The sequence below is a fragment of the Phocoena sinus genome, chromosome 2 (assembly GCF_008692025.1).
Source record: "Phocoena sinus isolate mPhoSin1 chromosome 2, mPhoSin1.pri, whole genome shotgun sequence".
NCBI classification, from domain to species: domain Eukaryota; kingdom Metazoa; phylum Chordata; class Mammalia; order Artiodactyla; family Phocoenidae; genus Phocoena; species Phocoena sinus.
This window is the reverse complement of record NC_045764.1, coordinates 158,704,049-158,776,137: the sequence shown is the minus strand read 5'-3', so window position 1 is coordinate 158,776,137 and position 72,089 is coordinate 158,704,049. Positions and strand designations below refer to the sequence as shown.

Genomic DNA, 72,089 nt, shown 5'->3' with positions numbered 1-72,089 from the left:
AGGAAGAAAAAATTTTGAGGTTTTGAGTTTCTTAATTTTATATTACAAGGGGGAAAAATCTAAGTGGAAAACTCTTTGTGAATCACGTGCAAACGCCACATCTAAAAAAGACAAATACATCCAGTTGAGAATATTAATTCCTCCAATTGTTTGTCTGTTTATCAGGAAATAAAGTAGCACAGGTATCATTCAGATCTAAATAATTCAATGTGATGTTAGTGTACATGACATTGACAGGTTAATATGGACAATATGAGAGATACTTCCATAAAACTCAAAAATGAGCAGGGAAAAAAAGTAGGTCTAGCCTTCTCTCTTGCCATCCATTAGTAAATGAACTACAGCTAACTTTGGAAACATAGCAGCAATATTCAGTTTACTTTTAAAAGAGATGGTATAACAAAAAGTAACCATAGAACCCAGGTTCGTATACTTGATTGTAAAAGGCAATTGCAGGAAAACTCTAAGGTCTCTTTCTCATAAGTTCTATAGCTAGTGACAAATAGTAAAAAGGGTTCAGCCAAACAAAACTCCTTAGTCACACAGTCCAAAGGGTAGGACCTTTGTATTGAGACCGAGAGCAGGACCCTGTGGGGTTTCTGGGCACAAAAGCCTTTCTGTGTCCCCTTTCCTGAGTTCCAAAAGGCAGGTTCAAACTCTTGCTAATCAGGGAAGGGGATGCAGAGATAAGGGAGGAGCAGTCAAGAAACAGTGGTGCAGCCTTGGAGGCAGGGTCCTGGTTCCGCCTCAAGGGATGCACATTACAGTATCTTTGAGCTCCTCTGCAGAACTAAAACCCCACCAAATAGAAGATGCTAACTACTTGAAGCACTCTTCATTCCAGAGAAAGTCACAGTTCACCCATCATCACCTGATGCCAGATGATTACTGAATTAAAGGAATATGGACCCTGCATGGCACCCTGATCTTTATCAGCAACCCCACCCCCAATGGGGACACACGGTTTTGAGGGCATTAGCCCACTGTGGCCCCCCTTGCCTGACAAAACAAGAAAGCTATTCTTTACTACTTCACCCTCAACTCTGTCTCCGAGATTGAATCCGGTGTTGGAGCTGTCGATGTCAGCTTCAGTATCATAGTTAGATCTCAATGCAGATCTTCGGGTTGGAAATAAAAACACTGCTATTCCTTGATGATGTATCATGTAGACTCTTACTCACCTGAGATGAGAAGAAAAATATGTCTCTTACTTTTGTACACTTTTCACTCATATAATATATGGAGTTTTAGATCCTAAACTGAGATACCTTCCTAGTAAAAACAACAACAACAAAGAAACATTAAAAATAGAGAATAATTAAAGATGTTTTTCTTGACAGTTTCACATCCTGTGCAAAGATCATCTGCTTATTTTGTAGACTATAGTTTTTCAAAACCTCTTTTAAAATAATTTTTCTACCTAATAGAAGATCAAAAGTAAATTCCTTTGTCTATACTGGGTAGTTGCTAAGGTTAAATATGCCTATTTGGTAGCAAGGTCATTCAAACCAATTGGCAAACTTCTTTGAAAGAGGATTAGCTATAATGCAGGTGTCATTTACTCTAGTTCAAGCCAAACTGCTCTTAGGCAAGTACACATTAGGATGTGCCTATTGAAGATTAGAATTTGATAACTTTGTCTGGTAAGACTAAGTATTGGCTAAATTTATTTTCAACTGGGTGGAATCCTGTCACTTTATATTTACTTTAGTCATAACTAAACTCTTATTACTTTAAGTTGCATTAAAAGGTGAGCTGGACAGGGACGAACTAGACAGAGCCAACTAGAAATAAGTAAGTGAGTAAAAGTACAGTTGTTTTTCCTCCAAAAGTAATTACTCTTTTAATTTTAAGCAAAAAACAAAATTTGTTTTCATAATCTATCCATTTGAAATACTAGTTTCAGTTCTTCCAAATTTGTTTTTTTTAAAAAGCATAATACTATAGAAATAATACTATACTATAATACTATAGAAATACTATAGAAAATTTCAGTACTATAATACTATAGAAAATTACAACAGTTTTATAAAGAGCAATAAATGGAATCTTTATTAGAGTCAATAAATGTAATTTTATTAGAGTAGCCAAATAGTTTCTTATTATTTAAAGTATGCCACCTTAATCTGCCATGCTTATTGTCCAAGGTCATCAGTGATTTGCTGAAAGAGCACTGTGTACAGAGAACAGTAACAGGGAAGGACAGCCTGAACAGCAGCTGTTTCACTTTGTCTTGGCCTTTTAGTACTTAAATCTCTAACTTCCTCCAGAAAAAAAAAAAAAAAAAAAAGCCAAAATCATGGTCATATTTGGTTACCGATCCAATCCTATTTCCCACGAAGTGAATAGTTTATCATAAATGTGAATGGAATACATCTCTTTTAGATAAGCATATTTCCTTATTGTTGATTCATATTAATATTCCTGCCTATGGGTCCACCTGAGAGTTCAAAGTCATTGTGAAAAGCTTATTTGTCTGGGAAGAAACAAGCAAAATTTAACAAACATCTGGACAAGAAATCAGTTAGAAATTAATGGGATGCTAGATGATGTTAGATTAATTACTCTGTATAAATACTAAGGAAATAATATGCATATTTTCCCAAGGGCATGAGTCATTTTTTACCTGGGACTGAAGAGAGGGTGGAAAAAAAAAAAATGAAACACCTATCAGAAGGCTGGACTGAGACTAAAATATAAGATTTACTTCTTTTTTATTTTGTAGAAATAATTATATCTTTCTTAATATCTTCATGTATTTTATCTTTCTAAATAAGAAAGAAGTTAGGAGTAATAAGAATAAATATAATTAACATTGAAACTCATGTGTCACTTTCATATAAGTTCCCTAAAAATATACATTTATGATTGATCAATTTATCCCACTGAAGAAGAATATTAACTGCTATATGTGTTATTTCTTTTTGATTCCACAATCAGTCATTTTCAATGGATTATTTCAACCAAAGAAATTTGGACCACCCTGGAGGTCAGAGGAAATTGCAGTTGCTTCTACTTCCCCAGAGTAATTTTAGCAGCTAAGTTGCCACCCACGGAATGACATTTTTATGTTCCATTAGTGATAAGTGTTATTTTTATACAGCTCATGACCATTTCTCACTCTACTTATATATGTGCATTTATCTACCCTCCCCTCCCCTCATACCAATTGTTTCCAATTGCAAAAACTATGTAGTACATCTCAGAATTTCAAAGGTGGTAGAGAAATTAACAGGACAATGTTAAAGTTATGAATTCACAAAAGTGAACTAATGTATAATTATTGGCATTTACTATCATCCAGTACCTTTTGTGTGCAGAGCTTTAGTAGAGAAGACAGTTTCTATCTTCAACACATCTTAGACTCATTATTGTCCTGAAAATCAGTTGCAAATAAATATAGGATTATCCAAGCATGTAAATAATGGCTTTTTCTGATTCAAGTGTATTTTAAAATATGGATGCATATAGACAGAATAAGATCAATGATGTTAGATTAAATACTCTGTATAAATACTAAAGAAATAATATGCATATTTTCCCAAGGGCATGAGTCATTTTTCACCTGGGACTGAAAAGGGGGTGGGAAAAAAAAATGAAACACATATCAGAAGGCTGGACTGAGACTAAAATATAAGAGTTACTCCTTTTTTATTTTGTAGAAATAATTATATCTTTCTTAATATCTGCCTTAGGTGGAATTTAAGTAAAATTAAAGTAACTGCAATTTTTAAGCACTTACAGTCGTCCAGGCTTTCTGCAGTGGGAATGATCCTTCTTGAGTTTATGCAACAGGATAGCCTTGCATACATGCAACAGTTTATGGGACGTCTACACCTACATATATCAGATGCAACTCAGCTCAGCATGCTCCATATTATCCTCAAATTTATCCTTCTTCTCATGATGCTTAACTTGCTAAATAGTTACCACCAATCATCCGCTTGCCTAAGGCAGAGACTTGCCAAAGGCAGAAGTGTCTGTGAACACATTTTCCCTCATCCCCATTGTCATTCTCTAATCAATTCCTATTGACTCTGCCTTACTTTAAAAAATTGTGGCTTACTGATCAGAAGTTCTGCTAAACACAAGTATTATTCCATTCAATTCTTATAACAATTATATGAGGTAGACATTACTGTTAATTTCATTTTAGATGGAGAAAGTGATATCTAGAAAAGTCAATTACCTGACCAAATGTCATGTAACTAACACTGGTGAAGTCTAGTTTTGAGCTGAGTCAACCTGACTGAAGACTGCATGTATTTTCTTACTAAATACAAAACTTTCAGGACTGGCTGATGGGTTATAAGTGGAGGCTATGGTTCAGACAGGACTCAAAGGTATCCTTTGATTTCTGCTTGAATAACTGGATACACTTACTGAGACGGAGGACAACTGTGAGGTAAGTTGGGGGCATCAAGAGAATTAAGTGTAAATTTGATATCTTTATTGGAAAAACCATATGACAATTGGATATGAGTCTGATGTCAGTGAAAAGTCAGGGCTGGAGGTAGACATCTGGGAGCAATTGATATATAAACTGTATTTCAAACTATGGAACTAGATGAAAACTTTTTAGAGTTAGTGTAGACAGAATATAATTTTTTCCTCTTCGTATTTATTCAGTTTCTAAACCGTAAGAGGTGCTTCATAATATTTGTTGAATAAATGTATATATAAATAAAATCTCATTATGTGCCAGGTACTAGGCCCACAATGAGACATGAGGAGCTCATATCTTTAGCTATTTCCATTTCTGTTTATGACCTAAATGGGTGAAATAAAATGTCATAAAGTAAAATAAAAAGAGCCAAGCCACAGCATTATAAAATTCCAATTTAGGAATCAGATACAATAGTTTGATTTTAGACAAGTCACTTACTTACCAACATCCTGGTTTTGGACCAATAAGCTGATCTGGATGGCTTTTCTAACTTTAAAATTTTAGGAAAGAGGGATTAAAAAATATAAACAACCTAAGGTGAAATAATAAAAATATATTTAAGTAATCAATGACACAATAAAGGAGGTGAACGGGGCTCAGATGAGATTTCAGAGAAATTAATTTAATTAAGAAACATAAATTTTGTTTATATAAAATAAAGAAGTATTTCATATAAACAAACAAACAAAACAGCTAATACTAAACTTTCTTTGGGTTATTTGTATGGAAATATGTTAACATAAATGTTTCAGACATTACATGAAATTTCTAAAAATCTTATATGTTCTGCTATAATGTTATAAGTCAGAATTCTAGTTATTACTTTAAAATGTATATCTCAGAAAATAACTAAATTTCCTTGTCCATTGCATTATTATGGAACTTTCATCAAATCTTTAACCATGGTCATTTTTAAGTCTTTTGTCATTTACAGACAGTTTCTGGGTGTACTCTGATGCTTTTACAAATGTGTTCCTATAAAGGGTTTCCATCTTCAAGGAATTCATGGAAAAGACTCTGACAAGTACTGGTTTCTAGTAACTGACTATACTGCTGAACTGAATGAATAAGCATTTTCAGAACTCTAATGGAAAACTGATGAACTCATAAAAGTGCTAACAAAAGATGAAGGTGAAAAAAAAATTAATTACATGGGACTGAGTGAACCGATGAGGATGATTATGGATGATTATAATTTTTGTAACTTTCTGTTTGAATAAAAAAATAACAAAAGTATTTCATAAGAGTAAAAGAAGTCTTTTGTTACAATCTGATGACCTTTCCAGTTCATCAGTCTTATTTCTGGGATGCATGCCAATAAACAAACTTTTTAACATCAATCATTGGGAAGAAACATTATTATCATAGAGATATGTATGCATCCCCTGGTAAAAGTTTTCTGACTTGACAGCCGCCATTTTTGCCTTCATGGTTCTTATATTTATGCACTAAGACAGTTCTTAGGATGAATTAACATCCATCATGGCTAATGACATTGCTATCAATTTCTTTTCTGTATTATTAGAAGAAGAAAATGTTCTCCTGGGTTTACATTTCAAATTCCTTTTGTTGATAAAACCCAGCAATTAGTAACACGTGAGATATGATCATTGTTTTTATCTGCTAGTGAACAGTATTTGCCTGTTCTTAAAATTAGCTCACATTTACAATTAGCAGAATTACATAGCTATCAGGAAAAGGAATCTCATCCCACTCCTGCAGACATCCCACCCAAACTGGAAATTTCCCACAAAGGATTTAGAAGAATAGAAAGAATGGGAAGTTGCAGGTGTTCTTTTCCAGCTATGTCTTTTATCTATTCAGATATTTTTAAAACAACTCATACTTATTGATAACATAGAAGAGTTACTTAAGAAACAATAAAATGTCAATTCAAAAAATGTTTACCATACACCAACTCTGAGAGGGGATCTGTGATAGATCTCTATTCCTTTTATTTGGACCATAAGCTAATAATGATTTTAAATGAGGAAAATTCCACCCAGATACAAAATTTGAGTTCAAACTATTCCCTTGTCCAGCCCAACTACCAAATTTGTCATAAATCTAAAATATATTACTTCTAATAATGCAATTGTCATTTTAGTGTTTTTCTTTCAGCATTATAAAATGGTTAGGTCTGTACTACAATCTATGATTTTTATTAATTTTGCTTAGGTATAATTAGATGTTTATGCTGTGACCCCCAGTGACTATATCTTAAATGTAGTGTAAGTCTTCAAAAATTGAATGGAAAGGGGAGAATAAACAAAGCTCCAAGGATCAGTTATGTATTGAAGATTCCCTTCTGCTCTTCTCTGAGTTCTCCAATGACTGTGGGAATCAGTGAATCACACAGATATAGCTGGGTTGTACCATTCTGCATTTAATTATCACAGACACCCATTCCTCAAATGGGAGCCTGTCAGGCTAGGGAGTAATTCAAATATAATTTTTTTTTAGACAGAGTTCAAAAACTCCTTGGATTTTGGAAAACTTGATTTCAATTGCTTTAGTATTTCAAACTTCTCTTTCAAAACATTTTGTTTTTCTCTTAACACTACCTTACATCATTAATGAATAAAATATTACTCTGATACAATGTTGCAAGACTGATCTACCAAATAGGAAGTTCCAATGCAAATGAAGCATCGTATAGCCATACCTGTGTCTCAGATTTTGGGGGTGATTATAATATTTAAATAGATGATGTGGAGAAAAGAAAACATACCACACAGGGAAAGAGAAAGTCCACCGCAGGGGATGTATGTTGCTATTCAGTAGAGGAAATCTATTTACCTGGTTATATTTATTTAAAAGTGCATTTATTGTTCTAATTATTTATATCATCTGTATGTTGTTTTTGATTTAAACATAATCATCATAAAATTCCAGTATTGAACATGATGTTTTATGTAGGTTCTTCCAAGTTAAGGAAACCACTTTTATTCCCATTACATTATCAGATTTTACCTTATATAATTATTTAAAATTGTGCTAAATGCCCTATTCTGAATTTTTTGAGATCCTATTTTTCTTCTTTATTCTACTTAAGTAGCAAAATTCATTATTCATTTTTCTAATATTGAAACAACCTAACATTGTTGGAATAAACCACTTTGGTCATGATATTTTATTTTGCTTATACATTGCTGGATTTGGTTTCTCATTATAATCCCTTCTATTAACATTTTACTGATGAAATATATACATCGAGTTTTATTGTCAAGTTATAACTAACCTCATAAGACAAATTGGGGAGCATTCAAACTTCTTTTTTTCTACACTTGTAAATTATTTTTGAAACCAACATTTTAGGTGTGCTGCATTTACTAGGAGTTTTTCTGAAAATCTACTTAACTGTATTGTGTGGAAAAATAATTTTCTCATTTGTCATTTCTATATTTAAAATTTAATTATTTGGCTGCTTAATTTTAGATGATCAACTTTCTGAATAGTTGAGATAGCTGTTGCAGTATAATTCTAGAGAAGAGAAGTGTTATTTTAATAAAACATTTAAGGTATTTTCATATGTTTAGTTGCTTCTCTCAAAAGGTTGACTTACTAATAAAAGCTTATGCTGTTTCCAAGGTAATTTGAAAGATGCCCAATGAATTCTTCCTCAAATGTTACAAATCAACCCAATTTGCTTTTTCTGCCATTAAATTCTCCAGTCTTGTAAAATTATTCATGTGTATTTTCACTGGGATATCTGGTTATACTTCATATCATAGAAAAAACAATAGCTAGGAGAAAGAAATCAGAACTTAGGCTTGAATGGGAAGAACAGGCTAGAGAGTGTTACAGTGAAGGCGAGTGTGTGTCTGTGTCTGGGTGAATGCTACGTGTGTCTACACCAGCTGTAACATTCTAATAATAACTAGATAGATGGCTGATAGATAGATAAAAATAATATTTATGTTAAGCCAAGCACTTAATATAAATATTCTCATTCACGTGGAACAACCTTAAAAGGCAGTGTTATTATCATCACTTTAAAAATGAATAAATTGAGGGCCTCCCTGGTGGCGCAGTGGTTGAGAGTCTGCCTGCCGATGCAGGGGACGCGGGTTCGTGCCCCGGTCTAGGAAGATCCCACATGCCATGGAGCGGCTGGGCCCGTGAGCCATGGCCGCTGAGCCTGCGTGTCCGGAGACCATGCTCCGCAACAGGAGAGGCCACAACAGTGAGAGGTCAGAATAAACTGAGGCCATTAGGTAAAGCCACACTTAATAAGAAAAGGAGGCAACCAATGTCTCAACAGCCCTGTGATGCATCTCGCACTCTTAAACTTAAGCTCTTGACTTCCTCCCTGAAAGGAATAGTAGGAAGAGATGAAATGCCTACTTCACCGAAGAACAGATAAGTCCCTCTATCTATTAAAATATTATTGATTTCTTCAAGTCAGGTTATTGTTTGATCAACAAAACTCAAACAATTATTGTCCAGTTATGATTATTTCATGGAAAAATTGACTTATAAGTCCACTCAGCTTTACATAGTATCATAGAAGTCCAGAGAAAGAGGCCATAGTGTTGAAACTCATTTCTGCATAACATATTTTGTCTGCAAAAGTAGAGAGACACATCAGGCAAGGCATAGCCAGGTAATTTACATGGAGAGATTATACACAGTAGGATTGATTGTATGAGCACTCTTAACCAAGGTTGAAGACATCGTTTGTGAGGCCCGAGCAAAGAGAAAATGTCCTTTGTTCAAAAAGCAGTCAACATTGTGTCATTAAAAGTGCTGGAATATAATATAGCTCTTTTTCTCTCAACTTGGCATGGTGTTTTGTATTTGCTCTTTAATGTCATTCTCAATTTAAAAAAAAAAATTAATAGCATAAATTATTTTAAGATTGCATAATGCCTGGTACAAATACAAATATAAAAACTTCTAAGTTGTAGGCAGTATTACTGAAATTACACAATTCATATTTCATAGCTCATGCACACATATACCAGAACAGTGGAAACACTGCACAAAACTAGCTCAACATTTGTCTTAATTTAGATATAACTGACATATTATATTATATTAATTTCAGGTATACTACATAATAATTTGATAATTATATATATATATATAACATATATATAGCTCAGGTTTTTTTATTTCACTTCATGATATACATACATTCTATCACCACTCTCCACCCTAGGCTTATTAATGAGTAAGTAATGAACCAGTCCTCCCAACCCATAAACCTTTAAAAAGAAAAATGGTTTGATATATACCTCAAGGTGTCACTGCTGAGGGAAAAAAAAAAATCCTATTTTTAATACCATATCTATCTTTCAAATCCAGAAAAACAGGAAATACAGACCAGAGTCTGGATTCCCTTCTTAGCTAGGAAGAATGTTGTGATTTAATGAAACAACAAATAACTGTTTATACTATCATAATGATGTCATTATAATTTTTCAGATTATCAATGAGACAATCCAAAATATCATTGCAAATTAATATAAATCAAAACAAATCTCTCATCAAAAATATTTATAAAGTATGATTATAATAGTAGTTGCTTTTCTTCAAAAGACTTTTCATACTGAATGGAATAAAATAAAATGATTTAATATGAACCTAGACAAGCCTACAACCTGACAGTAGGACAAAAGGAAAAGCAAGAAAATAATAGACAGCGGGCATACCCCTAGGTGATTCAGATATCTGAGTTACATAACCAGGACTTTAAACATGATTAATAAATTCCAAAAGTAAAGAGACTATTTTTTAAAAATTTATGAGTGGAATTGCATAAATAAAAGAGAATAAAATGGTGTTTTAGAACTGAAAAAAATAAGTGTTAAATAGATGGATTTAGAATCATTTTAAACACAGCAAAAGGTAGGGTTAATGAACTAGAAGACATGTTAGTAGAATATTCCTGACTGGGAAAAATAATTTTAAAAGTCTATAAAAACTTAAACATATCAACATAAAATATGTAGAAGACATAAGGAATATATATTTTCTCCTTTTAGCAGATAATATAAAATTAAGGTTTGAAACACTTTACTATTACCTCCTCATGATACCATAAAAGTCAAATAGAAACTTCATAAATAAAGGTATTCCTTTAATTACAATGGTAAAGTTTTTTTTTGCTGTAGTTATAAACACTGTGAGGATTAATTATACTTTGCCCCAAAATTAACTGACTTTACATAGCCTTGTATATAGCATAGAAAGTAATCATGGAGTTTAAAAATTTGTATGAGAAACATCTTCTAACATTAGAATCACTAACAATTAAGTAAGTAATGGAGTGTTGTGGTTTGTGCTCATCTTCTGTGTAGGGAAAAAGAGAGAGTATATGATTAAAGGATGGACATTTTTTACTATTAATTCCTTTTTTGTTTACTACACTAAAATATAATTGTTTTATATTCAGAAATATAGGTAAGGACTATTATATTGTAATTAGTTCCCTTTAGGTTTTTAAAATTATCTTACTATATAATAACAGGAACAAAGGAAAAATAGTCTTTTAATAAAAGGGTAATAAAGCTTTTACTATTAAAAAGAGTAATTAGTCTTTTACTAATAATTTTATTTCATTTCTTACTTTACTCAACAGGCTAGGTCAATATTTAATATAAGTGATGATCACTGCATAACTGCTTTATCCCTTTTTTTTTTTTTTTTTTTTTTTTGCGGTACGCGGGCTTCTCACTGTTGTGGCCTCTCTCATTGTGGAGCACAGGCTCCGGACGCGCAGGCTCAGCAGCCATGGCTCATGGGCCCAGCCGCTCCGTGGCATGTGGGATCCTCCCGGACCGGGGCACAAACCTATGTCTCCTGCATCGGCAGGCGGACTCTCAACCACTGCGCCATCAGGGAAGCCCTGTGCTTTATTCTTGATTTAAAAAGTAGAGATGATGATATTTCATCATCAAGCATAATTCTTACTCTATTTTGTGAAAAACTTTTTTTTGAGAGGTTGCTGAATTTATCAAATGATTCTTCTGCCTCTGGTAAAGTGATCAGATGACTTTTCTTCTCTAATACATTAATGTGTTGATTTACTTCCTAAGTTTCAAACTTGGCCATAAAGTGCTATTTTTTTTTAAATATGACACTAGATTTAGTTTCACTATGTGTTGTTAATCCATTTTCATCTACTTTTATAATGGAATTTGCTCTAAACGTTTCATTTATTTTATTGTTGTCATTAAATTTTGTTATCAAATTTATACAAGTCGTGAAATGAGACGGTGAACAAATTTGTTTTGTCTATTCTCTGGGAAGAGCTGGTATAAGACTGGAAGAGTTGATACAAGATTTACTCCTTGTATGTTTGGTAAAACTCTATGTTGAAGGCATTGGAACATAGAAAGCTCTGTGGAAAATTTTAAGTTACTGATTCAAATTCTTATTCTGTGTTTCTACATTTATCTATTTTTATAAATTCTTTATTTCTAAGATCACATCCATTTCAACAAAGTTCAAAAAATCTGTATTCAGTTGTTGATAATTTAGTCATTTTTATAATCACTTCAGCATTTGTGTTAAGTGATATCCCTTTTTTAATTCCTCATGTGCTTTCTGTGCTGTTTTTTTTTTTTTCTTTCCTCTGTTTTCTTGATTAGTCTTACCAAAGATTCTCTCTTTGAAGAACGAACTTTTTGTTTGTGACCCTCTCTACTTTGCATATTTATAGTCCATCCTGGTAATTTCTGCTCTAGTAGTTATTATTTCTTTTATTTTAACTTAAAGTTATTTTAGTGTTATATTCCTATTAGCTTAAAAAATATTTAGTCTAAGTTGTTGAAATTCATCTCTTTTAATATATACTTTGAATGTTTAAATTTTTCTTTAGGTCCCATTTTAACTGTATGTTATACATATTGTTAGGTGGTAATTTTATCATCTTTCAGTTCAAAAGTTTTGACAAATTATATTTTTCAAGTAATTCACCCATTTATCTAAGTTATCAAATAAAGTTGTTCTTATTATCTTTATATTATCTTTTTGGTATGTATAGGATTGGTAATTATGTCCTTTCCATTATTTCTCATATTGATAATTTGAATAAGGACTTCATAGAAAGGGAAACTTGAAAAGCTAATAAACATCTGTAAAGATGATAAGCATCATTATAATAAACAGACATAACACTGAAATATTATTTAAAAGCAATAGGATGGGAAACTTAAAACGTCTAGCATTGTTAAGACTTAATAAGGATATTGAGCAACTAAATCTTTCAAACAGAGTGGCACAGTCATTTTAGAAAAAAAAAAAAAAGCAGGCCTAATTTTTGTAGATGTGCCTATGTATGATTCAGCCATTCTACTACCAGAAATTTCTCTTAGAAAAAAACTTGAACATGTGATGCAGTAAACAAGTATAAGATATGAATACTTAAGAATATCAATTACAAATATTGTTGGAAATAGAAAACATTTGGCAGAAACAATATCTCAATCAACAATTCAATGGATTTAAAAATATGATGTACTCATATAATGAAATTACATACAACAATGGCCTAAAAGAATTACAGCTAGATACAACCACATGGGTGAATTTTGGTATTACAATATTGAGAAAAAAAGCTCGGGACATAAGAAAATATACTCTATTATTACTTTTATATGTAACAAAAAATCTGTGCAAAACTAAATAATATACTACTTATAGATACAAACATGTGGTAAAACTATAGAGGAAATCCAAGATTTAAATAAAACCACATTCAGGATAGTAGCCACCTAATGAGAGAGGAAGAAGAGATGGGATTTGGGAAGTTCACACATGGGAATTTATAGACAGGAATTGTATATATTTTTTCTTATATCTATACCTGGTAGGTGTTTCTTGAATCATTATCCATGTAACTTACACACAATTTGTAAGCATTTATAATCAATCAGTATGAATTTAAAGTAATTGTTAAAAGAGACTAAAGGTAAATTCTGATCATTTATCTTATTGGCAGAAATGACCAGAGACTGAGGCAGGTTCAAGGTTCTGGTGATATGGAAGAGATGCTTAAGTACATTATAAGGCTCTGAGAATGGCTCTACTTTAAGTGATTAGATGAAGATTAACTTTTCTAAAAGGAGAAAATGAAGTGAACTGTTTTTAAAATCAGTAGCTAGGGCTTCCCTGGTGGCGCAGTGGTTGAGAATCTGCCTGCCAATGCAGGGGACACGGGTTCGAGCCCTGGTCTGGGAAGATCCCACATGCCGCGGAGCAACTAGGCTCGTGAGCCACAACTACTGAGCCTGCGCGTCTGGATCCTGTGCTCCGCAACAAGAAAGGCCGCGACAGTGAGACGCTCATGCACCGCGATGAAGAGTGACCCCGTTCGCCGCAACTAGAGAAAGCCCTCGTACAGAAACGAAGACCCAACACAGCCAAAAAATAAATAAATATAAATAAATAAATAAATATAACTTGTACTACATGCCAGACGCAGGACAAATTCAAAGGAGAAAAAGATTTAAAAAATAATAATAATAAAATAAAATCAGTAGCTAGTGGGAAGCAGCTGCATAGCACAGGGAGATCAGCTCAGTGCTTTTTGTCCACCTAGAGGGGTGGGATAGGGAGAGGGTTGCAAGAGGGAAGAGATATGAGGACATATGTATATGTATAACTGATTCACTTTGTTATAAAGCAGAAACTAACACACAATTGTAAAGCAATTATACTCCAATAAAAATGTTAAAAAAATTTTCAGTAAGATATGGTTCTGTACTCTACATGTAATATTAAGAGAGGGTGTGTTTCTTTTGAATTTGAGAAGAGTAATTTTGGGGCAACTTAAAAAAAAAATGACTCTGTGGTGGCGGCTGAAGAGTATTGACCTAAGACCAAGGGACCTGTGCTGGGTTTAAGTCTTAGCTCTACCGTGCACCAGGAGATGATGAATTGGTGGAGTTTTGAAGCAGGAAGATTGGCCCTTGTTGCTCTCTATGATTCATTCCTCTTAATACTTGATAATATTTACAAGTTACAGGCTGTGATTTTGCAACTGCAAAGCAACTGGTAAAAGATTCACAATATACCAACAAAAACCCTCCCATAATTTCAAATTAAAACCATTTGTTTAGGCTCACTCATTAATTAAATATATGTGCAAACATAATCCTAGATGTATTTAGCAGAATGGGTGGTACTGTCTGCCTATTCTGTCAACTGTCAGCGTCCACGAGTTTTCTTTGAAAATTCAGAAGTGATGTCAAGTAAAAACAAATGCAGATAAAAGCCATGCATTCTTGGACTTCAATAATTTGTTTGATATTACTAAGAAAATATATTTATAAACCTTCAAGGGTGTGCATTTAGGCATGTGTCTGCTCATAAAATGTACAAATAGAAAGCTTTATATTTATTTTCCATGGGCAGAAACAAGAAAACAATTTGAAATTCAACTCTGAACAGAAGGTCAGTTGTGTGCTTCTGGTTGTACCATGTGCTTCCAATGGTTGTTTTGAATTTAAAAAAGCAGACAAAAAAAGGAAATAAATACCAAGTATAAAACAAGATATTCAAGAAAGATTCAGTATCCCTAAATGGATCAGAACCCAGAAAAAAATGCAGCCTTAAAGTGAGCCAAATTTTGTTATCAAATTTTCTAAATTCTATGATACCAACAATTTTGAGATGCACTAATGATTTAATGGCAGGTTTAAAAAAAAATAAAGCAGAACATAATATTAAATAAGCACATTGATGTTAAAATGTCTTTCATTTAAATGCTGAAATATGATGTTGCATGTTATAATAAGGAAAACATACACTTGTCATCCAAAATAAGTTAGAAATTATTATTATGCTGTCACAAGCATGAAAAGAGAAAACACAAAACTCTTAGATATACATTAAAAAAAAGAAAGTATGCAAGTTTAGTGGGAAATCAAATACCTGTCTCACAACAAATCATAAAGATAAAATTAGGGAATCACAAATTCATGTGCATTGAAGAGACATAGAGACAGCAGATGAATGATTGGAAAAAATATTTAAAGTTTGAAGAAAGGAAATTTTGTAACCTGGATGCCATGTGCCCTGTTTGTGGGGCAGCCACTAATGAATGTTAGCACTGTTGCCTTAATAGAGTGCTGACCTATTCTGGGCACCAAACAAAACACGCAAATGCGCAAAAAAGAAATGTCATTGCTCCAATACTCAGGTCACTTTCTGTGATCATTAATTTTATGTGTCAACTTGAGTGGCCACGGAGTGCCCAGATTAAACATTATTTCTGGGTGTGAGGGTGTATGGGTGTTTCTAGATGAGATTAGTATTTGAATTGGTAGACTCAGAAAAGTAGGTGGCCTCTCTTCCCAGTGTGGGTTGGCATCATTCAATCTGTTAAGAATTCTTCTGCACCACAGGCAGAAGAAGGAAGACTTTGCCCTTTTTTCTGCCTGACTGGATGAGCTGAGTCATCTCATATTATCTTCTACCCTCCACCAGAATTTACACCATCAGCTCTCCTGGTTCACAGATATTTGGACTCAGATTTCCCCCAGTCTCTAGCTTACAGACAGCAGTCTGTGGGACTTCTCAGCTTCCATAATAATGAGAGCCAATTCCTCACAATAAATTTCCTTTTACAGTGGTTCTGTTTCTCTGGAGAACCTAATCCAACCTGGAGTGCACATTGGATGCTTTGATAAAGTTTCCTGCCAGGAGACATACTACTTATAGTAATCATCATCGTCCTTGATAGGCATTGGATTGACACCAATTTCCTAGAATTTCATGCTCTTTGGAGAGGTTGTAAATATTTCCCTTATATTTGCCCTACATAACAGAGGTCCTAAGTCTGGGTTCTTTGTCCACCAGTACCGACTAGAGTTTCCAGTGAGACAATCTTTCTCATTTTTGACTATCCCTTGATCTCTATCTGACATGTACATAGAGAACTAGACAAATGAGTCAAGATACAAGGATTTTCCCATATCTAAGTTTCTATTTAGCCTCACTAATGTTCCTAATTTAGCCTTGTATCAGAATGACTATTGTTCTGTTGCTCTTATTAATACCCATATTTATTTGATATTCTGGATCCTTTGAATATTTTTCATATCTTCCTTCAATCATAAAACCAAAGTTGTGCTCCACTTGAGAGATTAGTGGGAGCAAGTGATGTGGGTGTTTTCTCTGTTTCAATTTCATGGAACACATTTTAAATTTCAGTTCCTGAGAAAATTATTACCAACATGCACATCTGAACTTTTTGAGAAACTAGAAGGTGATGAGCAGTTCCTCAAAACTATTGCTGACTGCTTTGATTATAGACTTACATTTGATAGAGGATTGTGCCATATCACTGCTATGTTTAAAGTTTGGCAGTATACCTAGGATTGTTCTCATTTTTCCAAACAGAACATACTGGAACTATTCAATATGATGGCATAAAATATAAATGACGTTATTTATTAGGTACTGTAAGTCAAACTTTACCTCAGGTCACTAATATACATGAGATCTATGCTTTGCAGACCTTCATATATCAGCAAAATGAAAATAACTGGACCATCCTTTATCTGTAAACTATGCTAAATTCCTTTTATCAAACCTTAAAGATTATCATTTGCTCATAGAAAAAATACATTCTAAATATATAATTATCTGTATGCTATGAAAGAAATGGTATACAGGTTAAAAAATAAAGAAAAATAATTTAATGGAAAATATACTACTCAAAGATGCTTATGATAAAATTAGGTTTTGAACTGATCTTTGAAAGCAGTTTTTTGTCTCTACCCCACAGCTTATTCTTTTTTATTTCTGTGAAAAATGAGATTCACGTAAAGAATCCAAATAAGTTTTTTATCAAGGTCATGGAGCAAATGATATGAGTTTAGAAATGAAACATCAAAATGGCTACATACAATGCTCAGTCAAAATCTGTGTTGCCCATCAGAAGACAATTCATCTCAATGTATTTATATTCAAACTGAATTGGAACTACTTTCATATAAGAATTGCCTATTGACTTTGATGAAAACCAGGAAAAAAATAAATAAACTCATACATGCTGACACTTTTTGTTTTGTTCAGTGTTTGCAGATTCATTTGTATATAGTTGTTAAATGGTACGTTAAACCACTTTAATTTTATAAATATTTGCTATATACCACAATATGTATGTTTAAAACAATTTACCTCTATTTACATTTACCAAACTGAGTACATTATATTTGAAAAGTGTTCCACTGAAAATTTGAGTCAAATCAAAGCACAGGAAAGTAGAGTTAGACTTTTTGTTCCATTCGACCATTATGTTGGCAAGTATAAAATGCTTGCCATGAGCTGGGCACAGTGCTAGATGTCAGGGATTCGATGGTGAATGAGACATAGTTTCTAGAGTTCATAGTAGTATATGGTTGCAAAAACATCAGCAAATGGAAAAACTAGAGATTGCACTACATGCTAAATTAAAAATAAGTTTTCATTCAGTAGAGCCAGGCAGTGGAGAATGGGAGAATGTAGTCCCAGGGAACTCTATGATTTATTGGAATGTAAGGTCCTGAAGGTAGGAATTCAGTATGTCTCGTGTATCATCATATCTTTAGTACCTCACAGAGTATCTGGCCCATAGTAACACTTAGTTGATATTTGTGAACTGAATGGTATATTTTTCTAGAATGGTAATGAATATCCTTTCTAAGGACGTCACTTAAGTATAGACTTGAAGGGGGAGGGGAAGTCTACCATGAGAAGAACGGGAGAAATTTTTCAGAAAGAAGAGAGAGTAGGTAAAATGGTCAAAGCTAGGAAAGACTGTCTGCAAATCTGAAAGGCTAGTGTGGCTTGAGTAGAATTATCAGTGGGGGGATATGACAGAAGTTAAGCTGGAGTTGTTTTCAGAGCCTCCTGTAGGTCATGGCAAATTTAGAAGTTTTTTCAAAGTCATCAAATGGGAGTAAGTTGCTATTAAAGGGCTTCTGACAACTAGATGGCCCTAATGGGTTATAAAAGTTCCACTGCCTGCCTTGAGCTACCATACACTTTAAGTATTCCCTACTACCCACATCTATTGACTTTCTTATTTGAGCAGCACAAGTTTAGTGTGTGAGTTTGGATAAAGAAATATGACATTATTTATTTTTTCTAATTTTTTTCTTGAGTTTGAGATAGCAGGTAGTGAGATGTCAGATAGTAAAGATTTCATTTAAAAATATATCGAGGGACTTCCCTAGTGGCACAATGGTTAAGAATCCGCCTGCCAATGTAGGGGACACAGGTTCGAGCCCTGGTCTGGGAAGATCCCGTGTGCCGCGGAGCAACTAAACCCATGCTCCACAACTACTGAGCCTGCGCTCTAGAGCCCACGAGCCACAGCTACTGAAGCCTGCATGCCTACAGCCCGTGCTCTGCAACAAAAGAAGCCACCGCAATGAGAAGTTTGCAAGCTGCAAGGAAGAGTAGCTTCCGCTCACCGCAACTAGAGAGCCCGCGTGCAGCAACAGACCCTACGCAGCCAAAAAAAAAATAATAAATTTATTAAAAAGCAATATCAAAATTTGTTGATTCCTGATTTCTGATAGTGAGAGTTTAAATAACAACATTTGGGATGACAACGATTATCTGAATACACATAAGACATTTCATGCAGGAAGAAGATATACCCTTTGAAAAATGTTGGATTTTCATTGAATCAGATACCATGTGAATGAATATATTTCATAATTCAGGATGACAGTCTAGTGGGGAGAAACAACTGCATCCCAAGGAAATTCAAAAATATCTTTACATTTTAAGAGAGAAGAACAGTACATTTTACACACCAATACTAGTGGAGAGGCAATGAGTAGATGCGAGATTGAAGGGAAGAGAACTTCTTCAAGGAGATCTTCAGAACCATCATATGGGCATAACAAGCAGAGGGAAATTCAAACTGCTATATAGAGCAGAAATTGCAAATTGGGCCCAATCTTACTCCATTCATTTTTTTTTTTTGTAAGAATTAGAGCACATAGCCTCAAGTTAATCACAAGCCTCACCACACTTCATGATATTATACCATTTCAGTTTTATATATTTAAGTTACTTCCTGGCCATTGTAAGCACCTGAGTTTATAACCCTGGAAGAGGAACCGAAAAGAAAAAAAAGAAAGTTTTCAAATGCACACTAAGTAGTAAACTAACTAAAATGTGGAGTTCCTAAACATCTTATTTATTGTACTCTTAGAAATAATCTAAACCAGTGTTCAGCAAACTCTAGCCCAAGAGCCTTTTTGCATCTTCTATGTATTTTTTAAAGAAAGTCTTATTGAGACACAGCCATGCACATTCAATTGCATAATATCAACGGTTGTTTTCACACTACAATGGCAAAGACCACATTGCCTGTAAAGCTGAAAATATTTATTATTTCATCTTTTTGAAGACTAAGTTTGCCAATCACTGGTTTAAATGAGAATGATCTAGAGTAAATTTATTTAATTATGTGTTAATATTGATCCTTTCACATCAGTATACACAATATGCAGGGAACTTCCTATGTAGTTTGTCTTATTTACACCTGTATAGATCCTTTATGCTCTAATTTATCCAAAGATGTCCTGCATAAATCTAGAGACAGAAATGGAACTCATGTGCTGATTTAACAACAACTCTATTAGCATAATTCTCCAATCCACTTACGTGCTGTTTAGTGAAATCTGAAGGGATCATTACACAGATGATCAAGCTCTCCACGTGTCATCTTAAAATAACACCACTTGCACAAAAGATAAATGAGGTAAATACCTTAAGCTCAGTATAAATAAGAATGCTGCATTTTAAATTAATTTAAAAAATAATAGTAAAAAAAGTATGGCTTGAAAATAAAATAGATTTAAAAAATATAACTAAATGTACATCCTGACCTTAGTAATATCTCCTGCAGATACTGGCAAGTAGAAAGAGAGATGAATAAATCATAGCATCATCATTCCAACTTCATTTTTAGTGTCTGTCTGTCTATCCATTTGGCTTTTAAGATAAAGTGCAGGTACATATTTTAAAGCAACTCACAACATGATTAATAAGGGCAGCACAGCAAAGAAACATAAAATTGCCCTGTCTCCTTCATCTATTCTTCTGGTGCAGTGATTAACCTTTGAGTTTATGAGTATTTTTACACTTGCTTCAGATAAAGTATTTTATGAGTTCTTCCCTCTCAGGCAACTTGGATTAAACTTATCAGGCCCAGGAAGATAGTGACCCATAATGGCTGTTCCCTTTGAAATCATAATCGTCCCCTTTGCTGCATTATCTGTACATTTCTTGCACACACCAGATGGAAACATCAAGGCAGAGATAAGACAACTTGTTAAGGTCACATTCTATACCATATACATCATTCATGCTTAATTGATTTGCAGCCCCACCAAAAGACAGATTGTCATACATCATGAAGCCTGAGAATATGAAAAGATCATTTTTGCTCCCCATTAATTCCCATTTGGAATGGCTCCTGACTTTACAAAACTTTTCGGTAGCACACTCACTGATGACTGATCACTCCTTTTCAGTGTAGAAATAGGGTAGAAGCAGGAAGATTTATCTATCAGTAAATTTCTAATGAAATAACAAAGTGTTTAGCGTAACTCCAGTACTGTACCAACCCCCAAAAATAGCAAGTCAAAAATGACTGACTTCACCAATAGTTTGAGATTCTACAGACTCTCATTTAAAAGGGTACTCGCCTCAGCTTTGGAACTAGCACCCTGTCATGATAAAGGAATTAGGTTAACTTCTGTTTCCACATCCTGACAGTTTGCATCTTCATGTGTGTCATGCTGATCCATCATCCTGTCATCTCTGCCACCAAACCTGGGCTTTCACACCAGTATCAGTGTGAATCTGATCTGAGGTAACTCAGGACCTCATTCTCATTAAATGTACCCTGTTAACTGTCCCTGTTTCTCCACAATTTGGATAAAGAACACCAAGAAGAAAAACAAAAATGAGAAAAGAGTGTTTTCTGTCCGTGGACCTCTACTATAATCCGTGCTTTCTAGTGAAGCAGTGTTCCAGAAAAAAAAAAAAAAAAAGGAGAGCGAGACTGGTAAACAAATGGGATGAGTGAAGTAAAGATGGGACTTAAGAAACAGTATTTCAGAAAATGCTATAGCATTAGAAAAAACTAAATAAAACAGAGAGGATTTCCTGGTAACATATATTGGTGTCTTCAGGAAGAGTTTCTGTTGAGAAAACAAAACTCTACACATACCAAAAATAATAATTGTAATTTTTATAAGCAATATATCATAATAATGGGAGTATGTGTAAATGAGCCAAGAGATGGTTCCAAACCAGAAATTCAGAAACTGAGTACATAACAGAGGACAGCATGAGTAGCATCATATGTTAGTTTATAAGATACTGACTTGACCTGTTTCCAGGGTGATTGTGAGTGATACTAATTATCGTGCTTGTATTCCCCATATGGAATCATGCAGTTCATTTTCATTTGATGATATTCTCTGATAATTCAACCTCTTTTTTTTTTTAATTTTATTTATTTATTTTTTTCAGTACACGGGCCTCTCACCGCTGCGGCCTCTCCCACTGCGGAGCACAGGCTCCGGACGCGCAGGCTCAGCGGCCATGGCTCACGGGCCCAGCCGCTCCGCGGCATGTGGGATCCTCCCGGACCAGGGAACGAACCCATGTCCCCTGCATCGGCAGGCGGACTCCCAACCACTGCGCCACCAGGGAAGCCCTCAACCTCTTTTAAAACACTGTTTTAAGAAACTTTACGTATAAGGAAAACAGATATCTAACAAGAAGATGTACAAGCTTAGGTTTTTGGTAGAATTTCTAATTGATTGTTGGTCTGTCCATGGTGAAAAAAAAATCTGGACTCTTCTATCCAAATCATGAATCACACAAGGAAACTTTGAAAAAAGTTTTGGGGCTAATTTTAAATACTTGGAGAATAGATATGTACACATTTCTCAAAATTGCAGTATTTGTTTTCCTGAAAATGGTATCAAGCCAGTGGTTCCAGAAAGAAGTCTATAGTGCCAAAACCTATTCTGCTAGTATAAACACCACATACACCCACCTGTTTCCATGAAGCTTGGTTTATTGTCTGAATGAGAATCATACTGGCAGTTATGATATGGGAAATTAAAAGGATTCTGTTGACCTGTGAGCCTATATGGGCAGAAAATGTTAGGCAGTTAGTCAGACACTGGCAGCAAGGAGGTGACAGTGGAGAAAAGACAAGAGGGGAAAAATCAAGTCACGCTCCAACCACCTGGGGACACTCACCGACTGAACCCAGAACCGGCAAAACTATGGTCAGGTGATGGATAACTTTTCCTGATAAAGAGAGAGCCCAGTAACAGGAGACAATGTCCCCGGACTGCACATGCCCAGACCAGACAAGCGGATAACCTATAGTAAGCACAAACTCATTATACCATCATTATAATAAAATCTGCATGTGGTTTTGCCCCGCCCTGGGTGGGCATGTCTTAGAGAATCAAGGAGCATGCGCAATAATGAACCTGTTACATAACTCGGGACTGTCAATCAAATAATGATCCCCTGTCACTCAACCCCCACCCCCACCCCCGCCTCCTTGCAGAACGCTCCTTATAACCACCCTTAAGCCTGTACAGGAGCGCTGGTTTCACCTTGCAGAAACAGCCCACACTCTCTCTGAGAGTATAGATATGCTTTAATAAACTTTGCTTTGCGCTTAAGCCTGAAGTGGTAGTCTGCAATTCTTTGCTTGCTATCACAAGGAACGAGATTGCTGGTTCAGGTCTTCCATTGACCACCTCAGTTGAAGTCATTTGACACAACACACGCCAACCCAGTAACAGAAACAAGACTGTGTCTGTGCTCTCTGGGGAAAACTCCCCTCTGGAGCTGCTATACTTCTATCAGCTGAGTCATATGGGACCACAAAATTATATACCCTGACAGGGCAACTTCCATAAACCAACGTCAGAGTCACCAGTACTCTCTGCCTTAGAATCAGCAGGACAGTTATTTCTTTCCTTTATCAATATTCACACCACTCACCATAAAAAAAAAAACAGGTCATTCAGATAATGATGTCAGCCACTGGACTCTATAATTCCATCTCTTCCTAACTCTGGAATTCCTCCCTCTGTGCTCTCTGATAGTCATTTTCAGTCATCAGCAAAATCTTTTACATCCTAGAAAATTTATCTGAAAGTTTTCTTTATCATCTGTCTCTAATGGAAAATTGATTCTCCGAGGTTCATCTTCCCTTGGAGTTCTCTATATAAAGTTGACTTTTCTTCTTGCTTTACCCCCACTACTTCACCTGAAGGAAAAAAAGCAACCTTTCTTACCTCCTCCATAAAAATACCAACCTTTGAATTTCATGGCATCAGGCTACAACATACACCACCACTGCTTATAGAATTCATCCACCAATTCCCAGGACACTTCTCTCTTGCTGTTGGAATATTTTAGTTCCAAGATCACTGTCCCTTTTTTCCACACTGTTTCTTCCAGAATACTTGGTGATTTCAGCATCCACATTGATGAAACTTCCAGCAAACTGGACCCTCAAATTAATGATTTTCTTGTCTTGCATCCCACCAAAACTACTCAATCTCATGATGATACCCTGGTAGAAATTGTCCCTACCCATAACTTCAGTCCCTCCTTAAACTGAATTTCAGAAACTCCACTCTGACAAAAAATTTCTGTCTAGCTAATTTACTCGGTCTATTTCCTTGCATCTAACAATCTTTGCAGCAATCAACATATATAACACAAATTCATTTACCCTTCCAATATTTAACTCTCCCTGGTTCCAATAATTATCCTCTCTTTTCTCCTTATTCAGCATAAAGTCAATATTCAATTACACTAAGCATTTTTTCTCTGACATTTTCAAATTCCTTGCTTTGTTCTAATTTTTTACTTTACCAAAACCACAACCCCAATTTTAATCAGTTTTTCTCTTGCACTGTTCCTGTATTAGTGGCAAGCAATTGAGAATGGTGAAAAACACAACTATGTTGACTGCTCTCACTTTAAATTCATAATCACTCATTGCAAATAAGTCATATTGGTGCCTCTAACTACTATACTTATCTATTCAATTTCTAAGTCATCTAAATGATTATTCCATCTTACATCAAACTCCTTAAACTATTTTATTTAAGACCTTTCCCCTATTCATACTCTTAGTTGACTAACTTGTTTCCTATTTCACTGAACAAATGGCAAACAATCTTTATAAACATCCACCACACATCTAGCCAACTATATGTGTCCACATCCTTGTGCTGTGCCTTTTCTCCTGCTCTTATTGAGAAATATCTGTGCTCCTGGTAAAAGTAAAACTTAATACCTGTGTATTAGATTCCATCTCTTTTTCCACACTCAGACATCACACCAGAAATTATTTTTCTCATCTGTTTTATCAATTTGTTCCCTTTAAACTGGATCTTTCTATTATTATAAAATCACTTGTATTTATCTTATTTAAAAATAAAAACTCTTAAATTTACCTTCCTTTTCAGCTTTTGATCAGTTTTCTTCTTCCCTTTGTGAAAACATTTCTAGAGAGGAAATCCTTTACTTAATCCCTCCTCAGTTTCCTATACTTTCACCATTGCTATGCCCCAGGGCTCAGTCCATGTGCTTCTGTGCTTTTCTGTCTTCATACACTCCCCTGGCAAGCTCATCTAACTTTTTTGTTTTAGATACCATCTATATGCTGATAAAAAAATATAGAGCTAAGAAGAGTTTCCCCTTGAAATACAGACTTTTAAATCCAACTTCTACTTGATGGTAGTCTCCACTAAATTGTCTAATGGTCATCTTGACCTTCATAAATTCAAAGTTCAAATCTGTTCTTCTCCTCCAAAACTATTCCTTCCATGCCTTTTATGTCTCAATTTGCAGCCAACTTCTTTCTTCTGGTGGCTCAAGTCAAAAACTGTGAAGTAACTCCTCCTTCTTTTTCCTTTATATACCACATCCAATCAATTAGCATATCATGTGGGAGTTTTTATTCAAAATACACCCAAACTTCTACCACTTTTTACCATCTTTAGGACTATTGTCCTGTTCACGTGAACCATGGTCTTTTGCTCCATTATTTGCTCCAACCTCCAAATTGAATTTGTGCTTCTGCCCTTGAGCACATTTACTCTAGTCTCAATATTGCATAATCCTATTAAGACTAGATCAGATCCTATTGCCTCTCTGCTCAGTGCCTTCCAATGGTTCTTCACCTTACCCAGAGGCAAAGTGAAAGTCCTTACGATGGCACATAAAGCCTTCCAGGGTTTGAGCCCTGTCCCAGTTGGACTCATATTCATTACCGACTGCATTCCACTCTTGTTTGAACATGCAAGGCAAGTTTCAGCCTCAAGGTCATAGCACCTGCTGTCCTCTCCTCATGGAATGATCTTCTCCTAGACATCCACTTCACTCATTTCCTCACCATCTCCAAGTCTACACCAATAGTATTTGCTCATAAAGGCTTCCTTTATTCCCTACATAAAACTGGACCTAGCATAGCACCTGGTTTGTCTCCCTAATAACTCATATTAATATAATGTACTTTACATTTTATTATTTTATTATAGAATTTTTTTCTGTCTCCTCCACTAATGTGAATTTCATGAGGGTAGGGATTTTAGTCTCTTGTATTTGCTTCTGTACCTTGCTCCCCACACACAGCCCACCTAGAACAGTGCCCAGTTCACAGTATATTCTCAATAAACGGGATCTGAATGAATAAATGAATGAATGAATGAATAAAAATACTATTTCAGTCCATGTCCAACTTTGAGTTTCATGGAAAGAAGTAAAAGAAACAGAACTTTCCAACTAAGCAGAGACTTTGTGAAACCTTGACTACAGAAGACTCAAGGTGTTACACAACCCAAGAGCCAATATATGACACACACATGAATAGAAAGCCCTTCTCCCCACTTCCCTCCAGATCCCCCAGTTTATCTGGCAATCCTAAAGACCAGCATTACTTTGAAAATGACATTTTTGATAAAGGCTGATTATAACGAGCTTTTCTATTTTACATTTAAGAGCAGACAATATGACTCTAAGGAAAAGAAAAAAATATGAAGAAACAGTATGTGGAGACTGAGAATGATAAGCTCTACGTTAGCACACACGAAACCAGAATTTTGAAGTTTCAGAAACAACTGGCAACTTTCTGAGGGATAGCCATTTGGGAATAGCAGTAAATGTGCTCTTATAGACGCAGGAAAATAGAGCCAGTGATAATTGTTTTACACATTATAATAACTCACTGAAATTTCAGTAATCTATAAGTAAAGTTAAAGATCTTAGTTGGGATAGGGAGGGTGGGAGGGAGACACAAGAGGGACGGGATATGGGGATATATGTACACATACCACTGATTCACTTTGTTATACAGCAGAAGCTAACACAACATTGTAAAGCAATTTTACTCCAATAAAGATGTTAAAAAAAAAAAAAAGATCTTAATTGAGAACACAAGTGATGTTGTCACCTAGACTACTTACAGAAGCTACTTCCCAGAGGCAGGAACGCTGCAGATGAGCTGACACTGTGCTTTCATGGGTGTTGGTCCCATCAAAGTCTAGTGAATTTTCCAAATGCCTGATTTAGTTGGAAAATCACCCTCTTCCTCAACAACACATATTTAGTTCATGATTTAAATAATATAGAATTTTATAGGAGTTTGTTTTAAAATTATAACCCATAACTACAGGACATTTACTTTACAGCCTTTAAAAAAAAAATCTGTGAATAATTTCTCCCTTAACAAAAGTATTAGAACAAATACTAAATCATGACTCATGAAGTTACCTCCAGGCATGATATTTTTTACTCTTTGAGGTAGATTCTGATCCCTTGTATAGCATTTGTTCTCTTACTGGACTTAACAGGCATCAAAAATATTATTATGTGTACGTGGCTGTGTTTATATATAGCTCTCTCTATAAGGGGGAAAACAAGGACTCTAGGGAAGAGAACCACTCCCATTTTTGAATACCAAATACACTGACACTTAGGAGATTTTCGTTTGAAAGTTATAGACTGTTTGAAAAAAGTATTTTACTTGCCCCTTACTGAAAATGCTTATTTCACAGTATGGTAATATGAGGAAAACATAGTTTCTAGAGTTCTGATTATGAATTTTGTTCATTTGAAAGAGCATCCCCATTGAAAACAGCGTTGTTACTATTTCAGTTTGTAAATTTCATCTTAACAGCAATTTTACATTTACTTGGTGTTGATTAAAATGATAATTCTGTGGCAGGGGTAATTTCTGAAATAGTCAAAGATCGTATTTAGTAAATAAACGACTTAAGAGCATAAAGAAGATCCAGCTACCCTCCTTAGGAGAAAACACTTTTAAATCCAGGCTTACCTCCATTAGTAAACAAAAAAAGACATCTTCATAACTAAGTTTCTTTTCTTTTAAGTATATTTTTAAAAATACACATTTTGTTAGACAACAGGCCTCATGAGACCAGGGACTGTGTTTTATTCATCATGGTTCACCCTGGTGACCAAGAGAGACCTTTACTAAGAGTATGCATCAAGGAAGGAAATTGCTTTCTCAGTGTCATGTATCTGAATGGAATGGCACAGTTCACACAATCAGGCTAGGAGAGAGAGGGGTCCAAGTTAACATGCCTATGTCACCGGGGCAACTTGTTCGATTACATCCATCCCTTTCTGAAAATGTGAACCAGATGGTCTCTGACCTTGTAAGACCAGGACTCCGCGTACAGGAGAAATTCTTCCTTTTGTTTGTATCTGCTGCTAACACCTGCCTCATTACCTTTAACTCCCCCAAAAGCCTTTTGCGTGGCATTCAGGGATAAAAAGCAGAAAAACTGATTAGGAATTGGTAAGAAGGGAACCTGCCATTCTGCAGCATTTCTGACAACTACAGAAATTAGATGCTCAATTCCACTGAGAAGAGGCAAGTGTAGACCTTAGAATGCAAAATAGAGTTTATTTATTGAGCTCCACCGTTTAGAAATAAGCTGTCACTGCTTCATGGCAAGATGTCCTTTCTATCTCTCCATTTTGCTCAAAGGAGCTGTCAGGTCAGGAAAGGGGAAAAATGAAACAAATGCTTTTTCTCTTTCAATTTCCCAGCGGGGGAAGCCCTGTTGAAATGCCAGGCATACCCTGCTGCTTTCTGCATCAACAGATGGCAGACGGCTCCATTCCTTGTGTTTGTTTCCCATTCAGCAAACTGCAGGTCACATCTGGTCTAGCCTCTGCTTGGTTTGAGCAGATGGGAGTTCACATTCTTTATAGGTGGCTGGTTTAAAAAAATAAGGTAAAAAAGGAGTGCAAGAGGATAGAAATAAAAAAGAAAGACAAAGAATCCTTTAAAATGGTGACAAGGAAATCTGAACAGTTGGTATGGTTTCAGTATCAGCAAACCATTTAGCCAGACCCCAGCCAACAATGAATGGAACAGAATCACACTTCGAGACAGCCAAGCAGTCCAGAACAGTAAAGAGCAAGCTTCCAGATGTAACAAAGGAGATACACACAATTCAATTTACCCTCCAGAGATGCTGTGCTTTCTTCTACCCTGATTTTTACAAGTAAGTTTTAGGAAAATCGTTTATGCTTTGGGGTGTTAAAATGCACTTCTACTATATTGTTCTAATTGACTCTAGCTCTCACTGGAAAACTGTTAAAATTGAGCATTCTGCTAAATGATCATCTGGGCAAAACAGTGGACCAGAGAAATCATGGTTATAAGTTTCAGGGACGTAAGATTTTTCCTGAGCTAAGTTTGTGATGTAAAAAAACACTTCTCAAATTTGGATGTTCATGATAATCATCAGTTGTGGTTATTAGACATGCAGACATAGGAACACCAGCCCAGCTATTCTGATTCAGTGGGTCTAAACCAATGTTTCTAAAATTTACTTTGCATAAAAATCACCTTATGTGTTTGTTAAATACATAGGTTGTGGACCTCATATATATCTTCTAAGATTCTACTTCAACAGTTCTGGGAAAAAGATAATGTACATTTTTAATAAATATTCCAAAATAGTTTTATGCCAATGAAGTTTGAAGAACACTGGTTTCGAGAAAGGCTTGGAGGCCTTTCTATTTAAAAAGCCACACAGGTAGTTCAGGTGTTAAGAAAGATACAACCCTTTGTATGGAGCCTGAGCCCTCCTCTCTTTTTAATTTATCTTGCTTTTTAATCAGCTTATATTTTTTCTCTCTTTTCATCTGTATTTTTCTCTCTTTTCTCTCTATTTCTATTTCTCTTTTACTTAGCACACAAGGTGGCAGATATGGGAGTCCAGCATGTAGGCCATGAGAGAATGGGTGCTCCTTTCCCCCAGGGAACTTTAGGTCCTTTTTGAGGTCAAGAGCAATTTATTGTGGTATTTAGGCATTTCTTAGCCATTTGAGATGTGGCAAATTGTACTGCTGTTCCTAGACGTTGCCTAAGTTTTTTTTAATTTTTAATTTTAATGTGTTACTGTAAAAGTTTTTGAATGCTGCACCCATAATTCCATATTTTACTTAAGCCCCATGTATTTTTTTGATAAACTTTCTTTTTTAGAACAGTTTTTAAAATAGTCTGCTTTTATTTACTTTTTAATTGTTTTTGGAGTATAGTTGAGTTTTAGAGTAACAGAAATTGTGAAGAAAGTAGGGAGAGTTCCCAGATATGCCAAACCCAGTTTCCCTTATAATTAATATCTTAACATTAGAATAGTGCGTTTGCCCCATGTATGAATCAGTATTGATACATTATCATCAATAAAGTTGGTACTTTTTCATTTCCTTAGTTCTTCTTTAATATGATTTTTGCTGTTGCTGTGTTTCAAGATCCCTTCCAAAACACCACATTACATTTATTCCCCATGTCTCCTTAAGTCTCTTGGCTTTGACAGTTTCTTAGACTTTCCTTGTGTTTTACAACTTTTATGCTTTTGAAAAGTATTGGTCAAGTGTTTTGTAAAACATCCTTCAAATGCGATACATCTGATGTTCTCCCATGATAAGACTGGAGATATGTGTTTCTGGGAGGAAAACCACAGAGGCCAGGAAGGTGAAGTGCCCTTCATCAACTTACGTCAAGGATATGTATCATCAATGCAATTTATGACTATGTTAACCTTGATCTCCTGGATGAGGTTTGACAGGTTTTTCCATTGTAAGGTCTCTTTTTTTAATCCCCCTTTCTGTGCTGTACTCATTGGAAGGAGGTTACTATGTGCTTCTCACACTTAAGGAGTGAAAATCTCCACCTCCTTAAGGGCAAAGTAACTACACGAATTATTTGGAATTTTTCTGAATAATTACAGTATCACACTTAGTTTCACCACCCTAACAAATCCTCTGTGTGTGTTCACCCATTCAACACTCCTCTGTCCCCCTCAAGCTCCTAGTAACTGCTAATATTTTTATTGTAGCTATAGGCTCTGCCTTTCCCAAATGTTATGTAATTGGAACCATATATTACATAACATTTCAGATGGACTTCTAACATGTAGCAATATGCCTTTAAATGCATCTATGTATTTATGTGGCTTGATATAGCTCACACATTAAAATAGCTGAATGATATTATCCACAGGCATATACCAGTTGATTATCCATTTATTGAAGGGCAACTTGGTTGCTTCCATTTTTTTGGCAATTATGAATTAAGCTGCTTTAAACATTCACATACAGGAACACACATTTCCAAATCAATTTGGTAAATACCTAGGAGCATAATTACTGGATCATAAGGTAAGGCTTTGTAAGAAACTATGATAGTCTTGCAAAGTGAGTGTATAATTCTGAATTAAATTTTTTTAATTAATTTATTTTATTTATTTACTTTTGGCTGTGTTAGGTCTTCGCTGCTGCACGTGGGCTTTCTCTAGTTGCAGTGAGCGGGGGCTACTCTTCGTTGTGGTGCGCAGGTTCTCATTGCCGTGTCTTCTCTTGTTGCAGAGCATGGGCTATAGGTGCATGGGCTTCAGTAGTTGTGGCACATGGGCTCAGTAGTTGTGGCTTACGAACTCTAGAGCACAGGCTCAGTAGTTGTGGCACATGGGCTTAGTTGCTCCGCAGCATGTGGGATCTTCCCAGACCAGTGGTCCAACCTGTGTTCCCTGCATTGGCAGGCAGATTCTTAACCATTGCGCCACCAGGGAAGCCCCAGTTCTGAATTTTCAAAAGTAATAGATGAGAGTTCCAGCTGTTCTTCATTTTTGCCAGGAATTGGTACTCTCAGGTTTTTTCTATTTTAGACATTCTAATAAATGTATAGTCATATCTCATAGCTGTTTTAATTTGTTATTCTATAATGAAAAGGCATGTTAAGCATCTTTTCCTATACTTATTTGCCATCTGAATGTCTTCTTTGGTGAAGTGTCTGTTCAGATAATTTTCTCATTTTTAAAATGAGTTATTTTCTTGTGATGACTTATAGGAGTTATTTATATATTTTGGGTATTGGAACCTTACCAGATATTTGTTTTGAAAATTCTTCCCTAGTCTGTGACTTTTTTTCCAACTTTTAAACAATGTCTTTCACATAGTCAAAATTTTAAATTTTAATAAAACCCAACTTGGCAATACTTACTTCATGGAATGTGCTATTGATATTGTATCTAAAAACTCTTTGCAAGACTTAGTGTTATTAACATTTTACCTTTAACTTCTAGAAGTGTTATAGTTTTGCATTTTACATTTGAGTCAATAATTAATTTTGAGTATATATATATATATTTATTTATTTATTTATTTTTGTGGTATATATATATATATATATATATATATATATATATATATATATATGTATATATATATATATATTTGTGTGTGTGTGTGTGTGTGTGTGTGTGTGGTACGCGGGCCTCTCCCGTTGAGGAGTACAGACTCCAGACGCGCAGGCTCAGCGGCCATGGCTCACGGGCCCAGCCACTCCACCGGCATGTGGGATCTTCCCGGACCGGGACACGAACCCATGTCCTCTGCATTGGCAGGCGGACTCACAACCACTGCGCCACCGGGGAAGCCCACATCACTATACTTTTTAAACCAAATAATTCTTTCCCTAGAACATGCAATATACATTTTTAACTAATCTAAGTCCACTTTGAAATAACACTATACCACTTTATGTGTAGTACAAAGCCTTAGTGTATTCCTAATTTCTCTCTCCTGTTATGAGATGATTGTGATTCATTTTGCTTATCCTTATGCTAAAATTGTAACAGACTTAAGTAGACGGATCTACTACTAAAGTATAAGATTTAAAATTTTTCTTTTCTTTAATCAATTTTATACATTGATATATAAAATCTTCTGAGGAGCAATGTAAATAGGCAGCCAGAAAGGCAACAGATGATAGAAGATAGTGTAAACCCAAGAGGTCTAAAGTACCATTCTGCCCCTCAGGTGCTACATGTCCTCTCTTAAAATCACTAGTCTTCAGTTTTATATTCAATAAAGTGTGAGTAATAAGAGCACCGAATATTTTTGTAAGAATAAAATATTCTTACGATATAGTGCCTGATGGTATAGTACCTCATGGTATAGTGCCTGACAAAAAAATAAATACATGATGATTATAACTATTTTACTACAATTTATCATAACTCTATCAATGGGGACATTTTCCCCCTCATATAGTTCCTTCCTTCAAGGTTATGCCTGAGGGTTAGACTTTCTTTATTGTTCTTCAACATGCTCAAACTCTTTCTGCTTCCTCACCTTTTCTCCTCTTTCTATTTTCGAAGACTCAACATTCTTCAAACTATCTAACTGAGGTATTTATATTCTGGACTACTTGTTTACCATTTGTTATATGGCACTTAACTATTCCATGACTAGCTTCCTCATCAGGAAAATGGGGAAGATTATAGAACTTTTCTCAGAAAATTTTTGTAAGGGTTAAACAAAAAGTTTATATATGATACACTTAGTACAGTGTTTGGCATTTAGTAAGTTCTTAATAAATGTTAACTATTATTATATATAGTGTGATTTGGCATTTTAATTTCCCTGTGTGTTGTTTGTATATATGTGTATTTGTGCATTTGTGTCCCCATTTCCTTTAAGTTTTTACCTTGCGTGAGATTTTTAGCAATATTTTACCCATACTCTTCATTCTAGTCATACTGGGCTGTTACAAGGTGGCATTGTGTTCAGTTGACTCTTCCTGAAAGAAAACCTTTAGATAAAGCTTTAAGAACAAGTGACTCATTTGAAAATGTATCCCAGGAAGCATATGAAGGGAAGTACATAAGTGAAATAAGGAAAGAAAGGAAGGCAGTATAGATTGTATAAAAGAGCAGGTTACCATGGCAGGCTATACACTTGGGGAAGTATGGGAGACATACAAAAAATCACACCTCAGAGTTGTCCCATCAAAACTGCAAGGAAGGTGGGAGATGTGGTCAGGATGGGAGAGTAGGAAGACCCTGAACTCATCTCCTCCCAGAAACACATCAGAATTAAAACTACTTACTGAGAAAGTATATGAGAATGACTTGAAGATTAGCAGAAAAGGTTTTCCACAGCTAAATACATAAAGAAAGAACCCACAATGAGACAGATAGGAGGGACCCACCTCCCCAGGTCAGTGATCCCAAAACAGGAGGAATATCATAATCATAGAGGTCCTCCCCAAGAAGTGAATGGTCTGAGACCCATGTTGGACACCCCAACCTGGCAGCCCTGCACCAGAAAGTTGAGTCCCTACAATTACCTGTAATTAAATTGTATCAGTAAGAAAAAAAAAGAGAAAAACTCCCAACAAAAAAAGTCCAGAACCAGACAGCTTCACAGGTGAATTCTACCAAACATTTAAAGAAGAGTTAACACCTATCCTTGTCAAATTATTCCAAAAAAATAAAAGAGGAAGTAATGCTTCCAAACTCATTCTACAAGGCCAGCATCACTCTGATAGCAAAAATAAAGACACTGCCAAAAAATAGAAAAAAAGAATATAGGCCAATATCACTTATAAATAAATATATATATATATATATATAAATAATCAGCAAAATATTAGCAAATCAAATTTAACAATACATTGAAGAGATCATACATGATAGTCAAGTGGGATTTATTTCAGGGATGGAAATATAGTTCAATATCTGTGAATCAATCAACTTGATATTCCACATTAACAAATTGAAGAAGAAAAATAAGATCATCTCAATAGATGCAGAAAAAGCTTTTGACAAATTCAACATCCATATATGATTAAAATCTCTTAGTGGTATAGAGGGAACACACCTCAAGATAATAAAAACCACATATGAAAAACCTACAGCACCATCATGCTCCATGGTGAAAAGCTAAAAACATTTTCTCTAACATCAAGAGCAAGACAAGGATGCCCACTCTCATCACTTTTATTCAACATGGTATTGGAAGTTCTAGACACAGTAGACAAGAAAAATAAATAAAAGGAATTCAAATTGGAAAGAAAGAAGTAAAACCATCATTGTTTGTAGATGACATGATAATATATAAAGAAAATCCTGAAGATGCCACCAAAATTTATTAGAACTCATCTATGAATTTAGGAAAGTTCAAGATACAAATTAATATACAATATTAATTTTCAATTAATATTAATAGACAGAAGTCTGTAGCATTTACATACACTATCAACAAACTACCTAAAAGAGAAATTAAGAAAATGATCTCATTTACAATTGCATTAAAAAGAATTAAGAATCTAAAGTAAATCTAAACAAGGAGGTAAGAGACCTGGACTAAGAAAACTGTAACATATTGATGAAAGAAATTGAAGACAACTCAAGATATATCCTGCTCATGAATTGGAAGAATTAATATTGTTAAAATGACCATACTACCCAAAGCAATTGACAGATTCAATGCAGTCTCTATCAAAATGCCAATGACATTTTTCACAGAACTAGAGCAAATAATTCTAAAACTTGTATGGAAACACAAAAGACCTCAAGAGCCAAAGCAATTTTGAGAAACAAGAACAAAGCTGGAGGTTCATGCTCCCTGATCTCAAACTATACAACAAAGCTTCAGTAACAAAACATTATGGTACTAGCACAAAAACAATCATATACATCAATGGAACATAGTAGAGAGCCCAGAAATAAATCCACACATACATGATAAATTAACCTACAAAAAGGCAAGTGTATACAATGGGAAAAAGATAGCCTCTTCAATAAAAGGCACTAGGAAAACGACAACAACAAGTAAAAGAATCAAACTGGACTATTTTTTCACACCATATAAAAATAAACTCAAAATGGATTAAATACTTGACTGTATAATTTGAAACCATAAAACTCTGAGAAGAAAACAGGCAGTATTGGTGTGCTCTTTGACAATGTTCCTAGAAATATACTTTTTGGTTCTGTCTCCTTAGTCAAGGGCAAAATAAATAAATAAATAAACAAATGGAACTTCATCAAACTAAAAACATTTGATGCAGTGAAAGAAATCACCAATAAAATGAAAAGGCAACCTACTGAATGGGAGAAGATATGTGCTAATGATATATCTCATAAGAGGTTAATAACCAAAATATATAATAAACTCACACAACTCAGTATCAGGAAAACACTACCTTGATTAAAAAATGTGCAGAGAACATGAATAGACATTTTTCTTAAGGCATACATACAGATGGCCAACAGGCATGTGAAAAGGTGCTTAACATCACTAATCATCAGGGAGATGCAAGTTAAAACCATAATGAAATATCACCTTACACCTGTCAGAATGACGATTATCAAAATGATAAGAAATAAAAAGTGTTAGGGAGGATGTGAAGAAAAGAGAACCCTTGTGAACTGTAGGTGGCAATGTAAATTGGTACAGCAACTAGGGAAAATAATAAGGATGTTCCTCAAAAAGTTAAAAATATAACTACCATATGACTCAGGAATTCCACTTCTGGGTATTTACCAGAAGAAAACAAAAACACTAATTTGAACAGATATATGCAACCCCATGTTTCTAGAAGCATTCTTTAAAGTAGTCAATTTGGAAGCAACCCAAATGTGTCTATCAGTAGATGAATGGATAAAAAATGTGGTATATATATATATATATATATATATATATATATATATATATATATATATAATGGAATATTATTCAGCCATAAAAAATGAAATCTTGCTATTTGTGAAAACATGGATGGATCTAGAGGGTATTATGTTAAGTGAAGTATGTCGGACAGAGAAAGGCAGATATTGTATCATCTCACTTATATGGAGAGTCTAAAAAACAAAACAAAAGAAAAAAGCAAAGCCAGACTCATAGATACAGTGAACAAATGGGCAGTTGTGAAAAAGAGGTGTGGAGTGGGACTGAAACAGGTGAAGGGGATTAGTTTGTACAAAACTCCAGTTATAAAGTAAATGAGTCACAGGGATGTAATATACAGTATAAGGAATTTTATCAATAACATTTTAGTAACTTTGTATGGGGACGAATGGTTACTGGACTTATTGTGGTGATAATTTTGAAACGTATGTGGTGATCATTTCACTATGCAGTACACCTGAAACTAACATAATATTGTACATCAAGTATATTTCAATTAAAAAATGAAAGGATGTTATGCTTTTGGTCACTCAATTCCAATTCATCATTGCCTGGGGGCTGTTCTCTGGTGCACTAATTCCCTGGCACTTCTGCCTACCACATGGTGCACATGTGAAGAAAGAGCCCTCAAAAACAAAACAAAATCACAGACCCTTGCCCTAAGATACAATCTGCACAGACTGGAATTGAGCTTGGACTGGATATGGGTGGGGCACTAACAGCATCTCATATAGTGTTTTATGCTGTGCATGAAAGTCCATACTATTCTTTCCAACCAGAATATTCTGCTTATTTCTTATTTAATTATTAAATCTCAACTTATCCGCCATAACTCATCTCAAGAGCCACCTCTTCTAGAAGTCTTCATGATATAAGATCTGATGGAGTTGTCCTATCCTTCACGACAAGATGTAATGTGGGTGTCATGACACCCCATGTTTTCTTCTATAACACCATTTAAATGACTGGATTTTAATGATTAATTAACTTTCCTCCTAAGAAATTTGACTTTATTTTTTTTGAATGACCATATATATATATATATATATATATATATATGCTTTTTTCTTATTATCTATTTTATACATATTAGTGTATAATGTTAATCCCAATCTCTCAATTAACGCCCCTCCCACCGCTTTCCCCCCTTGGTGTCCATACATTTTTCTCTACATCTATGCCTCTATTTCTGCCTTGCAAACCGGTTCATCTGTACCATTTTTCTAGATTCCACATATATGCGTTAATATATGATGTTTCCAAACTTGAGTTTAAACTCCTTAAAGGCAGAAATTATATACCTGGAGTCTTGCATGGTATTTAGCACATAGCTCCTTCTCAACAACTATTGGTTAGAGAGATGTTAATTTCTAACTGCCAAATCTTTAAAACCTTTGAGCACAATCAAGGCTGATTAAAATGATATTCACTGAATGCCGATTAGAAATACACATCTGAGGTAAGGATGTTTACCTTTGTTCACAAATGAACATATTTATACTGCAATAAAATGTTGTCTCTTTTGTGATCATTTATAACAATCATAAAAATGACTCTTTTAATGGAAAAAAAGGTAACTTTCTAAGAAATATAACAGGGATAATTGTGGTTTTTTCTCCTATGTCATTCTCTATTCCAAGAGTATACTTCCCTTTGTGTCGCTTTATTCTATGTTATGCCATTAATATTGCCGGCAAGGACTGAGATTAACTCATGGTAAGTAATTTAAAGTTATTCAAGCAGTCTTCCTTTCTGTGCACAAGAGTGAAAAGCAGCATGGAAGCTCCAACCTAGCCATCATAGATTCTGAGTATAGGAGCTCGTTACATTCCATCAATGCAAATAATGTATCAAAACATGCAATTCCTAGAATCCTGGCATTTACTATTTTCCACACATATCACTATAAATTAAAATAACATAATATTTTATAAGAAAAAAGGAAGCTATGGGTGATACATAGTCCCTACCTGTTTAACAATAAATGAGTTCAGAGAATCTCCTAACCATCATAAGGAGTGAAAACAATAAACTATAGATGATAGATAGATAGATACATAGATAGATATTAATTTACACTGTTGAAATTCTGTACTATCAATGCCTTCTTCATTAAATGTATTAATGCTAAAGTAACTTTTTTATAGCTCTTGAAGGGCTCTTAAATATACATGTCAGATTAATAAAAAGAACAATCTCAGTAACTGTGACCATCAATAGATACCTTTAAGTCAAGTTTTATTTTCATGGTTTCTTTTCAATACACAATCAAAATTCTCTTTCCTTGGGAAGAGTCATGGGAATGGAATTTTTAAAGTATTGAGAAGGGATTGCAAAATTTTGATGAGAAATGGACTTAGATATTTTCTTCTTGGGGGTCTTACTTTATCCATGATCAGGATTATTTATTCCCCATAATGTTTTTCCTCTATATATATTTAAAAATATCTAACAAAGCTTATATCTAATACTATACATTGACATTTGTTGTTAAATACACTGCTGCAGAGTCCTTTAAAATTAGTGAATAAATGAAGTAGAGCATTAATTAGATATTCAATTTATACATCCTTTTTCAAAATAGGAAAAGATATTCTTCTGTAAATTTTTAGCACCCATTTCTGACCTCCTATACTCTCCAAAACACAGACTTCCAAAATTAACTATGAATTCTACTAAAATTCAAGTGTTACTCAACAGGCATATGTTAAATTCTGTCCAGTAGTTTTTGCCCAGTGAGAGATTAGTAGATTTATTTATAATGATCAATTTTCTAACACATAAAAATGCTTTATGTAAATTCACTCAAGTTTGGGTAGACTCTCTACAAAAATGACCACCAAAATTCTCTCTATCCTTGTGTTTTTATACCTTGTCTTTAATCAGCAGTTGAAAACTATTTCTGTGTCAATTGAACCAGAATTGCCTTAATTTATTTTGACCATCAGAATATGCCAGAAGTGATGAAGTGTGAGTTCTAGAGACTAGATCTTAAGAGAGCTGGTAGCTTCCCTTTTGCTCTCTGGAACCCAAAGAGCATCCTGTAAGTAAACTTGTCTACATCTCTGCAGGAAGAAAAGCCACATGGAAGAAAATTGAGATACCTCAGCCAATAGCCAGTGTCAATGCCAGGCATGTAAATAAAGCTATTTTGAGATTGTTCGGACCAGCTGCTCCCATCTGCAAGTGAGCAAAAGAGAGACCAATAAAAGAATTGCCCTGCTGAGACCAGTAACCATTAGCCTCATGAAAAATCATAAATTGATTTTACTTTAAGCCACTTTAATTTGTGATAACTTGTTTGAGACAACACATAACCAATATAAAGATGAAGGGGAAACACAATGTATAATCTAAAATTCACTCATTTTACTTGATAAGAAGCATCACAGATTTTAGAAGATTTTTTTTTTGTCACTTGTTTTTCTATCTACATCCTTTCCATGATTAAGTTTAAACTTTTTATTTTTTGGCAAATTAAAGCTAGCTCTGAAACTAAACCAAAAGATCAATGTATATCAAAGGATTTTGAAAATGTACAGCAACGTACGATACAAAAATTAAAGTACATTAATAAAGCCTATAGAAAATTTTCTTTCCTGTGTTTCTTGAACAAAACCCTGTTTAGCACGGACCTTAGGGCTAAACATCGGATTGAATGCCTCCTGATCATGAAGGTACTCCTGGAAACATATTTCTATTTGAGAAATTTTTATTAGAGGAGAATTGCCATATTATTAAAACCTCACTGAGAGTTAGTACAACATTGAAGTGTTACCCCTATTAAATATCAAAATTAAGTAAATTTTACAGTAAAATTTTGTCCCTACCCAATTCATCCCACACCCCCTTCCCCCTTGGTATCCATACGTTTGTTCTCTACATCTGTGTCTCTATTTCTGCTTTGTAAATAAGATCATCTATACCAATTTTTTTCAGTTTCCACTTATATGCATTAATATACAATATTTGTTTTTCTCTTTCTGACTTATTTCGTTCTGTTGGGAGATTGGGATTGACATATACACACTATCGATACTACGTATAAAATAGATAACTAATGAGAACCTACTGTATAACACAGGAAACTCTACTCAATGTTCTGTGGTGACCTAAATAAGAAGGAAATCCAAAAAAGAGGAGATATATGTATATGTATAGCGGTTTCACTTTGCTGTAAAGTAGAAACTAACACAACATTGTAAAGCAACTGTACTCCAATAAAAATTTAAAAAAAATAAAATTTTGCCCCTACCGATCTGTCACAGTAATTAGTGACTTGTGCTATTACATTAGTCAACATGAACAGTTTGACTAAAAGTGGTTTCATTCCATAGTATTTTTCAGTATATTCATAATGAATAGAGACTTCCATTGATTTATAATTTAAATTGTAAACAAAAAATTTTAGACTTGTTTTGATTGTTGGACACACGCCACCTGTCCTTCTCAAATCTGGAAGCTCATTAGAGCCTACTACAGCAGAATAATTTCTACAAAGTATTCTGATATGCTGTCAGGGTTGTAATCCATTGCCTTTATAAAGGACATCCCTTCACTGCAAAAATCATTCTTGATGAATCCTGAGTAAAATCATGAAATCTCCCCTTTATGCCTTGGCAGCCACATGCTGCTTCTAGGCTTTCACCCTGATATTTTCATGTGATGCCTCCTTCCTCCTCTGGAGTATCTCAGTGTGCTCCCTGGACCAAATGTGTCAGATTCATCTGGGGTGATTGTAAAATTTAAATTCTCAAGCCACTTCCAAGACCTACTAAATCCAAATGATTAGAAAGAGCCTAGGGATCTGTATTTTAAACCAACACAGCTGCTTGTCATTTTCTTTTTCTTCAGTGAAACCATGGGCAATAGCTACCGTCTGAGCCATGCATTTTATCGGATATAATTTGTGCATCACAGTTAAACTAAAGGATGAACGCCTAATAGGAAAAACTTCCAAAATATTATTCATCTTTTAATGTTACCCTACAGTGACTCGCCCTTCCAATGCTGGATTTTCACACTCAAAATGAGAGAAATTTGAAGTTGGTTGATGATTTTAGGTTTCCCTTCTATTTTCATATTATAGTATGCAAATCGCTCCTAGAGAATCTACCGACCATGTCAGTGAGGAAGGAGTTCTCCACCAATGATTCCTAACAGCAGGGGACAACAATTTGTATTAGAGATAAACACTTCTGGTGTACAAAACTGCACTCAATGTACTCTGAAATATGACATGTTGTAGATCCACCCCTTATGTGGACTAGTGCCTATTGCAGAAACAAGGATGCAGCTGGTTTCATTAAGCTGACAGCACCAAGATATGTGCGAATATATGAAGTGATGATTTTTTTAATATACTTCAGCCAAAGATGAAGATAAATTGTATTGAACCAGCAGCTTTCCAGCTGAAGAGTGTTTAAATTGTTAGTGTGAAGCTGAAACAATAATGCCAGGATAAGAGCCAGGTTTTATTATTGGTGATAGAGCTTGGGTGGATAAATTCTAACCATTTCATTTAAACTTTCCAACTTTATATTATGTATGAGATACAATGAAATGGAAAAAATATAGCAATAGGGGAATGTGAAAATAAAAGCAACTTTACAAAATCAAGGCATTACAAAGGTCAGCTTCTCTAGGAGAAGGTAAATATTTCTGTATTTTAAATTCAATCATGGAGTTTGAAATATATTTCCTATATCATCTTGTCCTATGCTCAATCTATAGTAGGGAGTAGATCAATTGAAAAAACTGATTTGTTTTCTGATTTCATCATTACTTTTCTATGAGATCTTGGGCAAATCATGCATCTCTCTAGACTGCAGTTTCCTTTTATGTAAATTTAGATCATTAAGTAAGATGAGTTGAAAGCCTTAATTTTGGAGAATTTTATTGATAATCCATGGAGATTTAGTGTATATAAACAAGTTATTTTAAAAATAAATAAATTCTATCCTTACAACATTTAAGATAGAAAAACATTTTGTGCCAGCTCAATAAATTATGAATTTTATTGAGAATTTTTAATTTGCAAATCACTATGTTAAGCTATTAATATAAATTTTCTATTTCTAACATTCACGGCAACATTGCCATAGTATTGTTATTTTCCCCTTTTAATATAGTGGAATTGAGGCTTAGAGAGTGTAACCTGCCCAAGATCTCACAGTCGGTAATAGTTGCAGCTTGATACCCCAAGGATTGTGACTATGGATTCTGTGGTCTTAAAGATGGTTCCGTTATAAATAAGTTAGCACCTTACTATATGAGTAGTGTGTTCTTGTGTCAGAATAATAAAGCCTGTTATTTGTGTCAGAATACTAAAGCCTGTTATTTTTTAATTAAATCTGTTAATTCTCTAGCAAATTCTTGTTGGAATAGATTCCAAATCACAACAATTTTTCCTTCTTTTTCACCTGTACTTATTCAAAGGACAGTGTCTGTCAAGCATGTCCTGAAAAATAAAGTAATGTAGGTGGATTAACTCTACCAGATACGTGAACATTCTGTAAAGCCTCTAAAATTAAAATAGTATAGAACCATATGAATAGACAGACCAACTGTATGGAACAAAACACTCAGAAAGGGGTCAAGAACATTTGAAAATTTTAAATATGATAAGATTAGCATTTCAAATACTGCAAAAATAGAGTAACTTTTCAATAAATGTTATTGGAAAAACTGTATAGTCATCTGGGCAAAGAAAAAATTGGATCCATAACACACATTATACAGCAGAATAACCCCCAACAATTTCAGAGATCTAAATGTAAAAATAAAATCATACAAGCAGGAGAAATAAGCATGAGAAAATTTTATTTGTTACCTGGGATTGGAGTCAGCTTTTCTAAATTTGTCTGAAAAATCCAGAAAAAAATAAAAGATTGATAACTGGTTCCATTAAAGAAAAAAGAAAAATTGCATGACAGGAATACCAGAGTCAAAATTAAAAGACCATAACAAACTGGGAGAAAAATGTCTGTAACTTTTTATTTTTATCTCAAACAAGGAACTCATAAAACCAAGAAGAAAAAAACTAAAAGCCACTTAGAAATAATTTTTCACAATAATACAAAGGTTCCGGGCTTCCCTGGTGGCGCAGTGGTTGAGAGTCCGCCTGCCGATGCAGGGGACACGGGTTCGTGCCCCGGTCCAGGAAGATCCCACGTGCCGCGGAGCGGCTGGGCCCGTGAGCCATGGCCGCTGAGCCTGCGCGTCCGGAGCCTGTCCTCCGCAACGGGAGAGGCCACAACAGTGAGAGGCCCGTGTAACGCATAAAAAAAAAAAAAAAAATACAAAGGTTCCAAAGATTTAAAAAATGTTAAAAGCACCTGTGAGCATCTGAGAAGATATTCAGATCCAAATTAAATCTTTACAGAGATATAATTGTTTATATTTCAGACTGGCAAGCTCCAAAATCTTGTCAACACCCTCTCTTTAGAGAGATGATAAAAAATATGACATTTTCAAAATTGCTCAAGGGAATGCAAAATGAAGTGAATCTTATGGAAATTATCTGGAAATATTTAATAAACATCCATAACCTTTTATTATTTTATCCATTTCTAAAATTTTGTCATGAACATTTATGCCAAGAGAAAACTTATATACAAAGTTATTTGTAAAAGAATATATTAAAATCAACACAAACATCCTTCCATAAGAGGTTAATTGAATATACTCCAGTATATTTACAAAATTATACACTAACAAGTCATTTATAAAGAACAAATGCAGAGCGTCTATAATTTTTTTATTAATTTGTGCTTAACCATTTTTTTCTCACTATCCAACAAAATGTATTTTTGAATTGTTATACAAGCAAAAAGAAGTAAATCTTACAATTCTCTAAATCTATACCTTACTTTTATTTCTTGATGTATTCCCTTTATATTTGACAACATCCAGGAGAAAAAAATGGGTGAAATGACAGAAAAAGCTACTCCCTAGATATTTACGGGTGATGTTGAAAAACCAATTATATACAATAAATTCTAAGAGAAAATAAAATTACAATAGCTATTGACACATACATGTAGAAAAATTGCAAGCAAATTTCTAAAATAGTGATTGGTGGCTCTTCCTATTAACTGAATCAGTTCCACCAATGTCCAGAAATTTAGAATATTTCCAAAAACTCTCCACTATCTCTATCAAGGCTTTTTAAATTTTGTATTTATGTAAATCAGTGTGAGATTAAAAACACCATAATTATTTAGTTTATGTCATAGATATAATTAAAATAAAGCCAAAAATAAGGTTATATTGCAAATATTTTAAAACTATTTATGGGAAGAAATAAAAATCAATTCTAGTTGATAAAAAGTAGTTTTTGCTTGTTTTTTTTTTTTTTTTTTTTTTTAAACATCTTTATTGGGGTATAATTGCTTTACAATGGTGTGTTAGTTTCTGCTTTATAACAAAGTGAATCAGCTATACATATACATATGTTCCCATATGTCTTCCCTCTTGCGTCTCCCTCCCTCCCACTCTCCCCATCCCACCCTTCCAGGCTGTCACAAAGCACCGAGCTAATATCCCTGTGCCTTGCGGCTGCTTCCCCCCAGCTATCTACCTTACTACGTTTGTTAGTGTGTATATGTCCATGACTCTCTCTCGCCCTGTCAAAACTCACCCCTCCCCCTCCCCATACCCTCAAGTCCGTTCTCCAGTAGGTCTGCGTCTTTATTCCTATCTTACCCCTAGGTTCTTCATGACATTTTTTTCCCTTAAATTCCATATATATGTGTTAGCATACGGTATTTGTCTTTTTCTTTCTGACTTACTTCACTCTGTATGACAGACTCTAGGTCTATCCATCTCATTACAAATAGCTCAATTTCATTTCTTTTTAAGGCTGAGTAATATTCCATTGTGTATATGTGCCACATCTTCTTTATCCATTCATCCGATGATGGGCGCTTAGGTTGTTTCCATGTCCTGGCTATTGTAAATAGGGCTGCAATGAACATTTTGGTACATGACTCTTTTTGAATTTTGGTTTTCTCAGGGTATATGCCAAGTAGTGGGATTGCTGGGTCATATGGTAATTCTATTTGTAGTTTTTTAAGGAACCTCCATACTGTTCTCCACAGTGGCTGAACCAATTCACATTCCCACCAGCAGTGCAAGAGTGTCCCCTTTTCTCCACACCCTCTCCAGCATTTATTGTTTCTAGATTTTTTGATGATGGCCATTCTGACTGCTGTGAGATGATATCTCATTGTAGTTTTGATTTGCATTTCTCTAATGATTAATGATGTTGAGCATTCTTTCATGTGTTTGTTGGCATTCTGTATATCTTCTTTGGAGAAATGTCTATTTAGGTCTTCTGCCCATTTTTGGATGGGGTTGTTTGTTTTTTTGTTATTGAGCTGCATGAGCTGCTTGTAAATTTTGGAGATTAATCCTTTGTCAGTTGCTTCATTTGCAAATGTTTTCTCCCATTCTGAGGGTTGTCTTTTGGTCTTGGTTATGGTTTCCTTTGCTGTGCAAAAGCTTTGAAGTTTCATTAGGTCCCATTTGTTTATTTTTGTTTTTATTTCCATTACTCTAGGAGGTGGGTCAGAAAGGATCTTGCTGTGATTTATGTCATAGAGTGTTCTTCCTATGTTTTCTTCTAAGAGTTTGATAGTTTCTGGCCTTACATTTAGGTCTTTAATCCATTTTGAGCTTATTTTTGTGTATGGTGTTAGGGAGTGATCTAATCTCATACTTTTACATGTACCTGTCCAGTTTTCCCAGCACCATTTATTGAAGAGGCTGTCCTTTCTCCACTGTACATTCCTGCCTCCTTTATCAAAGATAAGGTGTCCATATGTGCGTGGGTTTATCTCTGGGCTTTCTATCCTGTTCCACTGATCTATCTTTCTGTTTTTGTGCCAGTACCATACTGTCTTGATTACTGTTGCTTTGTAATATAGTCTGAAGTCAGGGAGCCTTATTCCTCCAGCTCCTTTTTTCGTTCTAAAGATTGCTTTGGCTATTCGGGGTCTTTTGTGTTTCCATACAAATTGCGAAATTTTTTGTTCTAGTTCTGTGAAAAATGCCAGTGGTAGTTTGATAGGGATTGCATTGAATCTGTAGATTGCTTTGGGTAGTAGAGTCATTTTCACAATGTTGATTCTTCCCATCCAAGAACATGGTATATCTCTCCATCTATTTGTATCATCTTTAATTTCTTTCATCAGTGTCTTATAATTTTCTGCATACAGGTCTTTCGTATCCTTAGGTAGGTTTATTCCTAGATATTTTATTCTTTTTGTTGCAATGGTAAATGGGAGTGTTTTCTTGATTTCACTTTCAGATTTTTCATCATTAGTATATAGGAATGCCAGAGATTTCTGTGCATTAATTTTGTATCCTGCTACTTTACCAAATTCATTGATTAGCTCTAGTAGTTTTCTGGTAGCATCTTTAGGATTCTCTATGTATAGTATCATGTCATCTGCAAACAGTGACAGCTTTACTTCTTCTTTTCCGATTTGGATTCCTTTTATTTCCTTTTCTTCTCTGATTGCTGTGGGTAAAACTTCCAAAACTATGTTGAATAAGAGTGGTGAGAGTGGGCAACCTTGTCTTGTTCCTGATCTTAGTGGAAATGCTTTCAGTTTTTCACCATTGAGGATGATGTTTGCTGTGGGCTTGTCATATATGGCCTTTATTATGTTGAGGAAAGTTCCCTCTATGCCTACTTTCTGGAGGGTTTTTATCATAAATGGGTGTTGAATTTTGTCGAAAGCTTTCTCTGCATCTATTGAGATGATCATATGGTTTTTCTCCTTCAATTTGTTAATGTGGTTTATCACATTGATAGATTTGCGTATATTGAAGAATCCTTGCATTCCTGGAATAAACCCCACTTGATCATGGTGTATGATCCTTTTAATGTGCTGTTGGATTCTGTTTGCTAGTATTTTGTTGAGGATTTTTGCATCTATGTTCATCAGTGATATTGGCCTGTAGTTTTCTTTCTTTGTGACATCCTTGTCTGGTTTTGGTATCAAGGTGATGGTGGCTTCGTAGAAGGAATTTGGGAGTGTTCCTCCCTCTGCTATATTTTGGAAGAGTTTGAGAAGGATAGGTGTTAGCTCTTCTCTAAACGTTTGATAGAATTCACCTGTGAAGCCATCTGGTCCTGGGCTTTTGTTTGTTGGAAGGTTTTTAATCACAGTTTCAATTTCAGTGCTTGTGATTGGTCTGTTCATATTTTCTATTTCTTCCTGATTCAGTCTTGGCAGGTTGTGCATTTCTAAGAATTTGTCCATTTCTTCCAGATTGTCCATTTTATTGGCATAGAGTTGCTTGTAGTAATCTCTCATGATTTTTTTTATTTCTGCAGTGTCAGTTGTTACTTCTCCTTTTTCATTTCTAAATCTATTGATTTGAGTCTTCTCCCTTTTTTTCTTGATGAGTCTGGCTAGTGGTTTATCTATTTTGTTTATCTTCTCAAAGAACCAGCTTTTAGTTTTATTGATCTTTGCTATTGTTTCCTTCATTTCTTTTTCATTTATTTCTGATCTGATTTTTATGATTTCTTTCCTTCTGCTAGCTTTGGGGGTTTTTTGTTCTTCTTTCTCTAATTGCTTGAGGTGCAAGGTTAGGTTGTTTATTCGAGATGTTTCCTGCTTCTTAAGGTGGGCTTGTATTGCTATAAACTTCCCCCTTAGAACTGCTTTTGCTGCATCCCATAGGTTTTGGGTCGTTGTGTCTCCATTGTCATTTGTTTCTAGGTATTTTTTTATTTCCTCTTTGATTTCTTCAGTGATCACTTCATTATTAAGTAGTGTATTGTTTAGCCTCCATGTGTTTGTATTTTTTAAAGATCTTTTCCTGTAATTGATATCTAGTCTCATGGCGTTGTGGTCGGAAAAGATACTTGATACAATTTCAGTTTTCTTAAATTTACCAAGGCTTGATTTGTGACCCAAGATATGATCTATCCTGGAGAATGTTCCATGAGCACTTGAGAAAAATGTGTATTTTGTTGTTTTTGGATGGAGTGTCCTATAAATATCAATTAAGTCCATCTTGTTTAATGTATCATTTAAAGCTTGTGTTTCCTTATTTATTTTCATTTTGGATGATCTGTCCATGGGTGAAAGTGGGGTGTTAAAGTCCCCTACTATGAATGTGTTACTGTTGATCTCCCCTTTTATGGTTGTTAGTATTTGCCTTATGTATTGAGGTGCTCCTATGTTGGGTGCATAAATATTTACAATTGTTATATCTTCTTCTTGGATCGATCCCTTGATCATTATGTAGTGTCCTTCTTTGTCCCTTTTAATAGTCCTTATTTTAAAGTCTATTTTGTCTGATATGAGAATTGCTACTCCAGCTTTCTTTGGTTTCCATTTGCATGGAATATCTTTTTCCATCCCCTTACTTTCAGTCTGTATGTGTCTCTAGTTCTGAAGTGGGTCTCTTGTAGACAGCATATATAAGGGTCTTGTTTTTGTATCCATTCAGCCAATCTGTGTCTTTTGGTGGGAGCATTTAGTCCATTTACATTTAAGGTAATTATCGATATGTATGTTCCTATTTCCATTTTATATATTGTTTTGGGTTTGCTACTATAGGTCATTTCCTTCTCTTGTGTTTCGTGTCTAGAGAAGTTCCTTTAGCATTTGTTGTAAAGCTGGTTTGGTGGTGCTGAACTCTCTCAGCTTTTGCTTGTCTGTAAAGGTTTTAATTTCTCCATCAAATGTGAATGAGATCCTTGCTGGGTAGAGTAGTCTTGGTTGCAGGCTATTCTCCTTCAGCACTTTCAGTATGTCCTGCCACTCCCTTCTGGCTTGTAGGGTTTCTGCTGAGAGATCAGCTGTTAACCTTATGGGGATTCCCTTGTGTGTTATTTGTTGTTTTTCCCTTGCTGCTTTTAATATGCTTTCTTTGTATTTAATTTTTGACAGTTTGATTAATATGTGTCTTGGCGTGTTTCTCCTTGTACTTATCCTGTATGGGACCCTCTGTGCTTCCTGGACTTGATTAACTATTTCCTTTCCCATATTAGGGAAGTTTTCAACTATAATCTCTTCAAATATTTTCTCAGTCCCTTTCTTTCTTTCTTCTTCTTCTGGAACCCCTATAATTCGAATGTTGGTGCGTTTCATGTTGTCCCAGAGGTCTCTGAGACTGTCCTCAGTTCTTTTCATTCTTTTTTCTTTATTCTGCTCTGCAGTAGTTATTTCCACTACTTTATCTTCCAGGTCACTTATCCGTTCTTCTGCCTCAGTTATTCTGCTATTGATCCTATCTAGAGTGATTTTAATTTCATTTATTGCATTGTTCATCGTTGCTTGTTTCATCTTTAGTTCTTGTAGGTCCTTGTTAACTGTTTCTTGCATTTTGTCCATTCTACTTCCAAGATTTCGGATCATCCTTACTATCATTATTCTGAATTCTTTTTCAGGTAGATTGCCTATTTCCTCTTCATTTGTTAGGTCTGGTGGGTTTTTATCTTGCTCCTTCATCTGCTGTGTGTTTTTCTGTCTTCTCATTTTGCTTATCTTACTGTGTTTGGGGTCTCCTTTTTGCAGGCTGCACTTTCGTAGTTCCCGTTGTTTTTGATGTCTGTCTCCAGTGGCTAAGGTTGTTTCAGTGGGTTGTGTAGGCTTCCTGGTGGAGGGGACTAGTGCCTGTGTTGTGCTGGATGAGGCTGGATCTTGTCTCTCTAGTGGGCAGGTTCACGTCTGGTGGTGTGTTTTGGGGTGTCTGTGGCCTTATTATGATTTTAGGCAGCCTCTCTGCTAATGGATGGGGTTGTGTTCCTGTTTTGCTAGTTGTTTGGCATAGGTTGTCCAGCACTGTGGCTTGCTGGTCGTTGAGTGAAGCTGGGTGCTGGTGTTAAGATGGAGGTCTCTGGGATATTTCCACCGTTTAATATTATGTGGAGCTGGGAGGTCTCTTGTTGACCAGTGTCCTGAAGTTGGCTCTCCTACATCAGAGGCAGAGCCCTGACTCCTGGCTGGAGCACCAAGAGCCTTTCATCCACACAGCTCAGAATAAAAGGGAGAAAAAGTAGGGAGAATTAGAAGTATGAGTAAAGAAAGAAGGAAAGGAGGAAAGGAAGGAAGGAAGAAAGAAGCAAAGAAGGAAAGAAAGGAGGGAGGGAGGGAGGGAGGGAGGAAGGAAGGAAGGAGGGAAAGAAGGAAAAAAAGACAGAAAGAAAGATGATACAGTAAAAATAAAATAAAGTATAATATAGTTATTGAATTAAAAAATATTTAGAAAAAAAAAAAAAAAGGGACGGATAGAACCTTAGGACAAATGTTGGAAGCAAAGCTATACAGAAAAAATCTTACACAGAAGCATACACATACACCTTCACAAAAAGAGGTAAAGGGGGAAAAATCATAAATCCTGCTCCCTGAGACCACCTCCTCAATTTGGGGTGATTCGTTGTCTAAAGGAGGGAAGGAAGGAAGGAAAGAAAGAAAGAACGAAGGTAAAGTATAATAAAGTTATTACAATTAAACTTAATTATTAAGAAAAAGAATTTTTTAAAAAAAGTCATGGACGGATAGAGCCCTAGGACAAATGGTGGAAGCAAGAGTATACAGACAGGATCTCACACAGAAGCATACACGTACACATTCACAAAAAGAGGAAAAGGGAAAAAAATCATAGATCTCGCTCCTAAATTCCACCTCTTCAATTTGGGATCATTCCTTGTCTATTCAGGTATTCCACAGATGCAGGGTATATCAAGTTGATTGTGGAGCTTTAATCCGCTGCTTCTGTGGCTGCTGGGAGAGATTTCCCTTTCTCTTCTTTGTTCTCACAGCTCACAGGAGCTCAGCTTTGGATTTGGCCCTGCCTCTGCGTGTAGGTCGCTGGAGGGCGTGTTTTTTCGCTCAGACAGGACGGGGTTAAAGGAGCCGCTGATTCGGGGCCTCCGGCTCACTCAGGCCGGGGGTTGGGGGATGGGGGTAGGAGGGGCACTACGTGCGGGGCGGGCCTGCGGCTGCAGAGGCAGCGTGACGTTGCGGCAGAGGCCGGCGTGATGTTGCACCAGCCTGAGACCCGCCGTGCGTACTCCCGGGGAAGTTGTCCCTGGATCCCGGGAACCTGGCAGTGGCGGGCTGCACAGGCTCCGCGGAAGAGGGGTGTGGAGAGTGACCTGTGCTCGCACACAGGCCCCTTGGTGGCGGCAGCAGCAGCCTTAGCGTCTCCCGCCCGTCTCTGGGGTCCGCGGTTTTAGCCGCGGCTCGCGCCCGTCTCTGGGGTTTGCGCTTTCAGCCGCGGCTCGCGCCCGTCTCTGGAGTTCCTTTAAGCAGCGCTCTTAAACCCCTCTCCTCGCGCACCAGGAAACAAAGAGGGAAGAAAAAGTCTCTTGCCTCTTCGGCCGGTGCAGGCTTTTCCCCGAACTCCCTCCCGGCTAGTCGTGGTGCACTAACCCCTTCAGGCTATGTTCAAGCCGCCAACCCCAGTCCTCTCCCTGAGCTCCGTCCAAAACCAAAACCCGAGCCTCAGCTCGCAGCCCCGCCCGCCCCGGCGGGTGAGCAGACAAGCCACTCGGGCTGGTGAGTGCCGGTCAGCACCGATCGTCTGTGCAGGAATCTCCCCGCTTTGCCCTCCGCACCCGTCGCTGTGCACTACTCCGCGGTCCCGATACTCCCCCCTCTGCCTCCCGCAGTCTCCGCCCGTGGAGGGGCTTCCTAGTGTGTGGAAACTTTTCCTCCTTCACAGCTCCCTCCCACTGGTGCAGGTGCCGTCCTTATTCTTTTGTCTCTGTTTTTTCTTTTGCCCTACCAGTTACGTGGGGAGTTTCTTGCCTTTTGGGAGGTCTGAGGTCTTCTGCCAGCCTTCAGTAGGCGTTCTGTAGGAGTTGTTCCACGTGTGGATGTATTTCTGGTGTATCCGTGGGGAGGAAGGTGATCTCCGCGTCTTACTCTTCCGCCATCTTCAAGGTCCCCCCAGTTTTTGCTTGTTTTAAAGGTCACTGAAAGAGGATAAAGTCTAGATTTAATAAAATATTATAGAGTGATATCAATAAAATCATTAAGTAAAGAACTCCAAAATCCATTCCTGGATAAAGGCAATCTACAGACTCAATGCAATCCCTATCAAATTACCAATGGCATTTTTCACAGAACTAAAATAAAAATTTAAAAATTTGTATGGAAACACAAAAGACCCTAAATAGCTAAAGCAAACCTGAGAAAGAAAACAGTGCTGAAGGAATCAGGCTCTGTGACTTCACACTATACTACGAAGACACAGTCATCAAAACCATATGGTAGTGCTCACTTTGGCAACACATATACTAAAATTGGAATGATACAGAGAAGATTAGCATGACCCTTGCACAAGGATGACATGCAAATTCGTGAAGCATTCCATATTTTGTGCCCTTCCTCACCGTCCGGACACCCTTTGCTCTTCAGCTCCAAAGGAAAAGCTATGGGTCAAAAGCACAACATCTGGCACTCAATGCTGAAATTGTGATTTTTCACTATTAAAAAAAAAAAAAAGGTATGGTACTGGTACAAAAATATAGATCAAAAGTCTTTTGACTTTTGAAATATAGACCAATGCAATAGGATAGAAAGCCCAGAAACAAACCCACACACATATGGTCAATTAATCTATGACAAAGGAGTCAAGAGTATACAATGCAGAAAAGACAGTCTCTTCAATAAGTGGTGCTGGGAAAACTGGACAGGTACATGTAAAAGAATGAAGTTAGAACATTCTTTAACACCATATACAAAAATAAACTCAAAATGGGTTAAAGACATAAATGTAAGATCTAATACTATAAAACTCTTAGAGAAAACAATAAGCAGAACACTTCCTGACATAAATCGCAGCAATATATTGTTGGATCCACCTCCTAGAGTAGTGAAAATAAAAACAAAAATAAATAAATGGAACCTAATTAAACTTAAAAGCTTTTGCACAGCAAAGAAAACCATAAACAAAATGAAAAGACAACTCACAGAATGGGAAAAAAATATTTGCAAATGAAGTGACTGACAAGGGATTGATCTCTAAAATATACAAACAGCTCATGCAGCTCAGTATCAAAAGCACAAACAACCCAATCAAAAAAATGGGCAGATATAAATAGGTATTTTACCAAAAAAGACATATAGATGGCCAAAAAGCACATGAAAAGATGCTCAACATCTCTAATTATTAAAGACATGCAAATCAAAACTGCAATGAGGAACCACCTCACACCAGTCAGAATGGGCATCATCAAAAATTCTACAAACAATAAATGCTGGAGAGGGTGTGGAAAAAAGGGAACCCTCTTGCACTGTTAGTAGGAATGTAAATTGGTACAACCTCTATGGAGAACAGCATGGAGGTTCCTTAAAAAAGTAAAAATAGGGACTTCCCTGGTGGCGCAGTGGTTGGGAATCTGCCTGCCAATGCAGGGGACACGGGTTCGAGCCCTGGTCCAGGAATATCCCACATGCCGTGTAGCAACTGAGCCCATGTGCCACAACTGCTGAAGCCCGCATGCCTAGAGCCCGTGCTCCACAGCAAGAGAAGCCACCACAATGAGAAGCCGGCGCACCGAAACGAAGAGTAGTCCCCGCTCCCTGCAACTAGAGGAAAGCCTGCGCGTAGTAACGAAGACCCAGTGCTGACAAAAATAAATTAAAAAAAAAAAAAAAAAAAAAAGTAAAAATAGAACTACCACATGACCCAGCAATCCCACTACTGGGCATATACCTTGAGAAAACCATAATTCAAAATGTTCATTGCAGCACTATTTACAATAGCCAGGACACGGAAGCAACCTAAGTATCCATCGACAGATGAATGGATAAAGAAGATGTGGCACATATATACAATGGAATATTACTCAGCCATAAAAAGAAATGAAATTGAGTTATTTGTAGTGAGGTGGATGGACCTAGAGTTTGTCATACAGAGTGAAGTAAGTCAGACAGAGAAGGACAAATATCACATGATATCACTTATATGTGGAATCTAAACAAAAGTGATACAAATGAACTTATTTACAAAACAGAAACACACTCACAGACTTGGAAAACAAACCTATGGTTAACAAAGGGGAAAGGTGAGTGGGAGGGGTAAATTAGGAGTCTGGGATTAACATATACACAGTACTATATACAAAATAGATAATCAACAAAGACCTACTGTATAGCACAGGAAACTCTACTCAATATTCTGTAATAAGCTATATGGGAAAAGAATCTGAAAAAGAATAGCTATATGTACATGTGTAATTGAATCACTTTGCTGTACACCTGAAACTAACACAATATTGTAATTCAACTATACTCCAAAATAGAGTAAAAATTAAATTAAAAAAGCATTAGTCTTTAGGAAGTACAAATCAAAATCACGAGATATCACTTCATACCCACTAGGATGGCTGTAATATGTAAATGACAAATAACAATTGTTGGTGAGGATGCAGAGAAACTGGAACCCTCATACATTGTGGGAGATATAAAATGATACAGCCACTTCAGAAAATAAAGAAATAGTATCAAATAACCCAGCAATTCTATTTCTAGATATCCATAAATATCAAGGAGAATCAAAAACATACATTCAAGCAAAATTTGAATCGGAATGCTCATAGGAACATTATTCATGGCAGCCTACAAACAGAAACAACCCAAAATGGCCATCAACTTATGAATAGACAAATAAAATTTAATAAATCCATACATACAATATATCATTTAATATTTAGCCATAAAAAGTGCTGATTTAGCCAAAAAGTATTTAGCAAAAAATGAAGTGCTGATACATGCTATGATGTATCTTGAAAACATTATGCTAAGTGAAAGAAGTCATGTATAAAAGGTCACATAATGTATGATTCTCTTTATATGAAATATCCAGAATAGACAGTACCATAGAAATAGAAAGTAGATTAGGGAGGGGTGAATTGGGAGGTACAAGGTTTCTATTTACAAATATTTATAAAAATATTCAGTGATGCAAACACTCTGGAATTAGATAGTAATGATGGCTGTACAACATTGTGAATATTAAAAAAACACTAAATTTACACCTTAAATGATTTAAGCTGTGAATTTTATGTTATATAGATTTTGCATCGATTAAAAATGGTATTATTTTATAGGAAACATAGTTAAATTTAAAATATAAATATGTGTAAATGGATATATATTTCATTATTTTATTAATTTATTAAAATTTAAACCATGGAACAGAATGAACAAAATATGTTTAAGGTTCAATATTACCCTTTATACAGAAAATATATATATTTTACAGAAAATATATATATTAAAATATAATATATATATTAAATAAAAATAAAATAAAAATTATATATATATTAAATAATTATGGGCAATGCTTTGTATATATTGATTTATTATCTATCACTTTTATAAAGTTGAGCACTTTTACACTTGAATAATGCTTTCACATATTCCATTTATTGGGCTGAGAAAGATCTAATTCCCATTGCTAATTCACTTCAAAATAAGTAACTGAATAAGGATAGATCTTCTGAAGTGATAGTATACAGCAATGCAGGAAAATAAGCAGATATTCTCTCTTTCCTTCCCTTATACACTTTTACAGATTATCTCTCCCGAAAACATCTGCTGTCACTGCTTCTTATTTGATTCTCCTTCTCACACCAACATCAATTTTTCAGTCCATAGGCTTCTGCCAGAACTGAATTCACCCAGCCCTGGGGTTGGGCAGGTAACTATGGTATGGGAAATCAGAGCCATACAATATGCTGGTCCCTGCGATTAAGTCATGGGTGTCTCAATTAGAGGAACTAATTGCAGTTAACATTTTGCTTAGAATGTGACCCTACCTGTGCTTTCTAATACTATAGATACTAGCCTTATGCAATAATTGAAATTAATTACATTTAAATAAAATCAGCAGTTTAGTTTCTTAGTCACACTAGCTACACTAGTCAGGTGCTTAATAGCCACAGTTGTTGGATAATGCAGATAAAAGAACATTTCCATCATTGCAGTAATTTCTATTGGACAGTACTACTATATAGTATTTCTATTGGATATATAGTATGGTATTTCTATAGGATAGTACTACTATAGTTTATCTAGACCAGCAGTATCCAGTGTTACTATAATTGTAGTTTTTGTCTAGTAACCACATTTTTAAAAGGAGAAGAAAAAATATAAATTATGTTTTAATAAAATATTTTATTTGACACAGTAAATCCAAAATAGTATCATTTTAAACAGCTTATCAAGGTAAAATTGTTAATGAGAGATTTTTGTATTCATTTTTCATAGTATCTTCAAAATATGGTGTGTATTTTACACCTAAAGCATATCTCAATTTGTATCAATCACATTCCAGTTGTTCAATAGCCTCTTGTGACTAGTGGCTAGTATTGGACAGTGTAGATCTAGATGTTATTACTGGATTTCTCAACCTTAGCATTATTGATATTTGGGGATGGATCATTCTTTTTCTTGGAGGGCTATACTGTATGTTGTAAGATGGTTAGTAGCACCTCTGGCCTCTACCCACTAGATGCCAGTAGCCTCCTGACCCAGTTGTGGCAAACACAATATATACAGTCATTGCCAACTGTCTCCTGAGGAACAAAATTATCCCCAGGCAAGTATCACTACTCTAGGGGAAAAGCTGATCTTCTGGGAATGCTGGCCCAAAGAATGAAATAAGCCTAGAGCCATCAGGGCTACCAAGTGGAAGCTGAGTATGAAGCCAACAGGGCAGAAGCCAGAGTACAAAAATGGGAAGATAGGAGTACCAGTGACATTTTTTAGTCACTTGATCAAGACTCACCTGAATGCTATTGTACCTGTGGATCTTTCAGTGACATAAACAAATACATTTTTTTCCTTGACCTAAGCCACTTTGTGTTTTCTTTATTTGGCAACTTAGATAGTCATAAACAATGTCATTACAATCTAAATATGCAAAATGAACCCACAAATATTTCTACTTCAAAAACTGAAGATGATTAATCCTTCCTCCCATATGATTTATGATAGATTTCAGTATCCTTCCAAGAGTTACCACATACAGAATGGAAGTTATTTTGCCTGCTTGACAACAAATCCACAGCTTGACACTTTTTCCAGACTTCTGGTGAGGACAACTAGAGTTATTAAGATCATGTGTAAATCTAAGGTACCACAGGATTGTCAAAGGGAAAAAATAAATAAAAATAAAACTTTAGCAATTTCATCATCAACAAAACTTTTGTGGTCACAAATTTTGTGCATAATTCAATTCTGGGGATATAAAACAATATAAGAAAAAGTAACAAAGGAACTGCTATTTGTCCAAAGTCTTTATATGTTAGCAAACTTTCTGAAAACGTTGCATATTTACTACTTAATTTTAAAACAATGAAACACAGGAACCTAAGGTTCAGAGAAATACAAATGTCACTGTATAAACATTTAACAATTTGAACTGATACAAATAATTTCTAAGTATTGATAGAACAGCAAACTAAATTTATCATTTTACTCCTTTAGAAGAATTTAAGAGAAAAACTATCCTATGATTTTGCCCCATAAACTATTTTCACTGAAGAAAAAAGTATTTAAAAATAACTCTTTTGTCTTATATGAGATCTAATTGGAAAAATATTTTAAAACCAAAGGAAAATGTCACCAAGTGACTTGAACACCTGTACTAAGATGAAAACTTAATTAGCATCAATAATTGTAAACTAATTCCTCATAAAGATTAAACATTCTGGGTTCTTCCCTCAAGATTTTCTGGGGTATGCAAAAAAATGAGGGCAGTGAGGTAGTTATTTTCATTTGATTTTGTTTTTTAACCAAAAGTTTTGTAGTTATATTACTTAGAAAACTGATGCTGCTGTGTTTCTTAGTCTGCCATTTATGTTAAATAATCTCATCAGAATAAAATATTTCACAAATTTTAATAAAACTGATAATCAGGTATAGAAATCTACAGATTTTATCTTTTAAGAATATGTTATATTTATATTACCTTAATCTTATATCTTTTAAGAATATCTGTCTATGTACATATGTATGTATGAATGTAACTCTCTACTTACATTTAAATCTATCTATATCTTTATTAGGGTGTTGCTGACCTCCTAATAATATTTTTGCATAAAAAGTTTACATTATTCCCCATCAGACTGCCCATAGCACAGCTTACATTGTGATAAAAGTGTTAACATTCTGGTTTTCCTCTATGAAATATCTATATCTAATAAAAATTTAGAAGAATAAACAAACTCAAACAATGGATTTTCAAAAACCAAGAGCTGGAAAAAATGTACTTCTTCTTGTGAAGACATTTTATTTTTTTTTTTGAAAGTGACATTTTGAATCCAGATTATTGTTTGACCCATTCTTCTCCCTCCTTCTCACTATTTGAGACTAGAAAAAGAAAAAGGAACATGACAGAAATGTTCCAAGTAATGGACTTTCAAAGGATCAACTGTGGGATGGTAAATAGCAGAGTCAAAGTTGGAGATTTGGCTCCTTGTTTGGAACACAATTTTCTAAAAGGAAGCTGCCAGATGTCCTTCCATTTCCAAAAGAAGGGGGAATATTGGCACCTCCAGCACAGTTCATTGCTGCTGTTACCTGGAGAATTTTGAATGGGTTTTGAGATTCTCTGAGAAGACAAAAAATAAAAAACAAACAAACAAAACACTTGACTTTGTCTAATTCATAACAATCTCACTAAGACAGGAAAAAATTTTGCATTAAATGTAATGGGTGTTAAATAAACCAGAACATATTTTTAATTACTAAAATAAGAGCTATAGCTATAGTAATTCACATTAGGTATGTACATGAGTTGGATGAAAGTGAGAATTATACAATTGAAAAGCATTTTATTTTTTAAAATTTAAATGATTTAGAAATATAAAGCAGAAAAATCTGCTATTCTTATTCTTAGTGGATGTGTATATGTTGATGGTGTTGCATCCTCATGTATATTTGTGGGAGGAGGGAGAAAGAGGAGGAGGTACAAATTTATCTCACCTTCTAGTTTTTCATGCATGTTTCTAGTTGAGGAAACAAAATGGTTCTGACACATACAGAATTATATTTACGATATGTCAGCTATCATATTCACAATATAGAAAATCAAATATGTCAAATCGCTAAAAAGTTCTATGATTCAGAATGGTAAGTTTTATATGCATTCAACAGTTTTTGGTAAAACTTTATGATTAAAAATAATAAACAAATTGGCTTCCCAATAATTCTAGAAACATAATAGATTTAGCTTATTATCTATGTATGGTTGTTAATTTTTGGCATCAATGTTTTTAACAAACAGGTTGGAATGATTGGTGTTACATCCATTGAACATTTAAATGATTACTAGGTTTCTATTTCAGTGAAGAACAAATGCGATGATTATTAAGGTCAGTAAGCTATGGTTATTGGCTCTCATAGCATGCCATCTAACAGATGAGACAGTCACATAAATTGATAATTATAATAGATTGTAATACATGCTATATAAATATACACACACAAAAGCTTTCCAAGCACAAAGAAGACAGTGAATGAGGAGTATTCAGTTCACTGGAAGCTTTGCTAAGGAAGCACTTCTTGAAATAGGCTTGGAAGAAATGATGCTTATTTAACCCACTTCTTTCTCTAAAACTCTTACTCTACTCCTTCCTGCCTACGGCCTATGTTTTAGTTGCTTCCCTAAATGTGGCTTCTCAGATCCTCCAGAATGATCACAGATCATACTTGACACTTTTACAGCACATCTGCACATATGACAGTATATTTGAGTTATAATGTCAGCCTGCCTCATCACACTGACCTTCTTGATGACCACAGTAAATTTATGCAGCAACAGCGTATGAAACAATGTCTGCACTAATGTTAAAAAGAATGGATGAATTAATTAATATATTATTGGGTTGGCCAAAAAGTTCATTCGGGTTTTCCGTAACGAACCCGAATTTCCGGAACGTAATTCGGGTTCCGTAATGAACCCGAATTTTATGGAAAACCCCGAATGAACTTTTTGGCCAACACAATATTTTCCCAGATAGAGCACTGGGGGAAAGGTCATTCCTGAAAGCTGTAATTGCACCTACAAAATGCAATGAAGAATATACCAAGAATTATTTTGTGACCCTAGAACTTAGTATGGTTGGAAATTCCTTACTTTATTCTACTTCTTTATATTCCAGAATATTTAACAGCTTCTAATATTGTATATAATTTATATATTTGTTGTATGTATTTTTTTTAACCCTGCTACAATGCAAGATAGTCAAAGTAAGGATCTAGCTTTCTTTTGTTTTCTCATGTCCCACCAGAGCCAAGAATAATGCCAAAGGCGATTTCAGTTGGACAATATTAGAACTGAAATTCAAACTCAGGTCTCAGCTATTCATAAAGTAACTTTCCAAAACCGACATTCAAAAATAGACATAACAACTAATGATATTCTTCATAATTTATTTCAACTAGACACTTGTACATTAATAATTTGTCATCTTCAAAATAAATTATAAGTAATAATAAAGCATACAAAAGTGAACGAAGTAGAATATATTCTCTTGAGTTAATCATGTTCTACCATGTAATTCAGACAATTATGGATATAGTTATAAGGTGGAGAGATATTAGTTATGACCGATCTAAGAAAGCACTATGGAAGTACAGGATTCTATCCTGTTTGGGATGATTGAAAAAAGCTTTGTGGATGAGATAGCATTTGAGCTGAAATTTTGAAAACCTGCTTTCTTTATAAAAGAAAATTATAATAACAAATAAATCTACGCTCTCTAAGGTTAGCACTGAAACAATTTATACATGATAAGAGGTAGTTGTAGATACATTTGCAGCTCACATGTTTATCATCTGAGGTTCAACATTCAGTTATTTATTACCTGACAACATTATTCTTGTCTCAGGAGTGAAAAATAAGAAGTACCCTATGGAAAGACAAATCATGAGAAATAAAGTCTTGCCTAAAATTTTTAACTTCCCATGCCTCAGTGGATATACTCCCTGCAATGAAAACTTTGTAAGGCATGGGTTTTACTTTTTTTTTTCTAAATAAAGATGATAGTTTCTTTACAAAGAGTAAATTTTTAAAAACAGAAACATGGCATAGATATTTCAGCCTAAAGAACATTAAACTCAAATGCAATGCACAACTGTGCAAAGAAAATATTGGCAAATGGAGGATGATTCCAAAGTTATGGTGTGGGATAACTGTGATATTGTGTAATGGGAAGACTGAAAAAGTAGACAAAGGAGTGGATCTTTAGTGACACTGATATGTTGGATTTGATTAAACTAGCAATGGAGAGTTAGGAATATGTGTCAATTTATCTGCAGGATGAATCAGAGAGATCAGAAAATAGAAGCACAGATCCTCGGGATAATATTTTAGCAGGAAATTATTGCCCTAACTAGGGCAACAGAAAAGAATAATGGATGTAAGAGTTCTGAATGGGTTCTATAAAACTTAAAAATGATAAAGTCACAGAAACACTGAAGAATAGAATGAGGTGTGGCTTGGCTTCTTCTGCATTATGCTAGTAAACTCCAGAGAGACAACATCAACATAGAAAAGATGCCAGGGCTAAATGCTATCATAAAACAATCTCAAACTATCTCAAAAGTTTATAGAATAATCAGATGAAGTTCTGAAGATCCATTTGAAATAACCAAATCCCAATGTAACATGGTGAATCAAAATCACAGACACTGTGAATCTGGTAAAGAATTTTCTTTCTAAAATCTACCCAGAAGATTTACAGTTAAGAATAGCAAAATTAACTGAAAAGAAAGAGGGTACATGGCTTAAAACCCCAAATATGTAAATCCATTCCATATCTTAATGAAAATCTTAGTAATGGAATAAGAATACATATAATGATGGACTACAATAAGATGACTGCTCAGGTATATATCTATATATCTCATGTTTGATATTTAACTTCACTTATTTTTTGACATGCAAACATTTCATGGGTAACTAACTGTTGTTCTGTTGTTTGTAAAGTTTTATGTACACTGAGCCATCTATATTTCTTCTTTTGCTTTTATAAACAGAAGAGCAATCATCAACCTGAGGTGAAAATAATTATTCACAGATAGTTTTTCTAGTTATTTTATTTTAGATTTATGTATTTACCCTTTCTAAGCGACAAACTATTTTGCAATATGTTGCAAGACAGGAATCCAGAACTATATTTTCAAACTGGTTTGAAAATATATTTTCAAACTGGTTAGCTTTAGCTTCAACAACATTTATCCAATATTCTATATCTCCCTCGTTGAATTCAGGTGCATTTTTGTTATATAATAGCTAATTATAAAAACACTACCAAATAATGTTATTAACTGATAAATTAAAAAGACCATTCAAATGAATATGTTGAGCATATAGGCTAGACTTTACAAGAAAAAAAAGTGAAAGGCTATCAATCTTTTAAAAGTATTCAACTTCATTATGCTAATGGAGAGTCTATTTAATCTCCCAGAATGTATTTATAGCCATTGAAATGCTTTCAATCTTTGTGCCCTTTTTTGTGGGAGGAGGGGTGTTTGTTTTTAATTGGAGAAAGAAGGGGTCATTTGTCTTGAGAAGAAGACAAGATGTGGACAAGCTGAGGAAGATGGAATTTAAGTAATGCTGTCTCATTTTCTGATCCTAGATATTTCTTTGGTCTCCTATGGATATAAGAGAAAGGACTTCAAATGGACAGAACTATTCATGATGGACTTTGGAGCCTATTGACATAGCAAAGCAGCTTTGAGGTGCAGATGACAGAGTGGGATAAGGGACCCGCTCTGACTGCCTTTTAGGAATCTAGCAGCCTCTAGAGGATTGGGAGATTTAGGCAAAGCCAAAGACCACCCTTGGTAGACCCTCATTTCTCACTCTGCCCAGTTGAAGGAGAGATTTTATATCAAGCGCCTTAGTAGGAATAGGAATAGGAAAGTGGGAATAAAAGATTACTTGGTAGACACATATGAGGCCAACCCTTGAGAACTTGAGCAAATAAGTGGGTTCACTTTCTCAGAAGCCAACCTTCTCTTTTAGCATATTGGCTAGTCAGGGCTAGAGCCACCACAGTTTTGTCTATGAAGCCAAATATTATTTTATTTTGTAGAAACAGGCTATTAGGTCTTAGATATCAAGGTTAATTTGAAATCAAAGAAATAAAAATGAAATAATGGGTAATCAATGGCTAATATTGTTTGAGCTTTTATTATTTTTCTAGACATTGTTCTATGCACTGTGACTATAATTCACTCTTCTCATATCCTTATATGGAAATGACCTTCTTAAAATATGTGACTACTGTAGGTTTGTAGGTTTGTGGTGGATAAATTCCAACCAGTTATCCTTTAAATATCTATAGTAACCCTAATATACAGAAAATTTAAGAACATAATTTAGAATCACATGAAGCAGCAAATAGACTAGTTGAATCCATCGTATAGTAGAGCTACCTAGGTTGGTGATATTCATTTAAATCTGACCTGTAACTTAGGTAATAAGATGGCTTTTATTCTCAAGCATGTGGGTTTCTACCTTAACTTTTAGAATTTAAGAACATAGTAACTGTATACAAAAGCTTCATTTGATACATTTATAAGAAAATCATCTCTTTAAATGGGGTAGTTTTATGAAAAAACTGAAAGTTTCTTATAATGTGAAACCTGCATTTCTCCTATGTTGGAGCAATTCCACTGCTGGATATCTACCTTAGATAAGTAAATACTTATGTTCACATGAATTCCATATGTAGATTTTTAGAATGGCTTTATTCATAATCATCCCAAACTGAAAACAACCCAATGTCCTTCAGTGGGTGAAGGGATAAACACACTGTGTTCATCCATGTGATGGAATAGTAACAGTGAAAAGGAAAGAATGACTGATAAACAAAACAACATAGATGAATCTCAAAGGCGTTATGCTAAGCAAGTAAACCTGTCTCAAAAAGTTGCATACTTTATGATTTCTTGTACATGACTTTCTAGAAAAGCAAAACTATGGTGAGAGAGAACAGTTTGGTGGTTTCTAGGGGTAAAGACTGGAGGGAATGTGTGACTAAAAAGGGCAACACAAGAGAATTTTGGAGAGTGTGATAATGGAAATCTCTGTATCCTAATTTTGGTAGGGTTACACAAATCTATACATGTGTTAAAATTCTTAGAACTATAGATTGCAAAAGAGTCAATTTTATTTTACATTAACTTTAAATAAAGTGGGTTTTTTTAAGAACTAAAAACATTGTACTGATAAGATATGCCCTCAAACACAAGTATTTACTTATGAATGAGCAAATTTTCAACCAGGAAAATTTAGAATTGAATGAAGAAATATTTGAGAAAAACAAATACTTTATTACTTTTCTGGAGAATAGGAATCTATTCATCTGAGATAAATTAAGTACAAGTAGTTACTTTAAGAAAATCTGGCCTATATTTAATGTAATATCTTCATGACTATAATTTCAAATATGTTGTTTAGTAATCTATTAAGAATTTTTATTCAAATTTGAAATCTTATTATGTTTATACACAGTAGTAGAATGTTCCTAATAATTTATTTTATCATATTTATAAATTTATTGTACTTTTATTAATCTTAAGTGCCTATAAGTCAAACTATTGAATGATTTTAAATGAAATCATATGGTATAAATTTAACTTGAAATATTCTACCTTTAATTATGTATATTAATGATGCCAAGCATTATTCAAAGGCCATTTAAAATGTTTTTCAAATTTCTTAGCCTTGTAAATACAATGACAAAAATCATAAGTTGACTATAAAAGCTTAAGGAGGATCTAGGCAATTAGAAAATTTGTTTACTATTTCTAAGATCAAAGTAATACCTAAATGACATTTCCCTAACATAAATTTACCCTCAAGAACATCAAAGATCTGATACAAACAGGTACTATTATTTTCCCCATTTTACAGATGAAGAACAGGTTACAGGGAGGTTAATTTACATACCTCATGTCAAACAGAAATACTATCCAATATTCCTGCAAGTAAAAAATAATAGCCCTTCTATGGTTCTGATATAGTTGTAAATTATAAAATCCTGGAGAGCAAATGAACAACATAAATTTAAAAAAATATGTCCTTATATCTGGTAATTCCCTTACTAGCCATATTTCTATATTAAAATTAACTTCCATTATAATGAAAATTAGGGAAACAATATCCTCTGTTAAAGAATTGGATAAGTCTACACAATGTAAATGGCTCTTCAGCTATTTGATATAATCATCTAGCACTTAAAATTTTCTTCTAGGAGGATATTTAAATATTGGTAAAATAATTAAGTGAAAAATGTTTAGGGGGCTTCCCTGGTGGAACAGTGGTTAAGAATCCGCCTGCCAATTCAGGGAATACGGGTTCGAGCCCTGGTCCGGAAAGATCCCACATGCCGCAGAGCAACTAAGCCCATGCGCCACAACTACCGAAGCCCGGGCGCCTAGAGACCGTGCTCCGCAAAGAGAAGCCACCGCAGTGAGAAGTCACGCACCGCAACGAAGAGTAACCCCCGCTCGCTGCAACTAGAGAAAGCCGGTGTGCAGCAACGAAGACCTAATGCAGCCAAAAATAAATGAATAATAAATTTATTTTTTAAAAAAGTTTAAAGTAGTAAGGGCATATGATTTTAAGTACACTGAGTATGTACTTTATGTACTGGGTATGTACATGTAATAAATGAAATACAAGGAAAGAAAAAAAGAATTGAACACATATTCTAAAATGGTTCCATTGTTTTTTCCTAAGTGGTGAGCTGATTTTTGCTTTATTCTTTTCCTAAATTTCCTGACTTAATGAAAATATACTGGAAGCAGAAAAATATTTCCCATTAAAAAACAGACAAGTAGTGCTTATGTGCAATATTGTGTGTATTGATTCATTCGCTGATAGAGAAAACCTATAAGCTTGTCATGAAGGCAGTTAGTGCTTTCTGTTATGCAGTTGTATTAACTAATACTGTCCTCAGGGTCAGCATCTTTTCTCACAGGACTTCATGGATCAGTTTCACACACAAGGTGCCTACTGGTCGTTTGGGTAATTGAACACATAAAACACATTTTTTCGGGTAGTTGTCTTATTTCACTTGTAGTTTTTCTTCTAAGATGACACCCTGTATCTGTAATACACATAGTCATAGGTATTCTCCAAACTCTAAAGAGCAAAAAATGTACAGATGTTCAACCTCTAAAACTCAGAGCAAAATGGAAGGCTAGAGAAGGCACAAAAACTTAGCCAAATTCCTGGTTCACACTCTGTATTTTTCTTAAGATACCATAACCCTAATCGGATTTCTCTCTAAGCTGATTGCTACAGACTTCCTCCAAAGGTCTGGAGGCACCCTTGTTTCACTCCTTGTTGTTTTCATTCAGTAAGTGTGATTTTTGAACAGGGTTATGTGCAACGTACAAGATTAATCTTCTTCTGAAAATAGCATTTCCCTAGCAGTGGTTAATCCATGAAAGGCTCAAAATTAAACGAAATCTTTTGACCTCAAGTAACATAAAGCAGGGATTTGGAATAGCGTGCCGATCTCTTGTTTTGCCTTTGATATTCAGATTGCTTCCTGAGCCCTCTTAGACATTTGCTAGACCTCCAGGTATAAGGGATGCGGCTTTGTTTTGACATCAAAGTTCAAGGGGAGAGTGTAGAATGCTAACGAGCAGTCTGAGCTCCAAAGGACATGATTAAGCTGTAACTGGTAAGCAGATGCAGCTCAGGGAATTAGCAGTAGGAGAGAACACACAACCTAATAAAATAAAATAAAAATAATGTCATCTGATTTGTCCTTTCTTTTTCTTTTTTTTTGGACAATAGTGGACAGCTAATAACAGGAGGTACTGAGTCATTAATGTTTCTGCAGAGGTGGCTGATTAAGGTAATAACCAATGACAAGAAGAGCAGATGTATTTGTCACAGGAAATTGGATTAAAAGATCACAGACCCTGAAATAGGAATATTTCCAGTTTGGTTACAGCAAAGTAGAATATGCCATCACCCATTATCTACAGCACACCGCTTAAGAAATTCTTTCCCCTACTGCTGATACAGCAACGTATGGTGGTCCATTGGAGTCTGTGGTTATCTTCCTAGGTCAAGCAAAGCAGATCCTGGAATCCATCCTGCTGGAGTGTGGCTACAAGAAGTGAAGCCATTTATCTGGGCTGTAGCACAACGGGGACTTAATAGGAAGAGAATCTGATTGCCAGCAGTGAATTTGCTTCACAACTAGCCAGCAGCTATTTGTAAGGAGTTGAGAAAAGCTTGGCACTCAGGTAACGGGATGGAATGAAGTGTCATACTGAACTGCTGTGTCATGGAAGGATCTACTGAAGAGCTCTAAGTCCAGAAAGCCACATTCACTTTTGGCAACTAAAATTATTCTTTTTTATAAAAACACCTGATTTTTCACTGTTAGAACAAGGGCCCTCACCATTAAAAAATACAAATAAAAAAATACAACAAACTAGTCTAATCTAACTCCACCTCCCATTTTAAATATTGGAGAGTATCATATGTGGGTTTTGCTACTGTTTTAAACAATTTTCTGAACTGAAATTTTCTTCTGAGCAAGTTGTGTGTGTGTGTATGAGTTTGTGTGGTGTCTGTTGTACTGCTGTTACTTTACGTCTTTATGATCCAAATTGTCACATGTAAAATGAGTTTAATGGACTAAGTAGTGTGTAAGGTCCTTTCCAGCTCATTGGTAATATCAATTTCCCCAGTACCTTAGTTAAAAACATATAATGGGTTACATCAGCTGAAGTTTGTCAGGGAAACGTAATTTTTATTTGATTTTCATATACATTAAAAAAGAATTTTCGTTCTCTTAAAGTTAAAAATAATTTACGCATGAAAGTCAAATAAGAATTTTTTTCTTGACAAACTAAGGAAATATATGAAAGTTTATTTAATAAAGATGTTTACAAGAGATTTTGTCAATAATAAAATATTGTCTTAAGTCCTGCAATATATACCTTCTTAGAGTCCTTTAAACAATTATAGCAATTGGCTGTTATTAGCAGTGACTGTTCCATTTCACCAAAACCTCATCAACATTAACCTTCCTCGTTTACAAAGTTTATAACCTGTTTGGTTAAAAAAAAAAATCTCTTTTTTTTTTTTTTTTTTATTAAGTGGGAGTTTGTTTTTCCTGTTTTATATTTTTCTTCTCCCTAAATAAAAGTCAACATGAAGATTATGAATAAGGGCTTCCCTGGTGGCGCAGGGATTGAGAGTCTGCCTGCCGATGCAGGGGACACGGGTTCGTGCCCCGGTCCAGGAAGATCCCACATGCCGTGGAGTGGCTAGGCCCATGAGCCATGGCTACTGAGCCTGCGCGTCTGGAGCCTGTGTTCCACAACGGGAGAGGCCACAACAGTGAGAGGCCCAAGTACCGCAAAAAAAAAAAAAAAAAAAAAAGGATTATGAATAAGAATGGCATCTGCTTGTGAATCACCTTTACCTTTCATTAAATCAACACTTCTGAGGGTCAGAATACTAGTTAAGAGCATTGGCTCCAGAAGCAGATGCCTGAGTTTGAATCTCTGATGAGCCAAACACTAGCATGTGACCTTGCACAAATTATTTAACTTCTCTGTACCTCAGCTTCCTCATTTATAAAAATGAGGACAAATCTACCACATACAGCAGCTGCTGAACGTAAACAAAACAATATGTGCAAAACGTTTAACACAGTGCCTGGTATATAGTATATGCTTAATAAATATTAGCTATTATTTTAACAAATTCATCTGCACACAATATTTTAAGTTTAACAGGTCTCCACGATATCTTGGTAAAACATTCAATCTTGATGAGACAATTTTAAAATAAAATATATTGTATTTAATTTCTATTACTATTTATGAAAGTACCCTCTCACTTCCACACTGAGGTACCATAGTGAAAATTTTTATCCCCTCCCCTTTCTTTTTAAAGGCAGGGAGATCCCAGCATGAGAACTTTGGAACTAAGATCCCAATTTGTACCAGAAAGGTTTCCAGGCATTTCTACAGTCTAACACTTTCCTTCACACATCCTCTGACTTACTGTGCTCCCTCTGTTCAGATTTTCCCGCAGTTTCTTTATCCATAATGAGAGAGCAGTTGGGAAGAGAACATCAGCCTGTGAGTCAGAAGCTCTGGGTTCTATGCTAGGTTCTGTCATCTGTAAAATCTAAACCTCCAACTATCTCTGATAACAAAGAAGGCAAGAAGCCTGGGAGAACTTGAGGTGCCTTCAGGCCTCGAGGTGACCTTGTGGCCTCTGGTCCTATTTCACCTGTCTAGTAGTTACGTACTAGTAGTTAATCTGTCTAATACGAGGCCAGTAGTTAAGAATTCAATCATGTAAAGCTGTAAAAACGCTGCCATGAATGAACAAAGGTGGCAAGTCGGGGCCAGGTGTCCAGTCCCACCCCCCAGAGCATCTCTGGGGTGTGGTGTGGTTCGAGCTGGGTGAGTGAGGCCTCCGAACCTCAGCCTCTCATCAGGCAGCTGCTCTGGTACCTGACCCAGGAATCCCCTCCACACTCCGGTTGACCCATGGGCTGGATACGGCTTTCCCTCGCTCCCACTTTGAACCGGATGGCCCCGACTTCCCCCCAGGTCACCCACCCCTGCTTTCTGCTCGCCCTCCCCGGCACGGGCGGGTCCTCCTGGGCTGGCATCCGAGCTCAAACCTGGGCGTCCGCTGAGGTTTGGCAAACACTTGAGCTGCCTGAGCCTCGGTTTTCTCAGCTGTTAGGTGGGGGCGACACCAGCGCACAGAGGACGGCCATGCCACCCACTGACTAAATTCTCCTCACTGAGCACCCCGCGGGCTTTACTGTCCAGATGCTCCCACGCCCCACTTCTCCTCTGCTACTCACAACCCCACGAGGGACACGCTATCACCAGATCCTATCATTCCTGAACTTTCCTTCACCCCCTCAGGCAAAGCCAGACCCCTCTGGCCAAACGTCCCGGCCTCCTCACAAGGCCCGTCTCCTCAGAGTGTCCTCCTCCGCTTTCACTCCCTTCCTGGCATCACCTCGCAGACGGCCACGGCCGTCCTCTCCATTCCGCGCGGCAAGCAGTAGCAACCCCCAATTGCTGGGCGCCCGCCAGGGATTCCAAAAAATCTCATTTTAACACATTTGATTAGTACTGAGCCTAATTTAATACTTGCTTATTTGTATTTCTTCATTTTTTCCCCTATTTTTTGTCTATTATTACTCTGGTATTCATATATTACTTATTTATGAGTTTATCTGTTAGAATATCAGCTCAAACAATTGTTGCTATTTATCCAGATTTTTCAAAGAACTTTGAGGTGTGATTATACATAATTAATGTATGCAACTTAATGAATTTGGAGACAACCATCACCACAATCTATGCCATAAACATCCATCACTTCTAAAAATTTCCTACCATCTTCTTTATTTATTGTTATTGTTATTTTTGTGATAAAAACAACATAATATTGGGAATTCCTTGGTGGTCCAGTGGTCAGGACTCCTTGCTTTCACTGACAAGGATGCAGGTTCAACCCCTGGTAAGGGAACTAAGATCCCACAAGCTGCATGGCATGGCCAAAAAACAACAACAGCATAAGATCTACTCTGTTAGCAATTTTTAAAGTATACAATACAGTACTGTAAACCATAGACACTCTGCTGTACAGTAGCTCTCTAAAACTTTATTAATCTTGAATGACCAAAACTTTGTACCCTTGGCTAATACCTCCCCATATACCCCTACCCTCAGTCCCTGGCAACCACCATTTAATTCTCTGCTCATCTAGATTTTTCATCTTTAATATGTGTTGATTTTTTTTTTTTTTTTTTTTTTTTTTCAGTACGCGGGCCTCTCACTGTCGTGGCCTCTCCCGTTGCGGAGCACAGGCTCAGCGGCCATGGCTCACGGGCCTAGCCACTCCGCGGCATGTGGGATCCTCCCGGATCGGGGCACGATCCCGCGTCCCCTGATTCGGCAGGCGGACTCTCAAGCACTGCGCCACTAGGGAAGCCCTAATATGTGTTGATTTTTTTTTTTTTTACTTTATAGGTATTGCCTTAGTTCATGATGGTTTATTTTAATATGTTTGTGAATTACTTATTTTCTAGTTTTTCATGGACTCATATATTTAACTTTTTTAAACATTTTCTTCTAATTAGAAAATATTATTTTCTTCTGATTAGAAAAAACATACATGATCTAAAAGTAAGAAAATATAAAGAAGAAAATAAATATTATCCATCATTTCACCAGAAGAAAAGGCAATTCATTTATTTCTGGCTATTGCTTGTGTCACTATCATTGTGTACAGTCATACTGCATTTCATCAGTGTTTTTGAGGTTAGAGGCTATGAGAGATTGATGCAGGCTCCAGTTTATTTTCACAGGTTCCAGTTTGTTCTCTTAAGTTCCAATTTATCCCTTTGGACTTCATTTGTCCTTATTTTTCCTCACTATATGTCCAGCTTTCCTTTCTACCTCTAGTCCTGCTGACCTGTAATGACTTCAGACTCCCATAATTATGTAAGAATTGATCCCTAGGGTAGATTCCCTGTGGTTCTGTTTTTCTGATCAAACTCTCTCGATAAGATATATGTTATAGA

At 35.4% G+C, this 72,089-nt stretch overlaps 1 non-coding gene across 1 annotated transcript; it reads left to right on the top strand.

Moving 5' to 3' along the window:
• The first annotated feature begins 52,730 nt into the window (after window positions 1-52,730).
• LOC116750307 lies at window positions 52,731-52,837 on the top strand. Its single transcript, XR_004349003.1, has one exon. It is a non-coding gene; the product is annotated as a U6 spliceosomal RNA (small nuclear RNA).
• The last annotated feature ends 19,252 nt before the right edge of the window (window positions 52,838-72,089 follow it).